The sequence below is a fragment of the Cavia porcellus genome, unplaced genomic scaffold (assembly GCF_034190915.1).
Source record: "Cavia porcellus strain 051 isolate PalLab524CR breed Dunkin Hartley unplaced genomic scaffold, mCavPor4.1 scaffold_22, whole genome shotgun sequence".
Lineage (NCBI taxonomy): Eukaryota > Metazoa > Chordata > Mammalia > Rodentia > Caviidae > Cavia > Cavia porcellus.
In genome coordinates, this window is record NW_026947505.1 from 31,365,061 (window position 1) to 31,437,149 (window position 72,089).

Consider the following 72,089-nt stretch of genomic DNA (forward strand, 5'->3'; position numbering starts at 1 on the left):
ATGAAATTAATACATTTTCATAGAAATATAATTTATTATTCTGAAAAATAATTTTGTACTCCATAAGATTTTTGGCTTTTGAACAAATCAGTTGTCAAAGCTGATGGCCTGGCTCTGGCCTCCTCTGTATGCTACTACGCCAGTTCCCTGTGTGGGAATTATACACCTACTGTCCAATTTCAGTGGGCCTTTGACTCATATGTGAACTATAGATGACCCTATATTAAACACTGCAACCAATGATGATGCTTAGATTTTATTAAGTAAACATTAGTGAATAAGATGCTTAACTTTAGGTATCAATTTAATAGAGCTAAAGGATACCCAGATAACGGGTAAGACATTATTTCTGGGTGAGCATGTAAGAGTGTTTCTGGAACAGTATAGTGTTTGAATCTTTAGAGTGAGTAAACAAGATTCACATTCAACAATGGGGGCAGGCATTACCCCGCTCCTTGCAGGCCAGAATAGAATGGAAAGGTGGGGAAGGGTGAGTTGCTTTCTTCTTAAGCTAGGACACTCCTTTTCACCTGTCCTCAGATATCAACATTTCTGGTTCTTTGGCCTTTGGACTCTGGGAGCTAGGCCAGGGGGCCACTCAGCTATGAGCCCGTCAGCCCCAGACAGAGTTTCACCATTGGCGTTCCTGGCCTCACTGATGCCAAGGCCTTGAGATCCATATTTTCTGGTGCTTTTGCTTGCAGATGGCAGTCCATTGGATGTCTTAGCTTCTATAATCATGTGAGCCATTTTCTGTGGTGAATCAACTGTATGTGTCTCTGTATGACATATTGACTTTGTTTCTCTGCAGAACTCTAATACAGTTAACATCTGGAAAATCTTTAAGATTTGAGAGTCATGTTGCTTAATCCATTCAATAAAGATTAGTTTATCAGTCCATTTCCTCCTTAGGCTTTAAAAACTTTACTTCATCACTAATAACGACTTTTTCTCTTACATATATAGATTATATAATTCAAGGATCAATAAACTCTTGTCCAAGACCCAAACACAGTTCTCAGTCTGATTTATATTACCTATTAACCAAGACTGACATTTATACTCTTTAGGGGTGTTTTATTAATTTAAAAAAGAGAAAAATATGTGACAGAACAAATGGGGCCTATAAAGCTGTCTGGATGAAATGAATATGATGGGTAAACAAAACAGGATAGGGCTTTAATTGAATCCCGTTACTGTATTCATTCAAACTATGTTACATCTTCCTTCCCCAACATTTGACCAGCAGCTCAGGCAAACTTCATACCTTTCCAGATAGTTTTAGTATTAAAATGTATAGTCTATCCTCACAAATGGTTATATGATTTTTGATAAGAAGGCCAAGATCATTCAGTGATGGAAAAGACAGTATTTTTTAAAATGATGCTGGAAAAATTAACTATTTACATGTAAAAGCACAAAGTTAAACTCTATGTCATATACAAATTAGAGCGGATCAAAGATCTAACTCTAAGAGGAAAAACTTGCAGAACAAAACAGGAACAAGCATAAGTGACAAAAGAAAACTAGATATGTTGGTTTACACTAAAATTAGAAACTTCAGTGTAGCAAAGCACACACTCAAAATAAAAAGGCAGTCTACAGCATAGGAGAAATATTTGCAATAAGGGTTAATATCTAGAATGCATAAAGAAATACAACAACAACAAAACAACCAACCTGATTTAAAAACACACAAAAGACTTAAATAGACATTTCTCCAAAGAAGATATATCAATCAGTGTTTCCCAACCCCAGGCACCATCACTTGCACTACTGAGCTCCTCCCCCTGTCAGATCAGTGGTGGCATTAGATTCTACCCTGTTCACAGTGGTAAATCCTATTGTGAACAGAGCATGTGAGAGATCTAGGTTACCTGATCCTTAGGAGAATCTAATGTCTGATGATCTGAAGTGGAGCTGAGGCCATGATGCTAGCACTGAGGAGTAGCTGTAAATACAGATTAACATTAGCAGACAGGTTTGACTACACAGAGACCACAATACATCAATTGCTTGTACACTCATATCAAAACCTTAGCAGTGGGTAAAAAGTGATAATTAAGCTGTGTCTGGCAAGATTTATAGTGGTAAGTGATCTGTTTTCTACAAAACAGTTCTCTTATATCAAAAAAGTTGGGGACCATTGATGCAGATGACCAATAAGAGTGTGAAAAGATGCTCAACGTCATTAACTGTTAGAGAAGCTCAAATCAAAACCATGGTGAGATATCATCTCACATCCACTAAGATGACAGGAATATGAAAAAAATGAGTATTGGTAGAGTTGGTGGTGAGAAAGTGGAACCTTTGTGCTGAGTATACAATGGTATTAGCAGTGATAATAGTCATAGAAAACACTTGGGCAGTTCCTAAAATAGTTAAACAGAAATACAGTATGATCTTCTGGGTGTATACCCAGAGTTTAAGAACTTGAGAAATAAAGACAGTGCTAGAGGTAGAGATAGAGATATATAAATGTAGAGATATAGAAACAAATAAACCCAATCTCAGAAATGACATGCTTTTACTTCTCTATAATGATCAGCTCTGGAATAATAAAGGAGAGGGTTACACAAGTTTGTGTTGAGGGTCATATAGGAATTTAGCTACCACACTTCAAGTTTCCACCCTCAGGATACCACTTTGCAGTAAGCTATTCTTGAGTCCTCTAACTCTAAACATCCCCATTCAAAACAGGTGAAATCCGGCCACCCGACTTGTCTCATAAGGAAACCGTTATCCTTGCTCTACTGAATGGTAGACATGCAGGCATATTCTGCTTTTTTCCTCTCCCTTTTCTGTCTTCCTGAGATGCCTTAGCCAGATGAATCTTGCTAGCTTGGCAAGCTCTAAGAGGGAAATGGTACATGAGGATGCAAGTTAGGTAGGAGTCTTTTTAAAAAATATTTCTTCTCAGATATGTTGGTGAGAAAGCACCATGACTCCCATTAATTCCTCTCTTTTTACTGAACTTTTCTGCTTATTTAAACTGGCTGAGGGAGGGAGGTGAAGGTGAGGGGAGAAGTTTGTCCTGCATGTGGTTGATCTGGTGAGAGATGTCTGGCAGAATTTTGCTGCATTCTTTAGAACATGGGGCACTTACCCTGTACACAAGTCCCAGGTGATGGGCTTCCACTCCCTGTGAAGTATGTTTCTAGGGAAATAAAGGCTGCAGAGGCTGCTGCCCTTTGTCAGTAGAGAAGACCTGTCCTCAACATTTACAGGAACAAGGAAAGACAGAAAATTGATAAAACTCATGGTTCTTGTACCTAAACACTTAAAAACAGACAAGTTATTAAACCAAATATGTGCTATTCTGCTGCCTTGACAAATGGACCATCATAAAAGCAAAATTGAAAACTTTGTAAAATGATAGCTTTAATATGATTGAAAGTTGGCCAAATGTCAAAATGATTAAATTTTATTATATATGTCTAGGTTTTCTGTTAATGGGACAATGATGTCTAGTAAGTAATAAAGATATATACAATTAATACAATATTATCTACTAGTATTATCAATTTATGACATTTTTACTTAGTAACATCATTTATGACTTTATTTCTAATTACTTTCTATATTTACTCATTTTTCTGTCTAAATGAAGACTTTCACTTATTTTATGTTCCACTGACAGTAATAACAAATTGCTTCCTACAGTTGTCAGAGTTCTTGACACTTTTATACTGCTTTAAATTTGGAGAAATCTTGCTCTGCTTAGACCTATAAATTGCTTTGATTTGTGGTAGTGACATCAACTTTTTAATTTTTAGAAACTTCTGCTGCTTTGATTAGTAGTGTACAGTGGTTCATATCAAATAACTCTAGAAAATATTCAATATTTATTTCATTTGCCACCAAAGAATGTGAGTTTGGAGAACACTGCTCATACTGCTGTTTTAGGGCATTTTATATCTAGTCTAAATTTAAAGCCAGTGATTTAATACTCTGTTCAGCACGCTTACTCTTTTATCTATGAGTGGTTTGTAAGATACGTTTCAACAAGTCGTTTCATCTTTAGGCAGATGAAAACACTTGATGTAATCCTTAAATCATTTCAAAGAATGCCACTTCTTTTGATAGTTTGGCCTTGTCTCTTGATAGTAGATTATAGCACTGTTATGTATGGCACAGAGAATACAAATTTTTTGGCCAGAATTCTGAGTGATACTATTTTCATTGCCTGCATGTTAATACAATTATCATAACTTCCTGTTGACGATCTTTTAAATAAGTGAGTAACATTTCAAACTAAAACACAAATTTAGTTCTATCAAGCTTTAAAACAAATTTCACAGAATAATCACTAATTTCAGCTCTCATGAATATCTCTTCTGTTTGCTCATAATATTTATGACAAACGTTTGTTACTATGCCCTTTGTCCTTCCTGTAGATAAGCTTATAATATTTACTTTTCCAATTATCATGTATGATTCATTGTTTCTAGTCATGACCCATTTAGCTAATTATCTCAGTGTGAATTCTCTACCTTGAAAAGGAATGCTTTCCTGCAATTAGAGAAACAATCTGACATGTTGAGCTACTATTTTATCAGAATTCAAAATAATTTTTTCAGGGCCTAGAAAATTTCCATTGTTTTGTTTAACCACATTGCTATTCCAACCAGATAAGTATCATTACATTTGGCTAAGTAGGCCCATGTTATTATTTATTTATCCATTTAAAAGCATCACATTGATGTTCTCTGTTGGTGTTTGCTTTAATTAATTCCTACTGATTGTTCTTTATTCAGTCTTTTCAGTTTAATAATTATGTATGTGCAATGATGTTTCACGATCAATAATTAAATCTTCACTTGGCAAACAATAGGAAGTCACAGATAGTCTGTCTGAATTAAGCTGTGCATTTGATAAGAATAATTTTCCAGTTTATTTTTGTTGATTTGACCAGTGATTAAAGGTGTTATTATTTTTTTTGTGTGTGTGTGCTGGGGATTGAACTCATGATCTTGTGCTTGCTAGGCAGGCGCTTCTGCCTGCTGAGCTAAATCCACATCCCTGATTAAAGTTTTATTAAAGAATTTATAAAATGTAGTTTCTCTCATTTTTCTGTATTTTAGAAGTTTGACTAATAATGTCTTTGAAGAGATTCTATGTCTTTTTTACCATTTTCCACCTTTTATGTCTTTTGTCAAGTTGTTCCATCTTTAGGCAGAAAAAATACATTTATTTTAAACTATGAAATCCATATTAATCAATCCCTACTATTTTTTTGTCTGAGAATATTCTCAATGATATCATATTAAAAATTAAAAACAATTAAAAACAATTGTTTATGGCATTTGTAATGAATATATTTTATTTATGTATGATTAAAATGATGTTAATATAAAATAAAACTATATAGAATTGTTTTCAAAAAATCATTTTTTGCAACAAACTGTCGTGTTAAAATAAAAGGTGAAATAAAATTGTAATTAATGAATATTATATAATTAATAAAATATATTTCTTGTTAATGAAATTAAAATTAAGCCTTTAAATCAAAGTGAAACAATATTTTGAAATTTGACTTAAATACTTTTAATTATATATGTTTTAATATTTTTAAAATATTTAAATATTTGTACAAAAATAGCAATTCACTAGCTGGTGTTCTGTCTCCCTCTAATTGTCTAGGTAAGTAAGTGGTAGTACCTTTCAAGATAGTACGTGTGGATGTATCAGAAACAATTTTAAGAAAAAAATGAATTCAGTATTGTAAGACACTTTATAGCTATTCTGAGTAACTGCTGCGCATTCCGCATGTGTCTGTCAACTGCTTTAGAAACTTCTTCTGAAGCATGAACAGAAGAATCAAATAAATGTTTCCAGAAATGATGCTCAGTGATGTAAAGATTTATTAGTCTAGGGCTGTCAGGAAAGATGAAGTTCAAAAATTGATTTCCCTTTTCTCTTTCTTACAGACTTATTTCTGCCTCTTAGAATCTCCTAAAAATCTGAAGCTACCTATTTTAGCTAATGAGTGGCAGAAAATATAATTCTATCTTGTTTTGTTTCCAAACATACAGTAAGACATGTAGAGAGCTGTTCCACTGTGGTCTAAATGGTATTGGTTAACAGAAATGTTTTGGGCTGTGTTGTAATGTGTTCGCATATTGAAAGTGTTGCACACAGTATGCTTGATTTATTTTACTGACTTAAATCATGTGTAGTAATTAACTCACTTTAGCTATGAATGGAATTAGCGCTGCTGAGGCTGTGGAACTCAGAGCAGAAAAAAGTCTGTGGATTTTTTCAAATGTTCCAGGAGATTCAGCATATGAAGAAAATGTTTTTAAATGGTTATAGACAGTTCATTGTTCAGTTAATAAATGTTTTATTAATCAGCTGACATTGGAAAATTGTCCCACAGCTAAGACATTCTCCCTGTAATTATGAATTGTCCTTGTTTTATGTTAACTGAAAGTGAGAGTGTGTGATCACTTTAGTTTCTCAGTGTTGGGTTGTTTCTGCTGTGAGGATCTTAATGTTGATATTTTTGCTTCATAATAGTGAAAATTCATTTTAGGTGCCATTTCCACATGAAAGGTTTATAGTTGTGACTTTGTGTATATTTTACTGTTTATAATAAAAATCATCTATACAAAAGAAAAAAAGACTCTTGTAAATTACTGCATAATAGTTACAAAAGTTATTTGAAAAAGTCCTGAATTTAACTAAATAAATTTCTTCAAACATTTAACATTTCTCAAAATTTTAATAGTGCTTTTATGAAAATCAACTCATATATGCTCTAAATCCCTAAGAGATACATAAAATAAAACAACATTATAAACTACAAAATTGGTTAAAATTATTACATTATATCAAGATGATTTGGAGCAGGGTAGATTAAACATTGCCTTCCATTCTTATCTTTCATATTTCTGAGAGTTTTTTTCCTTTACTCTTTTCTGGAGGTTTCCATAATCTAGCTAGCCTGTGTCATTACTTGGTTAGACTCTTAGTGACTTTGTCAGACCTAAGGAAAGTAAAAATCATCACAGAACAGTTGATGTGGCATGTGCGTGGGTGGAAATCACAGGTTCTCGAGTTATATTACCCAAAACAATTCAAAAGTGTTGGTCATAGGTCGAGCCTGTTTTATGAAACAATTTTCACTTGCTTCATTGTAGGATTTTCAGGTCAGTGTTTGAAGACTGACGTGAAGATTGTCAGTTTGTGAAATACGGATTCAATTTAACCCGCCACCTTCTTGAGCTATAACCAGTGTGACTGTCCTGAGTAATCGTGCTTGGTTTTTGCACGTAGTTTCCCAGTGTCCGTTGTAACCAGGTCTGTCTGTTGTTATTTTGGGGCATTGAAGACTGAAGTTCACAAAACAACAAGCAGCAAGTGGGGGGGGGGGAGGTCAGATGCATGTTGATTAGAAAGAATAAAAGGAAAAGCCACCTGCTGCTTGGAAAGGTGTTCACTAAAGTGGACACCTGTCTGTTTAGGTCTGCAGGTCTGTTACACAGTTTTTGGGAGGGTGACCATGACACACAGCAGGGATGCTCCTGGTTGCAAGTAACTGCTGAGGTCTGGAATGCAAGCAGCTGTATTCGCATTTCCTCTAAGATCTTTCACTCAGTGAGGGACACTTTCTTTGTCCTTTGGGTCCCATTAGGCCCCGATAGTTTGTTTAAATTAGTTTTTCAGGGCCCTTTGCTGGGTTAACTCACTCTTTTAGTTTACTTTGGGTTAACTGTGCAGGACCTGTGCGCCCTGTCTCCCTAACTTTTCCTGTCTCCTTGCTTCACTATTAATAAACCAAAGCATGAGAGTGGTACACTCGTCTGTTGATGAGTCTCTGATAAGCTGAATTCCACATCCTGAATCTGCCTGCCCCTTTCTTTGGTCTCACAGCACCTTGGGCCCATTTTCATGCCCTGGGATCAAGTTGTTCTAGAACAAAGAATTTCTTCAAATAGAATATTCTTTAGGTTTTAGGAGACAAACTGTGCGTAGCATATAGATATAAACTGCTGATATTTTTTTAAAAATTAAATTTAAAACAAGTATTTATAGTATTTTTATTGGCACTTTTCCCTTCCTAGAGAATGGAGATTGAGTTTCTTTCTTCTCTTGGGAGACCTTGTCCTCTTGGAACCCTCCCTCCGGCTTTCTAACTCACTACTCTGTGTGAGCACAGGGGTGGTGAGTGCTGGGCCCAGCTCCCTCACTGTAGAAAGCCAGCAGTGTCAGTGAGAACTTTCTGTTCTCTTCTGGGTACACTTTGTACTTTTCTGGGACTGTGTGGCTCACTGTTATTTTGTTTATGTAGAAAGAATCAAATACATATGCACATTTAAATACACACATATATTCAACCGACGAAAAGAAATCGTCATGCATATTGCCACTTGCCTATAGTTAAAAGTCAGTAAAAATGAAAACAACCTATTCTTTACTTCTTTTAGTATCATAAAAACTTATATGCATTTTATGCTGATTTTTCTCTTTCGTGTTTTAAAAAGTTTCCATCTTCATATTGGCCTGACTTGGCTGTTGGACCCCTTTAAAATGCCTTCCAATTCGATCTTTGTAGTTATGTCCCTGATGTTTTATGACCAAAATAGTATGCTTCTAACTCAGTCTAATTTCTTCCTGTCATAAGGACACTTGAAAAGTCCTTGTACAATTGTGGGACATATTCTGGGAAGTTTGTTATTAAGAAATTTCATTGTACAAACATCATAAAATACACTTGCACAAACTGAAATGACTATAAATCATTGGGTTTTATATATGTGTGTTTGTGGTATGTGAGTGTGATGTGTAATGTGTTTATCTATACATGTTGTACATGTGGGGTATGTATGTATGTGTGTAAACTGGAATGTGTGGGATGCATGTTAAATATACACTATATACGGTGTGTGTGTATTAAAATAACTTGCATGGAACGAATGCATATGTGTGGTAGAGTCTATTATGTATGCAGCGTGTGTATATGTATGGTGTAGTATACAGTGTGTGCATGGTTTGTGTGTTGTGTGTGTCTGTGTTTTGGGATGAGAGGAGAGAGACTGGCTGAGAACTAAGATGGGTGTGACACTCCCAAACATTCTTCAAATGTTTGATAGAAAGTTCTATTTTCTCCTTTCTCTTGATGTTATTAGATTAAGGGGTAGATAATATTAGTTTTGAATGTGTTGTTTCTAGAAACACTTTAACCTGAACCAAGGGAAAGTTAATACAGCATCATTATCCCTTTTCTCTAATTTGAAACATAAGAACAGATTCTCCCTGCCTACACCCTTCTCTTTGCTGCTGCACAAGGCAGAAAGAAAGTAGTGTAGAGTGAGGTGACAGTTCATGAAAACCACGCCTGATATTAAATGGGACAAGAGACAAGAAAAGCACAACAAACATGAGAAATGTTTATGATTTTTATTGCTATAGTTTCAGTCATACACTTAGATAAACGTGATAGATATTGCTACTTAACCTATCCCTCACCCTTTTATCTCTAATTCTAATTCTTTTGAACATGTTTAAAAGTTGTGTTCATCACTTTTCCATCACCGTAAGCTGTATTTTAGCTCAGGGTTTGGGGGTCTCAGTCCAGTCAGCTGGATCCATTGGGTTTAAATCTGTGGTGAGGGAGAAACATCACGGTGGAAAAGCATTGTGGTGGAAAATTCTCTTACAGGGAAGAAGACAGGGAGGAAGGGATGGGTCAGGCATAGGATACACCCTTCAAAGGCCCACCCTCCTGGTGGTGCCACCTTCCCAAGCTTGCACATCTCCCCCTAGTATCAGCAGCTGGGGAAGAGCACTTGGGGTACATTCCAGACCCAAACTGTAACAAAGTGTGTCTTATTTTCATTTGCTCCTCATTACTCAGTTACAGTTATTTTTTACAGTCTCTCAGGCTGTAGTGGCAACATAGTTATTTGCACAGATTCATAACAACATTTTTTCACCAGAATATATTTGAAAAATTGACTGACTAATCCAATTATTTTTTAGTGTCGATAACTTTATTCAAATAGGTATAATAATCCTACCACTAAAGAATAAGTACTGTATTTCCTGTGTGGTATTATTGCCTAAAATGCCTCCATGAAGCTGTTCTTTGCACAGGCTCTGTGGTTTACAGATAGTAAGGAAGGTCACTTCCTGGGAGGTCCAGGATTTTAGAAGGTTTTTAAGAACTTGAGTGGAGAATCCACTCCCACCTATAGTGCTTCCAGTACTTCTGAAGGAGATAAATTTCTGGGTGTGGTTTCATAACATTGTAATGCACGAGAAATTTAAAAACATATTGCAGTGATGCAGAATTTTAAAAAATGTAATTCCTACAGAATCTTTACAGGGAAGTTAATTTTCCAGCCCTAATGGACATTTAAGTAATTACAGTTCTAGCTTTGCTGAATACATACCACAAATTGGCATCACTCTATTAAGTAATGTTTTTTTTTTGCTGCATTTATGTAAGTTCATAAGGCTAAAAAGCAAGCTTTTGATGCTAACAGTGAAGGAATCACTCATTTAAAAATCTGTAAGAAACAGGATGGTTACTTAGTTACTTTTCTCATTGCTGAGACAAAACACCCGATTATTCACAAGTTAAAGGAAAACATGTTTATCTCAGTTCACAGTCTGCAGAAGTTTCAGTCCATAGTTGGCTGGCTCCGAAACAGGGTGGCATGGCAGAGAGGCACAGAGGAGAAACAGTCCATGGAAAATCAGGCAGGAGACAGGGAAGCAGCAAGCAGCAGCCACAAACCTGCCTTCCCTCTCCTTTTACATCCCAACAGGGCTGTAAGCCTATTGATTGGTGCCACCCACACCCAAGGTGGCACTACAACCATCCACACCCAGAACTATGCTAATTGGTAGACTAATTTAGTACCAAACATCTTTAATCCCAGCATCACCTGCCCTAGATCCAGCCAACTTTGAAAAACCCCACCTATGAGCAGATGAGACTTTAGATGGGGACATCTAGATATATGCCATAAGCCTGTCTGTTCTTTCACTATCAGAAAGGCCCATCTGTGCCTGTGTTAGGGTATTTTGAGTCAATTCAGGCTGCTATGACAGAATACCATAGCATGGCTCAATTACCACTTATTACTTACAGTTCTAGAGGCTGCAAAAGTCGAAGGTCAAACCACAAACTGATCTTATCTATGGGAGTTTGGTTTTTGTTTCATAGATCTCCATATTGTTATTGTAACCTCACACAGCTGAAAGAAAAAGAAATTCTCTGTTTTCTTTTCGCATAAAGGCACTAATCCTGCTCTTGAAGGCTCCACTCTTATGGTCTAGTCACCTCTTGAAGTCACTCCTCCTAAAACTGTCAAATTAAGGGTTGGATTTCAGCATAAGAACTTTGGGGAGCAGGTAACCACATATTTTACCTTTTCCTTGAGTTCCTCTTTTGTGAGTTAAATCTTTAATATATATTAATATTAAAATGCATAAATATATTTTACATTAATATATATTAAATATGTAACCAAAATATATATTAAAGATATACACAAACAGACTCAATGACATATGACTAACCTCCAGAATGGCTAAAATTAAAAATATTAACAATGTCAAATATTTATGAACAAGTAAAACAATATTGTTGACTGGAATATAAATTGAAACAATCACTTTAGAAAAATTATTCCTGGTATTCACAAAAGCTAAACATACCCAAACCCAATAACATATTTCTGTTTTTATATGTAACAGAAATTTGTGTTGTGTCTGATAAAAAACAAACATAAGAAGAGTTTTAGAAGCTGTTTGTAATAGCCCCAAACTAAAGGGTTATTTTCCATCAACAGACTATGAATTCCATTAATATGGAATGTTTTAGTCTCTTTCCCATGACGGAACACCATACCCAACACCCACAACTTCCTGTCCCTAAAAGCCTGGAGATGTACATCTTTTGAGGATGAACTCGATCTATGCTTATTAGTACCAATGGGTCCCAGCTCGTGAAGACTTTGGCTGCTTGTGAACTGCTGCCTCTACAGCTCATTCTTACAAAACCTTTTATGGTCCTCTTATGCCTAGTGGTTGTTTTAGGAAGAAACAATGAAAACAAAATAACATTAATTAAACAATGCAAAAGCTGTCTTTGCACAAATATGAAAGGAAGTGGTGAATTCAGGTATTGGCTGAAGTTTAAGCAGCAAAGAAAACTTGTTCTTAGTGGGTATTTGTGTTAAGGACTCATCTAAAGAACCAATCTTCTTTGTAACTATGCATTGCATTGGAAAGCACAGCCATCTCTTTGCTATAAAGCATTCTTCTCAAAACAAAGAGGTGGCATGTGCTATGATGCTATGAGCCTGGACCAGCAGATGCTGTGTGTGTGTGTGTGTGTGTGTGTGTGTGTGTGAGAGAGAGAGAGAGAGAGAGAGAGAGAGAGAGACAGAGAGAGAGAGAGAGACAGAGACAGAGACAGAGTGTGTGTGTGTGTGTGTGTGTGTGTGTGTGTGTGTGTGTGTGAGAGAGAGAGAGAGAGAGAGAGAATATTTGAAGCAAGTACTAAGATGTGGCCCAGGCAATATTTGTGATCACCAGCACTACCCTGGCCATACATTAAGGTGTCAGTACTAGCTCTGGCCTGAATTTGGAACATTTAAAAAATGACTCTTTGACCTTGAAGATCATATTGATAAAGCAAAAGAGAGCAATTGGTTCTTTGATTATAGTATAGTATTCATATAGCCATGTGACTGCTGAAGAATATCACATGGGATCTCAATTTGCTGCTATGAAAATGAATCTCACTTGGTTTCAGGGCCCAGAAAGCTGCAGATTGTACCAAGTGATATAATCAAGTGAGAAACTGCTGAATCAGGGGCCCTTGGCTGACACGGAAGTCCTGACCAGAATGGCCTTGCAGGTTTCTGTAGGTTTTCCAAGCTCGCATCAGTTGCACAGCTGCAGACCAAAAGCTACGAGGAATGTACTCAATATTTAAAGGTTAGAGAGACATGGGAGAGCCTTTACTTTGGTTAATTTAATATATAACTCATGTCACACAAACACGCTTTTCTGTTCTACTGGCCAAAAATCTTTGTTTGAAAGAGACAGAAGTTCGAGTCAAATTAAAGAGGGAAAAAAGAAGTTTATTTGTTGACTTAAAATTACAGTTCAGAAACTGGGCTGCTTTCAGCGCAGCTGGATTTACTTGGATACCATCAGGCGTCTGTCTGTTCCCACACCGCTCTTCTTTCCATCCGTTCTCCCTCAGGCTTCTCCACCCACGGGAAGGTTGCCCTTTGCAGCTCCAGGCTTTGCCAAACTCATGTCATACGGTGCTGGAGGAGGCTGCAGGCTGCTCAGCGCTACTTGGAGATGCCAGTATTTGAAAAGTGCTCTGCTGGACCTCCTCGGTTAGCCTTACCACGTGATCAGATGTGAGTATGGAGGCAGGAAGACCCCTTTGATGAGGTGGCGGGGCAGAGAAGAGAAGGCAGAGTTCTGGGGCTGTCATGTGGGAGTCTTAATGTCAGCGAATGAAGTGAGGAGGAAGGGAGGGAGAAGGGGGAGGCTTCACAGGGTACCACACCACCTCCCTCCTTTCTAACCTCTGGAAAGATCCAATAGACCCATTTCCAGTGCCATCAGTCTTGGAAGCAGTATGACTTCAGGGCAAGGTGAAGGACTTTTCTGCCCAAAATACATAATTCTAGTTGTCAGCGTGGTCTGGAGTCAGTTTCAATAAGGCAAAGCATTTTGTGCTAGATTAATCTTTTACAGATAAAAGTTTCCAAATGTGAGTATCTAACTCACTTGCATGTGTCAGATAAACTTATTGGCTATTTTCCATTTTTAATTGGAGATCAGAGAAGAGGAAGGCCTGGGCTTCTGAGGGGAAAGAGTGGAGCAGCCCCTGCTTATATTAGACCAGGAGCTGCGGTGAGAGAGAGGTCAGGGATTGTTGAAGAGGGGCTGGAAAGGACTGAGGTCTCAGCCAAACAAAACAGAGACTATGTTTTGGGACACAGGGAACTGGGGTCCTTTCCAAGGCAAACTGTATTCTTCAGAGATCAATCTACATGGTTCAGCCATGGTGACATCCAGAACTGGCCCTGTTGCGTGTTCTGCTATTTTTTATACACAAAGCCTGCTTCCTTTCCCTGTGGCCAATAAGATAAATCAAACCGAGAAAATCTCCCAAAACAATGACAAAAATTCTGTTTTCCCAGTTTTCTTATTTCTTGACCAAATCAGTTAAGGGAACCAAGTAATTTGATGTAAGAATTTTAAAACGTTTCAAGAGTCTTAAAGAACTTGTTTAGAGTTCATTTGAAAAAAGATATTGTGATATGATGTTTTGGTTTTTCATTAAATGAAAAAAAATATGTTTCTGAGTTTTGTTTGAAATCAGTGTATCTCAGGTGGTGGCACACACCTGTAATCTTAGCACTTAGGAAGCTGAGGCAGGAGGATCAAGAATACAAGGCCAGGCTGGACTACATACCTAGATCCTATCTCAAAAATATACATACGTGGGTGAGTGTGCACATGTCTTAAAAACAACTTCGCTATGGAACTTAAGGAAGGGCTGAATGTTTGGCAATAAACAGATGGGCTTAAGAAATCTTCCTGAGGACCAGGAGGAGGAATGTTTGGACACTGCTCTTGTTTGTCCTCCAAGGCGGTGGTCACCTACCAGCTGTCCCACTGCCCCCTCAGACCATTCTGTCCTGGGTTCTCTTGTTCTAAAAGTCAATACAAGTCCTTTACCATACTGACACTTTAAAAAGTGATCATCCTCAGTGGGACAAAGCTGGCATATTAAAAAGACATTTTATTTAAAATAGAGTACAAGAAAAAAAAAACTATATATATATGCAATGAACTGGAGGAAGTTGTAGAGGGCCTGGTTAAAAAGCACAAGCTGGGCCAGTAGACAGATGGAGTTTCCAGTTGTTGGTAAATAGCTTAAACTATTGGCCTTTCTGTGAAATTATCAAGGCTGCCTTGGAGCAAAGGTGAGGGTGGAAGCAACGGTATCTGCAAGTGACAAACTCAGCCTGAAGCCTGACCTGGTGAGAGATTTGCTGGAAGAAGAGACCATGACTCCATCCATTCTCACAGCCAAGTCATGGGGTGAGGCTGGGACGTTTTGTCACCATTTGCTTGCTCCTGGTGCGCAGACAGGGCCTTTGCCAGCCTCCTTCAAAGACAGACAAGAGGGGGCCAGGAGGATGACCAAACCTGGAGAAGATGGCAGAGAGAGCCTCTTCCGTAGGGAGACTTCTGCAGAGCAGCTGGTGGTACCACAGCTGTGTGATTCAGTAGAGAAATGCAGGGATCTGAGGAGCTTAACATTTGTCTGCGAGCTGTGTGCTCTCTATATTTAACCATCTTCCCAGAATTTCATATAGTGCATCTCAAATAAGTGTCATTTCTTGTTTGTCTGTTGGAATCTTTTTAGGCTCGTTGCCACCCCGTGGTTAGTCACTCAACAGAGAAGTGTTTCACACAAGAGAAGTCACAGCTCCCTTCTAGCAGCTTTGACGCACTGCAAGATGAAACAGGCCTCCATGCTTAGGGGACTTCTTAATTTCTCCCGGCTTCACTTATTCTCCTCAACCCTGTCGTGGGGACACAATTAATTCCTTTTGTCCGTGTGGCTGGGTCCATTTTATATTTCTAATTTTATTTCCTTTTCCATTTTGAAGAACATCTGACACAAGACTTCTGAACTTGGCCACCAACTGGAAAGGACAAAAAATGTCTAGGAAATGTACAGCTGGAGAAAGGACAATTACTCTAGTATATTTCTCTCTGTGGCATTAGAGCTGCCCAAGACATGACCTTCCCCTATCTTGGTCTGTGGAGACTATCTCTATAAAGCGTGGCTCAGTCTCCTACACTAATCTATGAGGAAGAGGGGTATAGATTACATAAAATTGTAAGAAAAAAATCCACCCTCCTGTGTCCCTGGTCTGTCCCTCCCTGTTCTCAGTGGTTCTAAGCTTGCTTCATTAATTTATCCAACAAATACTGAGTATATATTGTGTACCATCTTTGCTCTAGATTATGAAGATGCAGTTGCGGAAAGCAAAGGTCTGCTTTTACATTGCAGTAGAGGAGGGAGAAGACAATAAACACGATTGATAAACTACAGTTATGTCAGGTGGTTAAAGTACTCTGGAGAAATACGAGGGGTCTGGAGAGCTGTAGGATGCAAGTTGTGATTTTAAGTCAGATGGTGAATGTGGTATCAGTACTGGGGACACAACCTTCCAGAAAACAGCTGGTGCAAAGTCCAGTCATGATGTCAGTGCACAGTGAGGAAGGTGAGAATTAGAGAATGGAGGCTGAGAGAAGCTGAGATTGGGAGACAGATACTGCAGGGCCTGGGAGGCCGTTATGAGGACATTGGCTTTCACCCTTATGAGACAGGAAGCTACTGGAAGAGTGACAGATTGGATGTGTCCTTGAAGGCTTATGCTGGCTACCATTTTGAGACTCGGCCAGTGATTTGGGCTGAGCAGGGAGACTGAGGTGGCTGGAATCATTGTTCAGATGGGAAATGGTGGTTCCTGGAACACAGAGTTGGTGAGAAGAGTTATATTTTAATGTGTTTGATAGAATTTATTGATGCATTGAATATACAGTGTCAGAGACAGGAAGCAAAGATGGCCTAGAGCTTTTGGGCTAAGCAGCTGTAAGAGTGGTCCTGTCATTTGGTCATCAGACATACTTGATGTGTACATGGAGTCCTGCGCAACACTTTTTGTACCTTCTTGGCTGTAACAATGCGGCCGTCAGATGTCCAGGTAAGATTTCATCTGACAGCCTTAAAGGACGTTGCATGCTCTGTAGAAGCCTAAATAACAAATATTTCAAAACAGAAAGCAAACTTCTAAAAAACTAGCGTGACAATGTAACATGGTGAAGAATGTGGTGACTAGCATTTTTCACACAGTATAAAATGTTTAGTGTTTAAGTATGAAGGAAACCAAAGCTTTGATGCTGCTGAATAACTTTCACAACTTTCATACTATTGTTCTTTAAATCAGGCTTCGAAACTACAGGGTTTCCTGTATCAAATATTGTTATGTGTCATTCACACACAATCCCTATTCCCCACCTGCACTGCTGTTCTTAACTCTTCACTCACCCCACAGAAGGACAAAAGGTAAAAAATGTATAAGCCAAAAAATAAAAATAAAACCTTAATCTTTCAAAACCATAGCTAAAAGGCAATTTTTCCATCTCTGGGACTCAGTGTCTTCTGACCTTATGGAAAAGCAATAAAAATAATTCTCTAGCCCTTGATTTTTCTCCTCTTCCTACCTCTCTTGCATTTCTGAGTAATTTTTAATCCATTTATTGTTGAGAGTCATTATATGTAACCGGAGAAATCAGCTATTTTTTAAGTCACATTTTGGAGCAATTCTCCTAAGGACTTGTAAAACTATGCTGAAAGGCATCTTCTTGCAAGACACCAATCTTAAACACATATAAAGACTTAGCCCAGGGCTCAGAAGGCAGCTTTCTGTTGGCTACATGAGCCTTATGCTACCTTGGCTATGGAGAGGCAGAGGGGTTCAGAGGGTTTGATTAGCCCTACAAACTCTGAGAGCACCTGCTCACACCAGCCCCTCCCAGCAAACCTACCACCCACTGAGCTCAGCTTTGAGTCAAGTTCTCCACATGACCCTACCTACCTCCAATCAAACTGGCATTTATATGACCCCTACATAAGGACTGTGAATTGCTACCAGCAAGAGGTCCTTTGCTGGGGGTTTGAGTTACTAGTACATCATAGACTTGGAGTTAAGGTTTCTTTTTCTCTTTATTGCTGAAAAATATCACACCTCACTTTGACAATGAAGATAAATTCATTTAAGGTGATATTAAAAACAAGAACAGAAAAGATAATCTTTAGGTGAGTATGTACTAAATGAAGGGAAATTATATTGAGTAGATTTCATTTGGTATTTACATGTTGCTGTTGATTTTAATCAAGATATTAACCCAGAGATAATGAAAGATCACTTTTCAAATAATATTCTGTTTATATAAGGTAGAATTTAAAACAAAAATTTAAGAAAAAATATTTTATAACAAGAAAGAATATATAAAAACATGTTCATGTAAATTAGAAATGCACAGAAAAATATTCATTCACATAAAAATTTTCAATTGGCATGACTATATCAAATTAACTGGCTTGACAGAGTGAAAATCTCTCAGTCTATAACAATATTTTTTCAATCTATTTATCTTTTTTGGTTTTAATTTTTATTAGTATATATTTGTACTACATAATAATTACATTCTTTGTGGGGTGTTGAAACATATATATAACACATGGTAATGCTTTGTTTCATCTCCTGCTGTAAACATGGGTATGCAGCTATCACTGTAATAATACATATATGTGTGTATAAATTTTTTTGGTACCAGGGTTCAAACTCACGACCTTGTGCTTGCCAGGCAGGTGCTTGTGCATTAAGCTAAACCCCCAGCCCTATAATAATGTTTTTAAAAAAGCATTTTGTTAAATGCCTCTTCCTTTTTGGTTTTAATTTTTATTTTTGCATCCTACAAAAATGAATATTGTTGTTAAGGACAATGCATGCAGAAATAAAGTTCTTCATCTCCTAGAGGCCTCTATTCTGTGACTCTTCTTGAAATCCTAAGTTTTGAGGGACATTGCTCCAATTTAGTTTACATGTGAACATGAAGCATGGCATCACAGTTCAGGGACACATGTGCACCTTGGTGTGTAGCAGCATGATTCTGCTGGAAGCAGGCTATATGGCATTAGCACAGGAGTGGGCAAAGAAAATGTGGGTATTTACACACAGTGTATGCTCTGCCATAAAGAATGGTAAACTCCAGTCATTGTAGGAAACTGGATGCACCTTGAGGCCATAGTTTTAAGCGAAATAAATCAGACACATAAGCTTGACTATTCCATGTTTTCTCTTATATGAGGAACCCAGAGTATAAATAGAGAGCAAAATAAAGGATTGGGAATTGAAAGCAGTGAGACAGATCTTTCTCAAATAGAAAAGGATCAAGAGATGGAGGGAGGGGACTGCGAAGGGGATGGAAACAGGAATTAAGACGCGTTATGTGCATGTACGGACTCCACAAAAGGAATACTAACCTCATGTCCTACAACTCATACCAATAAAAAAGACCAGCAGGCACGTCATTAAACAAGAAAGAAGGAATGGATAAATGAGGAAGCCCCTGAAATGTAATGGTGAACACTGCTTTAAGAAAATAGAAAAATGACTTTCAATAAGAGCCTCCAACACAAGCTGTTTCCTTCCTGGAGGACTTTGATTTTTTCATCCTTCAGAGCACTTTGTTCCAATTTATGCACCTCCCACGCAGCGCTTTGGGCTTCTGGGGCTCCCTCTGTCCAACCTGGGTATGTAAATTTCAGCCACAATGCAGGCACCAGAGGGAGGGATGAGCGCTTCGATCTCAACGACTCTGCGAGGCCCTTCGTAGACTTGTTGCTCCTGCACACAAGAGAAAAATCAGATGGCACATGTTTCTAGAAAGCCACCGATTTGCTCAGTTTTTGTTAAAGTCAGAAAGTTACGATGGTCATGGGAGTGGGACAGGTAGTCAGGCTCCTTCCCAGGCCATTCCTAGGCCACACCCAGTGAGGGGACAGCTAAGGCCCCACGGTGCTGCCTGGTTTCTCCCTGAGCACCGCTGAATGACTGACTGAGTGGTCACTGTCTCTTTTTCAAGAACTTGCACTGTGTAGGGAGAAGAATGAGCAGGCTGGAGAGAGAAAATGTAGACGTGCAAGGCGCAGCCACAGAGATCCTGAAGGTCAGAGAGAAGGAGCAGGATCCCAGGAAATTCACTTCCCGCGTCCTCTATGGTTCTTATAAAGCCAAGAAGCTCTTGTTTCCTGTTTCTGGTGTCCATGAGGGGGCTTGTTAGCTCCTAATGAAACTGTCCCCCTTCTCCTCTTTTTTTGAACTGGGGATAGAACTCAGGACCTCACACTTGGCAGCCTTCTCCTCTTTTGCACTTGAAGGAGTGTAAATAGGTTTCTCTTCCTTCCAGGGAACCCCGTCTGAGATGGACACCAGAAAAAGAACTGTCAGGTCACCAAAACCAGACAAAGGCACTGGCAGTGGATTTTCTAATAGCAAATCGCAGAGTACCAATGCAAAACCGATAGAAGTACATAGTGCTGTGAGTCAAAAGCCATTAGCTAAATAAGGTGTGTAAAACCCGTAACAAATGAATGTTCATGGCAGTTAAATGGAATGGAATACTGTTATCAACAACTTCTAGGTAAGCAGGGAAGACCAGGGGGAGGAAATTCGCGTTATTGAAAGGGCACATAAGCGCACACCTGTGCACACTGACAATACAACACACATACACATGTGGATACTCAGGCCTAGAGGGTGATCCAAGCTCCATTGTTCACCGCCGAGGGTGACAGCAAGGAAGAATAAAACAAGAGGGAAAAATAAGAGGAGATGGAGTAGCAAAAGAGAAGATATACAATATGATTTAAATGTTATTGAACATTTAACAAAAGAAAAAAACTTTTTCATCTGAACTTACCATTTTTGCTGAATTTTTAAATATAAAAACTCGGTATTCTAGTTCATAGTAATTTTCCATTGATACTGTTTTTCCTTTTTGGTCTCTATATGGCGAATTTAGAGAATGGAGAACTACCGACAGTGATCCATTAACTCTGGTTATATTTATCACTGGAGGCTCTATTGTTGCTGAAGAAAAAATAGGGAATTTTGACAAACCATTTCAAAAAATGAGACAGGACACATGGACATACTATGCATTGTGATAAATCATTGCAACATGAGAGAGTTCTGTTTTATTCCCAATAAACAGATCTTTACTAAGTATGAAACTCTGATTGTCCCCAGGTTTACTATAACATTGCTAAGTATGGATTTTGTTACTGTTTTGTTTTTGGTTTTTTTTTTTTTTTTTTGTCTTTTTCATTTTTATCGGTACCGGGGATCGAACTCACGACCGCCTGCTTGCAAGGCAGGTGCTTATGCCGCTGAGCTAAACCCCCAGCCCCAAAGCTAAACCCCCAGCCCCTTGTTACTGTTTTCTATTCATTGTAATTTTCTGGCTATAGATTCACATCTTTGCTTTGACTGATTGACAGATTTTGAGATAGGGTCTCAATATGTAGTTCAAACTGGTTTTGAACTCACCATGTAGCCCAGGCTGGCGTGGAATTTGCAGCAATCCTGCCTCAGCCTGCTGAGTCCTGGAATTAAAGGCATGTGCCACCACACCCTGCTTCTCAAAATACCTTAAACTCAACATCTGAACAAAATTCACAATCTTAATTGCCCTATTTTTCACCCAACTGATCTTTTTTTTTTTTTTTTTTGGTGAAACTTCATTAAAAGCATCTCTATAATATAGTTATGCAAGAAAGACATTTAAAGATCATTTTAGACATGTTCTTCTCCTACCACTATATCTACCTGTTATCAAGTCCTGCCATTTTTTCTTATGAAATAACCCTCCAGTGATAAACTTTACATAGCTTTTCATTTTCCTAACTCAAGCTGGTCGGTATTCTGTAGACAATTACAATAGCCTCACTTGCTTATGTCTGACTTACTTTTCTTGTTGCTGAGACAAAATACCTGACATCCAAAGTTAAAGGAGGAAAGGTTATCTCATTGAGGTTTCAGTCCATAATTGGCTGGCACCAGGCAGAGTGGCCCCACAGAGGAGAGTTATTCATGGTGGGCAGAAACAGCCAAAGCAACAAGACAAAGAAGGGGCAGATGAACCTCTTAGTGCTCCTTTGTCTTATCCAGGCTACGGGGACAAGTGTGGTGACAATCTAACCAGTGGACTGACCCAGCAATCACACACCCTTAATCTCAGCACCTGTAATCCTGGCATGGAACCATGAGTCAATCATACATTCTAGATTCAGCTGCCTCTGCAAAACACTATGATTGCATGAGGCTTTGGGGGAACATCTAGGCACAAACCATAGAAGCTTACATCCAGTCTGTCTTCCCCGATGTAACCAAAGTGATCTTATCAGTGCATACATCTAATCATGTGCTCCCCCAATTCATATTACAGGTGGTGACCTGTAGCTCATGGTAGACTTCTTGGCTAGCTCGAGCAAGATTCAGGGTTTAATTTCCAGAACTGCACACCTTCCCAAAGTTATTTATATTTATTTCCTAGAGGAAGTCATAAATCCTGCACAGAAAATTCTCATTCTGGGCTTCCTTTCCAGTCTCTGCTCATTTCATCCTCCTTCCTTGCATGTGGTATCTCACCGTTCCAGCAGTCTTCTAGTCCCTTGGCTTATTATGCTCCCTCCTGCCACTGGATCTTTGCACATGCAATTTCCTTTGCCTGGAATGCCCTGTTCTACCGTCGATCCACGTAACTCCTTTTTAGCTATAGCTATCAGCTCAAAGGTCTCTTCCATGATGGAAGGTTATTCGGTCGTGTAACAGAGTGAAGCATTGATAAGTACTACAGCCATGGATAACCCTGAAAACACAAGGCTAAGTGAAAGAAGTCAATCCCAAAATGCCACCTGCTATGATGCCATCTAGGACAGGGAACTGTGCAGAGAGACAGGGAGGAGAGCTGGGGATGCTGGGGCAATCAGGGGAGAGGAAGGTGGTAGCCACAGGGCGTGGAGTTTCTTTCTGAGTTGACAAAAGTGTTCTAGAGTTGACTGAATGGTGTTTAAATGCATACACAAATACGTTAGAACCATCGAATTATATATGTTGTGTGAGTTTACTATAAGAAGTATGATTTATATCTCAGTGAAATATTTTTAAAACCAGCAAGGAATGAGGTCTGGCTCCATGAGGCAGCTCAAAGGCAGGAGGAGAAAGGCACAGAACCCCAAGGAACTCACTCACTTTCCCACCAGGGAATGAAGCGGGGTGTCATGCTCCAGCCCGAGTAGCTCCCCGCTGAGGCCATCCTCACCCTCCCGTAGTAAGGCTCCTGCAGGTTTGAGGTTTCGTTTGTAAGGTCACAAAAGAATTCCTGAGTACCCCAACATTCCGCCTTGTTTTTCCAGTCTCTCTCGCCATACCTAAAGGAAGCAAAAATGCACACATCTGTTTCTTTCCCTCATCGAAAGAGTTTTCAGGATTTTCAGTGTGTTAGTTCTTTAGACAGCTTGAAATCTGTCCCTTATTATCAGTGCCACTCACTGCCATCGTCAGTATTGGAAAATTTTGAAGATTTCTGGCTCGTTAAAGTGCTAGCTGACTAAAAGATCAATTCAACCTGGACACCTTCCGCATCATTCATGTAGGGTTTTTTATTTTGTTCATACTCATGAAAGTGATCCTCCTGGTACATGGATCAACTTCCATTTTTAGATGCTCATTCTCCACATCCTCACCGCTTCGGAGGTTTCAGCTCTGTGGTTTCCCTCCACTTCTCAGCTTCCTATTGAGCAATACGGTTGATTCTGAGAAGTTGCTACCATTTGTCATCCTGAGTGATACTTACCGAACACACATGACTCACCTCTTTATTGAAAATTAAGCGGAAGTTGAGGTGAAGACTCCACAGGGAGCCTTGTGATCGGGGCTGGGAGAGAGGAGATAAAGTTGTGCAAAAGGTGGTCAGGCAAAGCAGCAGACAGGTTGACGCTGAGGCCAGAGGATGGCGTAAGAGCCACAGAGAAGATTAAGACTCACTTCCTTTTTAGTCACAAATCCCAGCAAAACTGTCAGGTGCTAGCCTGAAGGGCAGGAAGTGGAGGTGGGGAGAAAGGCTCCTCCTTTGTTGAAGGACTTGAAATCTAATTTGGATCCATATGTGAGGAATATTTCTGGCCTCAATTCTCTGTAATCTATGCGGTGACAGTAGTTTCATTACATCATGGTTAAAGCAGACCCAATAGCATACCTGGGGTATAATTTGATGACTTTTAACTATTTATTGATGAGACATTGTCTCTGTGAACTTTAGCTGTGATGACTGACTTCCCTTTTAATATGATACCTCAGGCGTTTGTCCTATCCAATCTGTTAACCAGTGAATGACAGGAGCCAGGAATAACCTAAGTGAAAGTTTGTAAAATTATAAAGCTGCACTGTGCAACTGAGGATACCATAGAGACAGTAACGGCTCCAGGCTCTCTGGGATCTGAAAATTATAGAACCTTTCAGGTCCCTGTTCAAGGAAAAGAATTATAAATTTAAAATCCTTCTACGGGGTCTTGAAGTTTTATCTTCATCTTAAAACAGTTTCTAATTCCCACATCCCTTTGTCCACAAATTGGTATATTTTGGACCCGTTAGGTTGTCAGGGAGACAAAGAAACAGTATTGATCTCTACTTCCTCTATACCTGGAGAGCTGTAGCTATGCACAAATCTATTTTTCTAATGAAGAATTCTTTATTGTAAAGATCTGGGAGTTTTATGTTTGCTAAACAAAATGTGTAGAGAAAAGCAGGAACAATTAAAGGCTAGGAAACTTCTGGGGCTAAGCCTGAATTAATTAGTAAGAAAATCTGAAGTAAGGTCTTCCCCCTTTTGGAGGGTCATATATCTGATTTTCTGAAGTTCTAACAAAAATGCACAAAAACTAAGTGGCAATGCTTCCTGTCTTGTGTGTAGCCGATGTCTCAAACTATGTCAGGGGAGGCAGAGCCTCTAAAAAACCGAGGGACTGCAATGCAGCAATGCCTGCTGTTCTCAAATCAGCAGTGTGTACTTCCAAGCCTTGATCCGGGGAGAGTCGGTTATTAGCCGAGTACTGGTACTGGTCCTGCAGGGGTGGTGTGAGGATCCCACAAGGAGAGCATGCAGTAACACGTCCCAGTGTGTGTTCATGCCTACCAGAGCCACTAACGTTTGAAAAGAATTACATAAACTGATGCCTCGTTCTAAAAAATGATTTTCAGATTAGAAATGCGTTTTATATATACGTGCAATGTTGCCACAAGTTCACTTCAGCTGTTAATACTACTTGCTATGTGCAAAAAAGGGCACTTTTACCATTCATTCGGCAAACGTATCCTGAGAACTCACCAAGTGCCAGGCTCCACAGATGCCAGAGCCAAAGCTCTATGCTTTCTTAGCACTGCAGTTTCTGGTCTAAAGACTGTCCTCAAGTGTTTCAAGTCCCCAGGCAGCCTTTTGGGAAAAGAAGTCACTTCTGTCCCTGTCTCTGCTCCTTCTGAAACGCCTCTGAAAAAGCTCGGCTGCTGAAGCCCCATTGTGTTCCAGAATGTGCCACCCCTGTGGCCTTCCTGTCACCTGGAGGAAACTCAGTTTACTTACATTTTGTACTGCACAAAATAGATGCTCCTGTTGCTGCTCAGTGTGCACCCAGGCTGCCAGAGCAAAACATTATGAAAGTTTCGCGAGTGAAATCTCACCCTCTGAGGCTTCAGAGAGTGGCAAGCTGGCTGAGTTCCTAAAACAACGGGAAGGAAAACTGTAGAACATGACAATAACACCACTGTCATAGCAGTAGTTTTAAATGTACCCACATCAGGATTTCTTGAAGCACTTGCTCTAAGTATAGGCAATGGAAGAGGAGCCCAGAAATCAAATATTTTTGAGTCTTCTATGTGATAATTTTCAACTCTTCTGTGCGATGATTTTCATGGACATTTCTTTATCTTTTCTTTCTTTCTTTCTTCTTTTTTTTTTTTTTTTTTTTTTTGTAGCACTGTGGGCAGAACCCTTGTGCATGCTAGGCAAGTGCTCTACCTTAAAGCTACATCTCCAGCCCAGGGAGAGGTTTAGGAATGCTGAGTTCCAATTGGTAAAAACACGTGTGATATCCTCCCAGCCCACCCCTCAGGGAAATGAATCTGATTGAAAGGACTTTGTCCTTTGTTCTTTCCCACATAGTGATGGGATATAAAGAGGAGATGAAAGACCCACATTAAGGTCACCTGTGCCCCTACCCAGGAGACTCTATGCAAGCACCAGTCTGAGCCAAAACTTGCCTGGGATCGATTTAGTCTCAGGACCTCAGCCTAAGACTTGGTTCCTTCATTGTCTGGCTCCTGTTTACTTTTGTTCTGGCTTCAGGTACTTATGCCTGTGTGGCCTCCTCCTGAACCACTGTCTTCACTGCCTGCCTCTTGGCTCGGAGTACCCTGGCAGGATTGCTCAGATGAAGTGGTAACCACCCAAGGCCTCGGGGCCCAGAGCTCTGGACAGCCATCATGGCACAGAGGGAAGGCTGTGACTTCTTCCTCGAATCACGTGACACAGGTGGCCCAGTCTCACCTGTGTTTGCTCTTACGGCATCAGGAAACTTGGAATGACATTTTATTTTAGGGACCAAAGATTCTGAATAGGAACGAGAATTTGGGCCAAAAGAGGGAAAGGAGACACCTCTCTGCCTTCGCCTCCTCCTCTTCTGTTACCTGCACCTTTCTCTTCCGGAGTGGTCTCTCTTTCTTGTTCCCATGTGTCCAATGACCCAACCTCAGGTGCCCTGCAGTACTCCTGTCTCTTTCCGGAGCTACTCTTCCCCTGGATTTCTTCCTCTGAATTTGCACATGACCCCTTTCTTTGTCCCATTACATCTTTGGTCAAATTCTATGTAACTGAGGGAGTGGAAATACTTCTGCATTCATGGTCTCAGCAACTTTACAGTCAGTTATTTTCTAATGAATAGGGCTGTTTCTTCAGATATCTATCCTTACCCACCAAACTGTCAACACTGCTATTCTGTGTTTGGGGGCCTCCTGTCATGTACCAAATGGTAGTGTGTAGTTGGAAAGAACATTTTGCCACAGTTGATTTTGCTACACCCATCACTATCAAATTAATATCATTTAGGACATTAAAATTTCCAAGCTTCTCAGAAGATGACAAGTAATATCCTGAAGACCTGCCTAAAGCTGATTGGTTAACCTGAAGACATATGCCTGCAGGCTCTTTGTCTCTCTGTCTTTGGATTTCTTGTCTTATTTTTGTGATAGTATCATTGCTGCTTCCACCAACGCACTCTGTGCCAGGCAACGAGGGACTGATTTATTTACTTGCTGGATTTGCCCAGCTCTTGTGTGAGAAAGGCAACTTCCTCTTATAGACTAAAACCTTGGAGAAGTGAAGGAACTTGCCCAGCAACAAATGGTGAAGCTGATTTTTTTAAAACCTAGATTGACTGATGCCAGAGCTGCTTCTTACCACCTACAAAAAATCAAGAGTAAATCCTCAGGAGAGAGGAGCTGATGGAAGAGGCAGAGATGTGAGAAACTAAGAATATCCCTTCTCATCCTCCTCCTCCACTCCTCCATTCTCTTCTGGCTGACATTCATGGAACGTTGAACAAATATGAATATTCAACATATGACAGGCACTTTGTTCATTCCCTTCAAATTATTTAGTTTCACCACCAATGGACAAGGTAAGTCATTTCGTTACTGCATTATTTGGATGGGGAGGTTGACAAGTTGTGTATTAATTAGCCCCAAAGAAGTTGCTTATGTTGCTCATGGTGATGGGCCAGGTGAGGATCCTTTCATATTTTGTTAAATGAGTCCTTGTGATGGAGGGCCAGGAGCACAGCCTAGTTTCACAGATTTCCAGAAGATGGGGGCCAGAATTACTTTCCTGTATCAGTCACTGGCAAATTGTGTGGTTGTGGGAATTTATTCAAGCCTTTTCCACTGAGAATTATACATCTGTTGACTTGAGATCCCAAAGGCTTTGCTCAGAGGTGTGTCATGACAAGATACTCTACGTTCCTATAGAGTTCTCTGCAAACACCAATGGCAAATTCTCGAAACTTATCTATGTTCTTGTCCTGTGCCAGACACTGCTCTAAGCACTTGGCATAGGCAGTCTCATAGTAGCATCACAGTGACCTACAATCTCCATCCTACAGATGGGGCAGTTGAGGCACAGGCTATTTTAAAAGACAAGTTTTTCTAGTTAGTAAGTGACTGAGTTGAAATCTAGACTCTGACAGCCTGGCTTAGGGGCCTACACTTACAATTGCCACAGGCAGAGTTTCTGCAAAGCAAAAGAAATCTGAAGTGAAATTCTTGCATCTGTAAGTCTGTCTCCACTCTCGCAGGTGTTCGTTAGCTACCCGTGGAGTTATTCAGGCTGTAGATAGGAACTGACCCACTCTCCAGCTCTTAGTATTTAATGACCTAAGAAAGCTGGAATTTTACAAAACCCATAAAAAATTAGTGCCATTTCTAGCAGTCTCTTGATCAGACTCCAAGACAAAGCTGCTATCATTAAAAAGAAACAAGGCACTTACCTGCTCCGCCAGTCAGGAGGAGGCTGAGGAGGAAGCCAGGAAAGCAATGCTTAAGCATCATGGTCACAAATGCGACTGGTCAGACAACCAGAGCGCCTTTCAAGCTCATCCCAGAAGAGGGAACTAGGAAATCTGCAAGGTCAGCATCGGTGTTTATCATTTAGGTACTGAATACTTTCAAAAACCCGGTGCATGGCTGAATGTGTGTTCAGTTTACTGCAAAATCTGCAAAATATGGTTGTTATTTATGAGATCCTTAAATTGTTTATTTTCAAAATTAACTGATGTTTTTAAAATGACTGACAGTAGTATAGAAGAAATACAGGTTTACTTTAACTGAATTGTAAAATTATTAGAGGTATTTGTCATATAAGAATATATTAAAGGAAGTTATTGGATCATACAAAAAGTATAATATTATTGCTATGCTTGTATTCTTCGATTACAGGGGAAGTTAGCCTTGACTAAGTCCTATTTTAGTATAACTATAATAGCTTTTAAGGATGTATCAACACTTGAGTATAAATCATAACTTCCTGGTTGATATCTCAGCTGTTCTGGAACTTTAAGCTAAGTTTAGTCATTTTTGATATGAAACTTAGTAATTTGGGTAAGTTATTTTCTCTTCTACTGCTTAACAGTTGCAATCTGTTCTCTGTACTGGTTAGCACCAATTAGAATTCTTAAATAGAGATAGTTTAAAGGAGTCAAAGTTTTGCTGAGCATATGAGTAGCAATCATTTTGTCTTCATTAATGCAGTGCCCTAAGAATTTAAATCTTCACAATAGAAAATTCATTCAAAAGATGCACAATAGTGGTCTAGTGCTGTGCAATGAGGGAATGAAGGGATTTTTCACCTCACAAATGTAGTTTCATAAGTAAAACTGGGCCCATAGTCAAAAATAAAGGAATAAGATACTCAAGCTGACGGCCCTATCCCACTTAACGAATAGCAAATATTTCCTTGAAACAACTATAATTTTATTTTGCTGCCTTGTTTTATCACTTTTATAAAAGTGTAAGAATCACTTTTAAAAAATAAAACAGCTGCTGTAAGTTGTGTGTGTGTAAAGCTTGCTGTGGGAGCGGGGCTGGCAGACCCTGAAGACAGGGTAGGGCAGACATTCACCCCGAACCGGCAGGAGAGCGTACTTTTAAAGTCGCAATGCCTTTTTCACCTCAGGCCTGTTTTGCTTTCTGGCTCCTTATTCCTAAAGCCCTGAATCTTAGCGATAAAAGAAGTCCATAAATTTGGCTTGTGTTTTCCTCCTGATACTATACGCCTACTAGCCCCAAAACTGTCACCCTCAATGACATGGTACTATGAATTGGGTACCATGTCCAAACATCAAACACACACCAAAGGTTTGCATTTTAACCTGTAGTTAATAAAACTAGTTTTTGCTCTAGTATGCTAGTGGGTAACCTAATGGGAAGGAAACAGACACTATGGTGGTAAATGATAAACAGCTCAGAGAAATAAACATTCCAGCTTATCAGGCTCCAGGGTACCCCGAGGCTGTGTAAACACTCCGACCCAAGACCATGGTTAGCTCACTTCTCAAGAGCCTGAACCTTTTCTGAGTGCACGTCCTGATTCTTCCTAACAAACTGCCTGTGTCTCTCACCGAGGCGTCCTGAAATGCTTTCTGTGACAATGAAGTTAACCTCTTCCTCCTCAGTGAGCGGAGGTCCTCTGTGTCCTCCTCGAATCCTGTACAAGGACAAAACACTCACGTGGCCTTAAGGAAGCAGAGAGGCTGATTTTGAGTACTGTGCTTGGCAGTTACACCTCCAGGGACACTGGCCCTTGTTCAGAAAGGGGGGCTTTCTCAATGATTCTTTCTTGTCCCCTTTTTGGGTGGCTCCCCACTGACCCACCTTGGTGTCCTCGCGCTCTCTCGCCCCCTCTAACCTCCACAGCGCCTCCTGCCTTAATTTCTGGTTTTCTCCTCTCCGAGGGACCCTGTCCTCACTCAACTAATGCTTCCCCTTTTCCACTCCCACCTCAGAGAACAGCAATCTGCAAAAGCTGATTGAGCCTAATGAAGCAAACAATGCATTAGCACAGGAATGTGGAGGCCAATCATTCTGGACTACTGTTAGGTCCTTTTCACCTCCCACCTTTAAATCTGATCAAACCAGGTCGTCGTTCAATCAGGTCGTTGTTCTTTGCCCATGAGTCATCATATCATTTTGCAAAATTTTTTTCCATATGGTTTTAGAGGCACTAAAATGATACTTTGAAGTACAATAAAATCACAAAACAATTCTTTGTTGTTGTTTTAATGAGAGCGAATCTTGAAGGTAGAAGAAAAGCATTGTGGTGTTGTTTTCTTCCTGGGTAATCGTCCTTGTCGAGTTCTTAGTAGAACCGTCCCATTAGTGAGGCATAGTGATCCTGCTGAGCAGTATCCATTCATTCATTCACGTTTAGCAAGTATTTGCTGTTCCACCATAAACTAAGCATTGTAGTTTTCTTCTTTCTAGAAGAAGGCAGGGATGGAGACAATAGTGAGCAAGGCAGGATTGTGAGTTTTATTCATCGCTTTCTCCCCCTTCCTGTAGGAGACAAAGAGTTTCAGAAGGTGATTGCAAAGCTACCTCACTGCCCCGTCATCCATCCTAAAGATTAGCAGAGACTAGAGCTGTGCGAGGGGCCGTGACAGACAAGGGGAGTGGTGCTACAGGAGGGCAGGCAGTCCTCACAACAAGGGAAGACGGCCTTCTGCAGAAGAAAGGAGCAGAAGGGAAGCTGTTTTCTGAAGGTGCTACCACCCAGCTACAACTGCAGGACTCGGCATCTGCAGAGAGCAGTGCCAGATACTTGAAGCCTTGTGAACCTGGCCGCGCAGCCAAGGCCTCCTCTCTGACCAAGTGGTCTTGGAACACAGCCTACTGTCAGAGACTATGGGCAAGACTACCATGGTCACATCATGAACGAATTCCAGTTATTCCAGGACGGCTGCATGCTTTCCGAAATGGAAGGTGTACAGAAAAGTTTGTGAAGATAATACCAGGGTTTCTAGCACCTCCACACTGTGTCTAACCTCTGAGTCCAGACTCATATCTCCTCCAAGGGAAGCTGTTACTTCTTAGAAGGTAACTTAGGCAAGTGTTTTACCATGGATCTACATCCTCAGCCCCTGACAATTTAGGCTTAAAAGAAGAAATACACAGCACACCTCTCTCCCCTTTTCTCCTCCTTGGTGTGCTGTCTTCTAGCCTTCTTAGCATCTCCCTGTACTCACTAGTGCTCCCCACAGAGTTTTACACTGAGCGCTGATCTTGCTTTTTAAGTGCAGGTGTGTATTATAACATGGGTTTGGAATGGCAATGTTCATTCAGTATCACTGACAGCAACTGATCTTATTTTAAAGCAATCACACTCTTCCAAATTTCAGTTAAGAGAAAAGGGAAATTATTTAAATTCAAGGTGTGATATATAGAGCAGCAGATAATGAAATTAGAGGTTTTCCTGAATTACTGACTCAGTGGCATAAGAGGAAATTAGGAAAAAGGAGGAAGAGTGTAAATATTTAAGAACTGAGTTCTTCCTTATGAGTTTTCTTGCTGTGCTAAATTTCAGAAAACAGATCAGTCCTGTCACCGTTCAATGAGCTCTCCAATTGTGTAACATCATAACGTGTAAAAGCCAGCACTGCTAACGATACCTTAAGGTAGATGAAAAGGTAAGATTAGGTTCTATTTTTCCACTAGTTTCAAAGCAGCAATTACTTGTAGAGTTGTTTTAAATGAAGTGTCATGTGGTGTGGAAGAAAATGGTAACTAATGGGGAACCTGTACTCTGCCTTATTGGGGTGTAAAATACTGGCCCCAGCCCTCACACCTCAGGCAGGAGGAGAGCCCACCTTGACTGTGGCGGTGGACGCCTCCATTGTATTGGGTCTGGACAGGACTGCTGCGGCCCTGCCTTGGACAGCTGATGTTCTTTACCCTTTGCCCTTGTGGCTTCCAGCAGACCAAAGATTCATCCAAGCCAGCAGATGGTCCTCTTCCTGCTCTTTGGTTATTATTTTTATTCTTTTAGAGATTACATATTACATTATTACAGATGAAACTGCTGTAATGTCTGCTTTTTGTTTCAAAATATCTAGGGGTTGGACAATGGGGTGAATGGCTACAATCTGATAAATATTAACACTTGGAATTACATACATGGAGTCCCACAATATTCTTAACTTTTGTATATTGTTTTTCATAGGAAATACCTTTTATCTATAGGATACTGTTTTTACAAAACTCCTTTGTATAGTTTTAGTGCCATTTTGGGATTCATAAGAAGGTGCAATAATTATGGAGCACTGAATTGAGTTCTTCCCATGTATGGATTTAGTTAATCCTCTTACCAGGCCTGGGAGGTTGATATTGTTATTCTGATACCATGGGCGAAAACCTGAAACACAGAAGAAGAGAACCTGACCAAGGCTCTAGAGCAAACAGTCCCAAGTGAGGGGCGAAATCAGACACAGTTCCTCTCAGGCCTGAGGAGATTAGAAAATCATTACGTATCGTGCTGTTCTTCACTCTTCACTTGTGATATTCACTCCATAAGGGAACGGGATGATCCCCCTTCAGAAAAGTGCTTAAAAGCTGGTGTTCAGGGTGATTTGATGGCGTTCCCCCAAAGGGTCCGACTCACTGTGTTTCTTATTTCTCCCTCAGGCCCTTCATCTCCTCCGATGTTTATAAAGCCGCTGGGCATCTTCAAACATTTCATCGTGAACTACAACTTGAACACCAGACCTCTGGAAAACCATACACCTATATGTGTAGACTTGTAGTCCCAAAAACTGGGATACCATTTGTTCCTCCTTACTGGTGAGGCTCTCTTTATTCTCCTGAACAAAGCCAGTGACCTTTCTGCAGTTCTGCATTTTGGAAATAATCAGCTTGCCATTCAAAATAGTGGACTCGAATTCAGAAAAGAAGGAACTTTGTTATTCAAACATGGATAATTAGCATAATAACTAATCTGCTTTTCATTTTGATAAATTTGTGGACCATAAACATTATTAGTTGGACCATCCCTGATCCAAAAATATGTAATATGAATGAAATGTTCCGAAATCTGAAACTTTATGCCAGAAGTAGATTTCCCACACCCAGCATCATACGATGGGCCCCATAGGTCCTCTAAACATACATAACCAAATTACATCTTCAGGCCAGGTATGTAAGGTATATATGAAACATAACGGACTTTATATTTAAGACTTAGATCCTAGCACAAAGTGATCTCATTCTGTGTATGCAAATGTTCCAAAATCGGAAACACTTGTGCTCCCTGGCATTTCAGAAAAGGAATATTCAGCTTGTATTTAAAATCTCCATTTGTAAGACTCAGAGCCTCACTAAATTAACCTTTTTTTAATGTTTGCTTCTATTTTTTTGAATGAAAGAGGCCACAGATTTGGCTTGTGCCTGACCACAGTCCTTCACTGACCCTGAAAACCATCGTGGATGTCGTCAATCCTGAGGCCCACATGCAGGCCTAGTCATGCGTCTGTGCTCCCAGGAGACCTTCAGAGAAGAGGCAGTCTCATCAGTTGTCACTTCCTCCACTGCAACCACTCCGGCCCGGCTACCGTGATCTCTTGCTTGGGTTGTGGCCACAGCCTCCTTACTGGTCTCCCTGCCTCTGCCACGGGCCTTCACCACAGGCAGAATGTTCCTTGGTTAATGTGACATATTAAATCATTTTCTCAGAATCCTCCCATGTCTTCCTCACTTCACTCAGAATGAAAGTCAAAATTTTTACAGCCTGTTACTGAGCCCTGTGTAATGTGACCTGCTGCATCACTCCAGCCTGCATCACTCCAGCCTGGATAGCCCTTTGGACATTTCTTGAGTATCTCAGGCCTATACCCCACCAGCACAGTCCCCTCTGCTTGAGCATTCTTCCTGAGATGCCCCAGTCTGGTCCCCTCCTCTCCTCTCGTCCTTGGTCTTTATTCAAACATCACCTCATTGGTGGATCCCTGTAGCCACCTTAAATAGCAGCACTTCTTCCCACCAGCTGTCTGCCTCCCCTGCTCTATATCCCCGTAACACCTTCATTTGACAGACTATGTTTTATTTACTTCTGCTGTGGGTGCCTGCCAATAGAATAGAAGCTGCAGGAGGTCAGCCCCTTGCTTTAGTTCCTCAGGTAGGGAGGAGCTTGACACACAGGCTGCGCTGAGCAAGTATCTAGTGCATTGTGGAAAGGAGTGTGGCGGCATTCCCATAGTTGACGCTGCAGGAGGGCACATCTCTGCTTTTCAGCATCTGATTGAGTTCCAAGGAGAGGGGCTGAGATTCTCTGGCCCAGGTCGCTGGGTTCTTGCAGACACTGAAAAGCAACTTCAGGGGCCACACTGGCTGGCCTCTGCAGTCATGTGGTCCACAGCCAGCTCTTCAGCTGGACAAATTAACCTGTGTGACCCAGGAATTATGTTTCCTAAGGGTTGGAGAGACAACCAACTTTATTCCTGAGTGACTAAAGACATCTTTTAGTGTAGCACGATGTAATCACTTTAACTTATGAGATTCTATTCCCAGGTGCATCCGGGGTTATTTCTGGATGTGGTTTCCATGATGCCAAAGTTAAATAAAGCCACATATTCATATTGTTCAAGACAACGGCCCTTGCTTTTCAATACAGAAAGCTAGAGATCAGACCATAGACAGAAAAACAGGCTTTGAAGAAAGGTAGAGCCTCAATTCAAATCCCTTGAAAACACTTCTTTGACTTTTAGCTCCTGGCAAAGGGGTCCTTACCTGTCATTCGATCCCTATCGATTTTTTCTATCCTCCTCAAATGCCCACACAAATCAGAGGACTCAGTTCATCGGATTCCAAGATTTCTGTGCTCTTTAGTTGAGCCCATCCAAATAGTAGCTTAACAATACAGAGGTCTCATCGCTGTCCCTGTCCCAGGTTCCTCTGGCTGCCAAACCCAGATGCCAAGAGAGCCCTTACCCAAGGGCCAGTCTGGGCCATACGCTTTGTATGGCAGGAGCTCACAGCTGACTCAGCCTTTGGGTCAGAATCAGCCAGTACATAAAAACAGGTCCTTCCTTCATATGTGGAGGGAATACACATTGGTATTTTTTTGGCATTTCATCTTTTGCTATTTCAATTATTTTCCTAATTTTGCTTTTCTCTCATTTGAATGTATTTTTCACTTAAAGTTTTTTTTGCAGGGGACAGTACCTGGGATTGAACCCAGGGGCTTCACATTAAAATACAACCTAAGCTCTTTTTATTGTTTACACTGACACAAGGTCTTGCTATATTGCCTAGTGGAACTTGAATTTGAGATCCTCCTGTGTCAGCCTCTCAATTGGCTGGGACCATAGGCAGGCAGAACTGTTGCTAAGAATTAATTTGTAAACTAATTTCCCTACAATAGAAAATGCAGTGGTAAAAGAATATAAACTTTTATACAGTGAGGTATGGACCGATGTAGCAGTTTGAAAAGCCATTCACCAGACAAGTGTTCCCAAATGAGTATACTGATTCTACTGAAAACTGCATTTACTACCACCCCCCTCCCATAGCATAAAATACAATCTCATTTTGATTTGCACTTTTAAATGAGAAATACTTTCCCATGCCCATCTCAGCATTTGAGAATGTGTTCACTAATTTCCTCACTTACCTGTGTTTTTTGCCCCATTAACTCATGGGAGTCTGAGCCTTTCTAACCCTGTGTCGTTCTAAGCACTCCGGTAACAGCTACACCTGCGACCTCCCTGCTCTTCCTGGGGATTCTCTTCCTGTGTCCCACGCTCAAGAAGGGCCAAGCCCTTCTCAGACACCTCCACCCCAGCCCTTCAGGGAAATCCACTTCTCTTCTCAATCTGCTTGAAATAGGGTTTTTGCACACTAGGTGTTAAACACTGAAAGGCAGAGATAAAGAACCATTTTGAAGAGATTGTTTTGAGGACTGTTTAAAAGTTTAGACATAATTTAAAAATGTTTCTATAATATTAATGCATAAATGATAAAATTATTCTAGTTACTTATGGAAAGACTACTTAAGTGCTGGAATAAATGAATAGCAAAGTAAGTTTTTGAAGTTCTTTATTTCAAAAAACGTAATAGTACACAAAAAATTGGTACATTTCTAGGCATTAGTGCAATCAGTATGTACTTACGTTTTAAATTCAATTTTGGACAGCTTTCAGAGCTTCTTCCAAAATGAGGCACTAAAATATCACATGCAGCACGTACAGTGGCACATGCCTATAATTCCAGGCGTTGAGGACGCTGAGGCAGGAAGGTTTGGAGTTAAAGGTCATCCTGGATAATACAGCAAGACTTATCTCAAAATAAAAAATTTTTTTAAAAAACCCAAAAATATATACATACAATTACAAAAACAAATACCGTACTGAGGCAAGGAAAGGCAAAAACTCCCATTACATCTTTTGCAGTGAAGAGAAGAGAGCATCCCCTTCCGACAGGAAGCAGTGCTAACTGGAGCACATTCACGATTACTCTAACCCAGCTGGAGACAGGAAGGTGCAGAGAGCCACAGTGGGTTTACGCTGCTACAAAAGACCCTGTAGTTCTAAGCCTGGACACAACAGTATCAGCAGGCTCTTTTCACATTTGTCCAGACCAAGTGGCTCTACTTGGTAAATGTCAACTGAGGAACCACTTCTGAGTTTATGGTATCTTCACCAAATCATAGCAGAAAAACCAGTGCCATCCTCTAGTTCATGATCTCTTCACAAAAGCGGAGCAGGAAGATCTGTATCCCCTCTAAGGTGCTACATCTCAGTCATCTTAGGAAAATTCCTCAGAATCTGTTGTAAGTCTATAACCAACCAAAGACTCTTTGGCACCCTCCTCCCCAACAAGCAGATCCACAAGCACGTGCGGCTTATCGTATCCGAAAGAGAGGGGGGCGTTTCTCGGCATGCTGGGCTCCTGTCCTTCTGTCTTTATTTCGGTTTTATTACTTGGGATGATTTCAGAGTCAGGTATGCAGCCGTCTGAACCCATGACGCCGCTATCGGAACCATTTCGGGAGTGATAGGAGTTTAAGAACACAGTGCAGCATTCTGACTCATTACTGCTTGACTGCAAAGAATTCTCTGTCAGGGGGCCGGGGCTGCTAGGAGCCAGGTCAGAGTCACTGCTGTCAGCAGTCACGGTGCAGGTCTCGGGGGAAGCCTCTTCTCCTGGGCTGCCTGCGGTGTGCATGCCTGGCACTGTCACCGGGGAAACCTCTGCGCAGATCAGCACCTCCTTTTCCACGGCAATTGGCTGACAGGACGAGACGCACGACACATATTTTGATTCAGGTTTTGTCTCTAAAGTGGCATTTTTCACCACAGAGAGCTAAAGAGAGAGAAGACAGTGAATTATTAAGCGTAAATGCCTCTTTTCAAACAAAGGCCAAAAAGTTACAAAATACTAACTGACACATTCAGGGCAAGATAACACCCAGTGGTTGCTTCTGCTTTCCTTTTTCATAATAACACTATCATAATACCACCTTCTCGGTGTGCACACACTGCATCTGTAACGGAAGCGCAGCTGCCTATTACACTGAGTACTTTCGTTATTTGCCTCCATCATTATAATCTTCCGTGGCTCATATTACTGTATCGATCACTTCTTTAATAGATGTTGGTGTTTCTTAGTTTTACTAGCTGCATCTTTTTGTTTACGAAATGACTTCCTTAGAATAAGAGAGCGGACCGACTGCATCAAAGGCTGTGGCCGGTCGTAACACACCGTGCTGTACTTCTCAAGCACACTTAGCTTCCGCTCCTCTCCACTGGTACACATTGATGACGCTGTCACTGCACTGCTGGCCAGGCAGGTTTATCTGTCCTTCCCTAGTGAGTGTAAAATAATACACTGCGAGGTGGCTTTGAGCTTAGACTGGGAAGGATGCCTACTATAATTCATATAGGAACAAGCCACTAACTGTTCACAGTTCTTATCCACTTTAAAAGTAGTAATTTTATAGTAAATTTCAATGTATCCTTTGAATATCACAGGTAATATTCTTGACATAGTTGGTTCAAATAGTTATTCCATTACCTCTAAATGTTCTTTTCTGAAATGTCAGATATCAAATGTTAATTTTCTGTCTCATTTTTGGCCATCTTTCCTTCTATATTCCAACCATAATAAAGTATTTTCATTTTTGGAGAGCTTCAAAAATCAGGATTTCTAGATTCTTGGCCTTAGTGCACTGTGTCCCTTGGCACCTGGATAGACTTCTGTCTGTCAGGACTTCTCAGACATTATGGGCCCTGGGACAGCCCCAGCTGCAAGCAGCTCGCGTGCTGGATGGAGTCTTCACTGGTTGGGTACAAACGTCTACCTTTGAACCGATCACACTGACTACCTATCCATCATCCAGTTATCTTTTCCTCCTGTCAGACTCCTGTCCTGAACAGAAAAACATCCCTGGTGCACCACAGATACCTGTGGTCCTGAGTGTGTGATCCACTCAGTGCTCAGTGCTTCCAAATGCAAAGTCCTGTAAGACAACGATGCGTCACACCATTCTACTGAACGAACATCACCCCATTTCAAAAAAAAAAACTGAAGAAACTGTCAAAAAGGGTTAGCGTTAACATTTTAGCATTAATAACTAAAGAGAAATAGATAAATAAATTACCAAAGATTTTGGCAACATTATGTTGTTCTTCTTACATGAGATCTTCTTAAAATAACATGTGACTGCTAGGACCACTACCAGAAAGAGTACAAAGGCAACAACAATTGGAATCCAAATAAAATCTAAAACAAAGAGAAAAATCATAAATTAAAATTAAGATGCAGTACTATTATGTAGCAAAAAGTTATGTGGCAAAAAGTCTTGACATTATTTAGTAGATTCACATCTTAATAAGTATGATAAGAGTTTTAAGGAACAGGCAATCTGAAAACAAAACAGGTGTCTATTCTAGAGTGTAATATGATTCTTCCCAGTTCTGTGATTCTTCAACTCCCTGCCATAACATCAGGGAGTCAAAACGCAACTTCCTTACAGCCTCAAACACTGTGTGTTTCTAGGGTTATGCTTTTGTTTCCATTAAGAAAGGGAAAGAAGAATTACAAATACATAACTTTTAAAATAACTTAGCTCTATTCCTCAAATTCTTTGGTTATATTTATTCCAAGAATACAAATACTTATAAAATATACAGATGCCCCACCACACGGAACAAAGTCCTCATGACAGTAAACCAGATATAAAGAACATAAAAAATAGGAAAGATTTGGTTCAGAGCACACACATCATCACCATTGTGTACTTTACTGTGTCTTTTGTTTCCATAACACAATCTTTAGCATTTTTTCACAATCCTCTCTTCTAAAGAAACACTAACAGTACTCCACATACTGTGACAGTGTGTGGTCCTGTCTGTGGCATTTTCTCTAATTTCTACTCTAATCCTTTGGGAAAGTAACTGAAAATTAGTACTTAATGCTTACACCATGCTCGATACAGGACGTGAAAAAAATTAAACTATGACAGAGTAGAAGACAAAATAACAACAAAATGAACTCCAGTCCTTGGGCAGACCTGGAGAGCAGTGGGAGAGGCCGGATGCCCACAGAAGGGCAGTTGCTCACAGCGTGGTGCTGCCACCGTGTGGCCGTAGTAGCCTTTAATAATTCAGGCCTCCTTGTTTGGGTTTTGGTGTTTTGCCAGGTAAGCAGCAGAGATTGAACCCAGAGCCTTCACAGTGAACTATACCAGCAGTCCTTTTTAAAATTTATTTTGATACAGGGTCTCACTACATCGATAAGCTGCCCAAGCTGGGCTTGAACTTTCAATCTTTCTACTCCAGCCTCCCACAACAATGGGCTCTTGGGTATGCACCACCTGGCTGAGATTTGGGCTTTTTAAGAAAACAGATCCACAGCATGTATGTACATTACAGTATTTCAAGTCTTATGCTAAACTGAATTTTATTTTTTAAACAGCATAATATAAACTGGCATAAAATCTACTACATTATTCTAAGTCTCCTACTTGAAACTTTTATATAATAGCCTGGAAGTTATTAGCATTAAATTTTAGGTCTAATATGTCAGCCTTGATTTCTAGTCTTCAAAAAAGTATCTGTAAATAAAATCAGAGATTATATTAATACAAGGGATTAATAGGGATTATTACAAAAAATATGCTAACAAACTATGAAACAGAAGAAATTTCTGGATGCTTCAGGCCTATCAAAAATTGAACTATGAGGGAATAAGAAAAAAACAAAACAAAACAAAATAGAATAGACCAAAAATAAAGAATGAGATTGAATTGTGCAGTCTCCAAACAAGAAAAATCCAGGATTACTTCACTGTTGTTTACCAAACTTTTAAAGAACTAATGCCAATTCTCAAACGATCCAAAGAACTGAAAGACAGGAAGGAAGCCCTTCCAAACTTACTTTATGAGGCCAACTTTACCCTAGTAACAAAAATCAGATAAGAGCCTGAGAAGAAAAATTAAATACAGGCTAATATATCTGATGAACACAGACGTAAAAATTCTCAAAAATTACTAGAAAATTGAATTCAAACATGCGTCAAAAAAGATTGTTAGCCATGAACAACTTGGTTTCATCCTTGAGATGCAAAGATGGTTCAAAAATATACAAATCAATAAATATAAGCACCACCAACAACAGAAAGAATGGTAAAAGTCAGAGGATCCTCTTAGATGTAGAAAAAGCATTTGATAAAATTCAGTATCTCATGATAAAAATGAAGTGTAGAAAGATCAGATCTCAACATAATAAATGCTATACACGACAAACCCACAGACAATATACCAAGGAAGAAAAGTGACATATTTCCTCTAAAATCAGGAAAACGTGCCCATAATCATAGTTCTTGTTCTACAAGTACTGTAAGTTTTCACCTGTGCAACTAAGCAAAAGAAGGAAGTGAAAGGCAAATAATTAGGCAAGAAGATAAATTATTCCTATTTGTAAAAGATATGATTGTACATAGAAAACTCCAAAGACTCCACCAGAAAATTATGAGAACCTGTAAACCAATCAATAGCTTCCATACACACCAGTATTAAATTTGCTGAGAGAGAACTTATGAAAAGATCCCATTTGTAACAGCTATAAAAGTACCTAGGAATAAATTTAACCATGGAAGTGAAAGACCTCTACAATGAAAATTATAGAACATTAATGAAAAACACTGAATGAAGACACACACAGAGAACCGAAGCAACAGTGAAGAGACAATCCATAAAAGGGAAAAAAGCAACTGCCAACTACTGACTTGCCATAATGGGTAAGAGACTCGAAAAACGAACTAAAAAATGTAATACAGTTAAAAAATGGCAAATAATCTGAACAGATACTTCTCAAAAGAAGGCGTTCTATGTAGCTAAGAAATATTTGAAATGACACTCAGTATTATCAGCCATTAGGGAGACACAAATCAGAAGCACAGTGAGAGGTGAGAGGTGGGTTCCGTGGTGCTAAAACTGCAATCACAGCACTCGGGGAGGCATTATCTTAAAACAAAGAGCGCACATTGAAACAGCATCTCACCCCAGTTAGAATGGCTATTATCAAAACAACAACACTGAACAAATGCTGGTGAGTAGTGAAGAAAAAGAAACTCTCTAGTACACAAAATTATATATGCTACATAACACAAGGGATACACAAAACACTAAAGAGGAAAGTGGAGGAAAAGAAAACAATGATCTGTGAATAATGGTGTATTTTGGGGAATGATAGGACTTCGGATAATTTTATTATTTTTTGGATTTTTGTTGTGTAAATTATCTATGATAAACTTCAATGCAGATATTTCTACGTATTTGTTATCTTTTCTCGTGGGTCATCAAATGGCTCCCCACTTGGTTACTCTGTTTATATTATTCCCTGAGCAATGGAGCTACTGAATATTTTTAAGAGAAGTTTTTTGAAACTGCAAGTAAATTAGACTCTTTACATTACCCTCTTTTAGTTACCCTTCTCTGTATTTAGGAAAAAATGGCAAGAACTTACCGTTAAAGTTGCTATTGTGAATGGTAATACAATCTTCCTTTGACTTTTCTGTTGTAAAATCCCATTGTTCTGAGATGCCTTCTGCCGAAATGCAGTACTCAGAATACAGCAAGGGCACCGGAATCCTTAAATGGCATGGAGTGTCGAAGCAGTCATCGCCTCTGAGGATGTGTTCTCGGGTCTATGTGGGGAAAAATGCATTGCTTCTTCAATCCTTAAAGAACATCCGTCACACTTATGTTGGTCAAACACTAAAAACCCCCCACACTCACACACATATACCAAATAGTATATATATGATGAATCTTAAACCTATCTGAAACATTTGGTATCAAGTATTAAGTCAATTTGTTACAACACAGCAGGATGATGTGCATTTATCAAAAACTTGTACAACAGGAATATTCATCATTAGCTGTTAAACAAATGTTAATGTCATTCCTAAAGTGTTAGAAAGTTAGAAAACTTATCTGGTGCAGTTTTATGGGAAGGAGAATAAAATTATTGTGCAAAGGCTGCAGGTTCTCTGGGGAGTGGGACCTAGAAATGACTGATAAAAAGTTCATTATTCATCCTACCAGCCAGTGTGTGGGTCAAATGTGCTAGGACCTGAAGACACAAAACAGTACTGTGGTTTCGCTATAGGTCCCCCAAAGGTCCATGTATAAAATAGGTTTGGTCCTCAGGGTGGTGGCATGGCGAGGTGCTGTGGGCCTTTAAGAGGCGAGTCCTGTGAGAGGTCCTTAGGTCACTGAGGATGTGCCCTTGGGAGGTTATTATGAGACCCCAGCCTCTCCTGCTCTGTCTCTGGTCTGGTTTGAGATCTAATCACTTGAGCTAAGGGAATAACTCAGAGGTATAACTCAGTGCTTGCCTAACATGTGTGAGGTTCAGGGTTCAATTCCTAATACTAAAGGGGTCACAAAGATATTAACCTTTTCTCTTTATATGTTATGTCTTGGGGATTTCATTGTAGTAACGTGATGCTGACAAATACGGGTAGGATGGTGGTACCTGGGTTCAAATTCCTTATGATTTAGAGCTGAAGAGAGGTAAGAAAGAAATACAACAAGGAATAAAAGTCTACCAGGTCAGAGAAAAAGTGGAGATGACACCTCAATTGACTACTGAAAAATGCACAGAAATTTGCCAACTGAAAAAGGTGAGAAGGGTGTTCTGTGAAAGAACATGGCAGTTTCAGGGATCCAGGAAGTAGCAGTTCCCTGAAGCATAGCTGAAAACAAGGCTGAAGAGAATGGAAGATGAGGACTGAAGACCCACAAGGCTAAATCACAAGGGCCTATAGGCCACGTCATGGAAAGAAAGTCATTATTTTACAGACAATGGGGATTGGTAAAATTTTAAGCAGTGGCATAACATGGTTAGATCTGTATTTCAGAAAGACGTCTTTCCAACAAATGAGAAGATATTCTAAAATCTCTATCAGGGGCCAAGGATGTAGCTCAGCAGCAAAAGTACCTGCCTGGCATTTGCAAGATCCTGAGCTCAATTCCCAGTACAAATCAAATCAAATCAAATCAAGTCAAATCAAATCAAATCAAATCTAAGTCAGACACTACTTTTCTCCTTAAGTCTTCCCACATGATGCAATAAAAAGATCAAGGCCAAAACCTTCCAATGCCCTCAGCCTTCACTCCCTTCCTGCTCCCGTCAACCCCATTGTTCCACTGGCTGCTCCTCTCCTGTGCCCACTGTACCCCTGCTGGGCCTCTGCCCGAAATGCTCTCCACGTGCATCCCTGGGACTCACATCTCGGCCTGATCTTGACAGCAATCACCACCTTCCCTGGATGGCCTGCTCTAAAAATCGTTAGTCCAGCCCCTAAACCCCATGCACCACACAGCAGTTATCTTGAGTTTGGTCTGTCCCGCTCTCAGCGGCCCTCCCAGATGCCTCGTGTGCATGTACTGTATTTACCAAGTAAAGAAACGCCATCATTGTGGAGTACGGACACTACTTCCAACCAATGCATGCATTGAACACCAGTGCCAGAATAATGCAATTATGTCCCCACAGTAATATTATTTTCTTTTTAAACAATGATAATTCAAACTAAAAATGCATGTTATTTTATATTATCATCAGTGAGAGAAAAAAATACATTATCCATACAGGCCCATCTTGTTAAAGAGCAAATAAATAAATAAATAAATAAACTTAAAAGTATTCATCTGTTCAGTGTTAGTGATTAATTACATTCAATTTCTTTTATTAACATCCATATATATTATCTCCCTAAAACTTATGATCTAGAAGTTTTGCCTGAATATCACAAGCAATCCACTTTCATTATACAACATAAAGAAACAACTTGTACTAGCAACAGAAAAACAGATGTGATATGAATATACAGCAATTCTCCAAAATGAAGTATTATGATTATCAACACATACTAAAAAGAAATAATCAAGTCTTATACTCTAAATATATAAAAAATATGAAATAGAGACACCCACCTCACTTCTGTTCACTCTCATGTACACTTTATAGTCAAAGTCATAACAAAGATTTCCAACACTGTGCATGGATTCCTGCTCTTCTAAACTTATGTGAACTAAAGGGTGAGTCACATCAACGACGATATAGTTTTCCTCCTGTTTAACAGTTAGCTCGGGCGGTCCAACTTTTCCTGGGGAGAGAGCAGTACCTTAGTGGCCTTCGAACCTCATAATGCATACAGAAAATTATCAAAATCAACCAAGCCACTCTGTTTTTCTCTTTTTTTTTCTTACTAAAGCAGGGCCACATTTTAACTAATGTAGAATACCCTCACTAAGTAGGACCACCTTTAAATTACTCCACAAAAATCTAGAGGACATTCCCAATACCCTTCATAAATACTCCATAAATCTCACATAAGAAGTACTCTTATCCAAACTCTTCTTTAACAGTTTAACTTCATTTCAGATTTAAGAGAAATATAACTGGTCATGAACTTAATTTTAAAAATTAAACAAATCTAAACATAATAGAAGCTCTATTAAAGTATCTCTTATCTGCTTTTATAGATGAAGAAAAACAGATTTCTAAAAACCGTTTCTGAAAGGCATTTAGTTATCTTTCCTCGGAAAAACTCTGTGTTTCTAACATGCATAGATTCTTGGCATGCAGACTCTATAAAAGTTTGCTAAAAATTCAAATTTTACTGTGAAAATCAGAGTCAGATATTCAGTTATTCGGCAAATCTTCACTGTGAGTGTTTGGGACGCCACTGGATACCACTGAGCCATGCTTCGTGTTTACAGTGTGCCTACTGTGTCCCGGGAAGATCTGCTTCATGTACTTCGGGGCCTAACACATGTTCTGGCACATTTCTGGCCCTTGAAAGAGCGGAGACAGAAAAGTCTGACAATATACATAGTATGCATTGGATGACAAAATATGGATGTTGAGGACTAAAATACTGAAGAGAATGGTGGTCAGAATGGAATGTCAACCTGACTGGCTTTGGGCTCCACCCAGGGGACTAGGGGATTATGTCTTTGGGTGGATTATGAAGGTGTGGCCTTGGAGTCCACGAATGGGCCTTCACCCCTTCCTCACTGGCACCTCTGCTTCCCAGCCACCGTGAACTGAGCAGCTCCACTCCACCACGCCTTCCACCATGACGTTTCTGCTGTGGAGCCAGAGCCCACAGACTGAGTCTCCTTAAAACATGACCTCGCCTTTGAGCTGTGTGTTGGGTTTTGTATCTATGATGGGAAAGCTAGATAATTCAGGAGACAAGCAGGAAGAGGGCTTATGAAAGAGCCCGAGGCAGCACAATCTGTAAAGCAGAAGGCCAGTCAAGGCAGTGGGGAGCAACGAAGGCAGCAGCTCAAGTAAGCTAGCACTGGCACTGAACAAAAACGGAGGGGAAGCCAGAAGAAAAGGCACCAGAGCACTACCCGACTATGAGAGAATCAAGGGATTGAAGGGTTTTTCCCCTTGGTACCAGGAATCAAACTCAGGATCTTGTGCTTGCCGGGCTACATCCTCGGCCTCCTAAAGGTTTGTTTCACCCAGAAGTGAGGTATGATTACCAAAGGGAGCCATCAGCATCAGCAAATAAAAACTGGCACCCAAATTCTGGAGTCTGAGGTATGCTACTGGCGTGGGACACTAGAAGAATGAAGAGCTGAAAATCAGAGAGAGTAGAAAGATCAAAGTTCTAGAAATTCTGAATGATTAAATTGGTATTCAAATTCCCAAGGACCTAAGGATTAAGGTAGATGGGAGAATGACAGCCAGTAGCCAGTGCTCAGGGCGTGTACTCTGAAATGAACTGCAGACCACACGGGGAGGGAAAGGGTGATGTGAAGCACAGCTGGACAGCACCGCTCTGCATCTGCAGGCAGTGGAAAGAAGTGACCAAGAGATGGTAATCTCTGTGGGGCTTGAGAAAACTGAACGCTACTGGCTCTCCATAAATCCCTGCAAATGTTTCTTAGGCATTTTGATCATTTTTAACAACTGCTAATAAAAGCAAATATGCACAGAAAACATGTATTTTGAAATTTCATCTTTACATGTATTCATTCTACATACCATGCTCACATAAAACGAAGGACGTGGACTCCACATAGGCCGACTCTTTTTGTCCAACTCTAGCTTTAACTCTGGCCCAGATAGGAAGATCTGGGTCATCAATATTGGGAATGCTGCAATAATAAGCCGATGTATTTTTGCAGGCATAAACCCATTTATTACTCCTAAAATGGAAAGGAATAAAGAAACACAAAGATAACTTTTATTGTTATCACAAACTTGTACCATCTCTGTGTTTTATTTTTCATTTACAGCATAAAGCTGGTAGGAAGAGCTAAATAAGAATAGGATGCAGGCAAAGTAGGAAACCTTTACTTTGGTTGAAGTACAAGGCCAGCATCCGTTATCCAAAAATAGCAGAAATCTAAAATGCTCCAAAATCCAAAAGTATTTGAACACTGTCTTAATGCCAGAACAGAAAAATTCCACACTGTGATTCCCCATTATATGGCTTTGAAGCCTTATAAAGTTTTCACTCATTAATTGGAATGGTTTTATTCTGGGCTGTTTGAGTTTATTGTCTGTGATGATATGAACAGCTATTTTGAAGAAAACAAGACATAGCTAGTGTTGATTTAATATCATCTTGTTTTGAAGTTCAATCAAACTGTTGTTGTTCTGTCTCCATTGGTTTTATCATGTTGTATCTTATTGGATTTCATTATATGTGGTAGTATAAACAAAATTTTTTATAGGCAAAGAGATAATATAGAAACCATTGTTTGTTTTCTGTTAGCTTGTTCTAAATACCCTGTAATACTGTCATCCTCGTGAATGGTTTCACACTCTCTTGATATGTTTGATGCTATAGTATACGAAGTTATACTCAAATATCTCAAGGAAAGAGACACTATGGTAACTACTATTAAGTCGGGTTATCTAGTGGTGAAACACTGTGTTGCTTAAATTGTTCTGTTCGGACCTGTATTGTTGTTATTTCTTCTTTTATCTCAATCTCCCCTTTTTTTCTAATTTTTTTTAATTAAGGGGGAAAAATTAGTAGGATATATTATAGTAACTTTTTTGATTTCCTATTAATGTGATTTGAAGCCCTGTATTGCTCTCACCATCTTGTTTTGACTGATTTTACTCTATTCTGTTTTGCTTGATAGCATCAAGTTTGAAGGTATAGGCAACTACTTTGAAGGCAATAAGATTCACTATGTTGCCCATTTGGTTTGACTATTATCTTCTTTTGAAGTCCTGTAATGTCTCCAATGTTTAGGTTTTATTGGTTTTGTTCAATTTTATTATACCTGATGATATAGGCAATTCTTTTTAAGGTAGCAAGAGGCATTATGGTAACCATTGTTGATTACCTTGTATTCTGTTTTTACATCATGTACTATCTCCATCCTTTGTTTTGACTGACTGCTTTATTTTGTCACATTTGGTTTTATTCTCTTCCAAAAAAAAAAAAAGTAGTAAGAACTGTGGGAGTAATAAAACCAAAAATGTGTAATTGTTATTGTAAAAGAGAGAGGAAAAGAAAGTGCTCTAAAGGACACAACTACAAGATGTGTAAGACAGATGACCATATTACTAAGTTTTTGTTGGCTCATTGAACTGTTTGCAGTCTCACTGTTTGAATGTCCACTTTGTATGCTTAATTTTGTAATGACCAACTATTTCTAAGATGAAAATATGTAATCTATTAACTAGTGATTTCTTACTTTTTTGAAATTCTGTATGACTTGTACCCTTTTACTGTTGTTTTTTCTTTAAATACAATTAAAAAAAAAATAGAAAAATTCCACACCATGAAACTTAGTTTCATGTATTAAAATATAGCATGTATTATCTTCAGGCTATGGGTATAAGATGTATATGAAATATAAATGAATTTTATGTTTCGACTTAGGCCCATACCCAAGATACCTAGCTATGTATATGCCAGTATTTCAAAGTCCGAAAAAAAAAATCAGAAATATGAAACACTTCTGGTCCAAAGCATTTCGGATAACGGATCCTAAAACTATACTATGCACTCTTTTATGATAAAGAGGCTCAATTCAAACTCTATGACCTGTACAAACCACATTCCACATCTAAGTTTTAAAATCTTCTAAACAACTCTAGATTCCTTTAATGTTGATGTGATTTAATTTAGAATCAAACACATAACAGACTCCTAAAAGTGGTCAATTTTTTGGAGATTTATATCTTTTTAGTAAAAAATATTCTATAAAAAGGTATCTTTACTAGGTTCATTTGTCATACCTTGCAATCTTCAGATATTTGTCCATAGATGAGCTTTTCATTTTCTTCACTTTATTATTAACTAATAATAATACAGAAATGTAGTTCCTTTCTTATTTTCTGTGCCATGTCCTTATTTGTGGCCGTTCCTTTGGCCAGGGAAAACCTATTCAAGGTGGCTGCTGCATGTTTTTGACATGTCCCACTCTTTTGGCTAAATGGACAGGAGTTCAGTTCTACCCATTACCTACCCTCTACAGGTAGTCAATTCGGCTGGCTTCAGGTTTTAGTTTCTTGTTTCTGCTTTCAAAATTAAGGCAATACCTATGTAAATATTTCTTCTCATTCCTTCTCACCCCTAAACAAATACTATATATACTTTATTGAACTTAGTTGCTTTTTCCATTTAACAATATATCTTAAGATATCATATAAGTTCTCAAAAACCATTTTTTTTGCATGTGGGTAATGTCTTTTTATTTGTTGGAGTTGCTGAGGATCAAACCTAGGGCTTGTACATGCTAAGCAAGTGTTCCGAGTGAGTAATATCCCCAGACCAGTGGGTAATATCTTTTGCTTGTTCGTTTGCTTTTTCTTAATGGAGATTGAACCCAGGACCTTCACACTGATGTGTATCTCCAGCCCCTTTATGATTTTCTTTTATTTTGAGATATGGTCTTGCTAAAGTCCTTCAGTTGCCTGGGATAGGTTCAAACTTTTGATTTCCCTGCATCTGGCTCCCAGAATGCTGGGATTATAGGTGTGCAACTATACACCTGGCTGTGTAATGTCCTTAAACTGTATGTCAGTAAGTATCTCTTGAGGACAAGTTCCTGATGTGGGATCATCATATCAAGACTTAAACATGAGGGATTTAGCTCAGTGCTAGAGCCTTGCCTGGTATGTGTGAGGACCTGGGTTCAGTCCCTAGTAAAGGGGAGGAGAAAAAGAGGGGAAGTAAAGTTTTGTGAAATACTGCCAAATTCTTCTGCCAGGGCCAGGTTTAATTTGCATTTACCCCAGTGATATACTAATGTATGAGAATGCCTGTTTTGCAAGCTTCAGTGTTTTCAAAGTTTTGAATTCATGTCAATCTAGTAAGAGATACATAGAACTAACAAATCTTGAAAACAAATTATGAACTCTGGGTCTACCACAATAACACATGGGTGTTAAAAATATGCATGGTCTTTGTGAACAGGACATTTATGTCCTTATAAAGTTTCTCTCCACAGGTTGCTTGTTTAAAAGAACTTGTGCAAAGGATACATCTGAGGGCTAATGACCAGATCAACAATGGGACAAATTGTCATCATGATCTGTACATGGACACAAAACTGCCTTTGTGGTATGCCTATCAAAAATGTTTAACTTTACTTAAATTGTGAGAAAAAAATTAGAAAAATCTACACTGAAATCTGTCAATTTAGGGCCACTTGAGTTATAACTAGCCTGAGATACTGCTATTACTCAAGGTAACATTATTTCCATTAATTGCAATAAATTCAGCTGTATTTTATTAACAATTAATAAACTTTTGCAACCAGGTATGGTAGTATAATGCTGTAATTTCAGCACTTGGGAGGCTGAACCAGGAACCTGAGGTAGACTGGACTATAAAGTGAGTTTTGATGGTAGCCTGGGCTACAGAGCTAGACCTAGTCTCAGTAAAAAAAATCAATCATTCCATAAAGACAAAAAGAAGGAAAATTTTACAAGTTAGTGATACTTCTTTACTTTGATAGGAAACACAGGAAGCATTTTACAAAGAATTAATTTGCATTCTAAGCATCTGCAATTGTCTACAAGCAGTTCAGACAGTTTTGCCGTGTAAGAAGGATGATAGAGGGAAAATACAGAGTTATGGAATGTTCAAGGTCTTAGATAAGAACAGAATTGAAAGGATAAAAGAAGGATACCTACCCGTAGTTCTTTACCTCTACAGTAAAAACAGTGTTATGGGACACGCTCTGGTGGTTCCAATACACGACTGGGTTCATGTCGTACGACTCAATTCGAACCCTGGTTGGCACTGGCACTGTAAAAAAGATTCAACAAGTAAAATAGACAGCAGTAAAAAATGAATATTAACTTTACAAAATCTTATTGTAAGATATTGTGTTAGTCAAATACATCAAATATTTGCTCACTGCTAAAGGAAATGCCCACTACATATAAGCCAATCTTTCTTAAAATAAAAATTCCCCCAAAAGTCCAAATTGGTACATTATTTTAATTTACAATTAATTATTTAATAAATTTTCTGTACTGTCTTTCCAAAGCAGAAAACAGATCAAGTTATTTAGATAAGTAATATGCAATTATGGGAGTCAAGAATTTAGCTCAGTGGCATAGGGATCTATCTAGCAAGCACAAGGTCATGAGTACGATCCCCAGTACCAAAAAAACAACAACAAAAAACACACACACACACAATTATGCATGGTTAAATTCTAGTGTCAACTTTCTTTTTGTGATATTTTTTTCCCTTTATGGAGTGGTTCTCAATAGGTTGGGATTTTATCCACCAGGGGACAGTAAGTAGTGTTTAGAGACATTTTTAGTTCGCTCTGGGTTCAGAGAGATTAGACGATGGTGGTTACCACTGGCTTCCACAGGATCAACACCAAGCAGAGATGCTGTAAAATAGCCTACCATGCACAGATTACTTCTCCATAATAAATAATCTTTCCCTAAAGACCAGCAGTCCCAAAGGTGAGAATCTCTGCTTTATCTGTTTGTAACTTTAAGAGCTTATTTATTCTCGGTACTGTTCACTGAACCCAGAGCCTCACACATGCAGGTACTCTACCACTCAGCTCTCCCCGGGCCCTTTTTAAAAATTTCAGTTTGAGACAAGGTCTTACAGAGCTGCCCATGAATTTGTGATCCTTCTGCCTTGGCTTCCCAGGTTGCCCTTAAAGGTGTATGCCACCATACCTGCTTCTTCATTTAGGGGAAAACCAACTTGGAAACAAAATGCTTTATAGTAAAAAAATACATTCTATGCCACTTACTACCCTTGGAAAAAAAGATTTAGTTCCTGCCAAAGTAGCTAACTTCCATATCATTTACCAAAGTAGTATCACAGGTATGTGCCAAAGGTTGAGAGTAAAAGCCTGGGGGAGAAAGGGAGGTCTCACTGGTTCAAATACTCTCAACTACTACCTTTTTTTGTGGCCTGTAACAAAACAACTGCGAATTTTTCACTTACACTGTTGATGGCTTTTGATACTATATCATCTTTGCTTCTCTAGGCAACTTCCTCTGGGAGCCTCCAAAGCACTGGTCTTGCCAGATTTGGTTTTGGGAGAGTGCCCTGGCCCTACATAGTCAGACTCCGGATGTTTCAAAGAGTGTTTTTCTTTCTGTGGTAGCTTTGTACCTCACTTTCCTGAAACAATCTAGTTTTCAGTAAAGATACATAGTTTCTGCAGAAATAAAAGCCATTACTCCCCTACTCATTTACTATTAAATAAGAATCATATAAATAACCATAATTTTGCAACCATGTAAGAGTTGTACTTATGTTAAGCAAAATTAATAATGAATCCAAACTTTTGTTAGAAGTCTTTTTTTTGGTACTAGGAATCAAACTCAAAGTTATTTTTTACTTTTAGCATCTTTTTCTTCGAGAGGGACTGACAGTTTTCAAACTATCAGGTCCTGGTTTCCTTTTAATAGTCCTTCAGGATGACTTTGTCTAGTCTCACATTTTTAAAAAAACAAGAAACCAGGTGGTTCCTTCACACTTTGACTGGAAATCTCCTGTGCTAGGTGATTGGGAACATTTCCTGCTAGGCTTTCTGCTGCTACATAACAAGGATCCTTTTTCCTCTAGCTTGCAGTAACAAGTCTTTTACTCCTTTTTAAGTCCTTTTTAATTAGTCTCAATATAAATGATTTTATAATTACATGCATTCCATCTGAAATTCACATTTTGAGGAAAAGCCATACAGAAGTTAATCTAAATAGCATATCAATCTGTATTTGTACTTACGAAGGAATTACTGAATCACATATTATAGAATTACAAACAACAGTAAACTCATGAGGCATCAGTGTGAATCAGACTATGTCTCTCATAAGTAAAAGTCTTCCATGGTTAGACTAGAAAGAGAACCTAACTCGCAACTTTCAAAGCAATCAAGTCAAACAGGTGACTTAGGAAGAAGTTTCTATACATGCTTGCAGACAACATTACTACCAAAGGAGAAATTTTTGAATACACCAAATACAACCTATGGTTTTAATGCTACCTAATGCAGGTTATTAGGCAGCTACCTTTGTTGTCTTTGACAAGAATCACACAATAAACAGACGTGAGTTGCTTTCTCATAGTTTCATAGTTTTGTAAACTGCAGTCTAAATTACTACTTAGAAAAAATAATTAAAGCTTACAACAAATTTCTAGCCATAATACATTTCTATAGTATGAGTAAAAAAATAACAGAGAACAAGTAAGAGAGTCATTGTATCTATAGTTTACAGAGAGGTTCTATTAGAATGATTTAAAATAACCTTATAGATTTTACCTCTTTAAAATGCCCAGATTTCTCCACTGATTTCAAATATGGGCTCAAAATTACTGCGTATTTTGTCTAAATACTGCCTAGACTAAACTTTTGCTTTTTAAGGATGTAATTCCCAAAACTTCTACAGAAGAGTTAAACCAAGGAGAATTAAACAAAACTAAACACAGGAGGGAGCCAGGAGAGAAAAAGAATAGAAAAACCAAAACAAAACAAAACAAAAAACCACAAAATCCTAAACACAGAAGGGAAATACCAGCTTTTCATTACACTCTAATACAATGCAGAGGACAGAGAGCTCTGTTAGAGCCAACTGTTTTCTTAGAAAGATGATCAGGCAAAAGAGGCAGGACCCTAACGGGGAGCAATGGAGAGGACAGATTAGGACAGCTGCAAATCAGCAGAGCCAGCCCAGTGTCACTAATAGGAAATAGGAATGCCACAAGGGACTGAAACACAGTGGCCAGGAGAGCTCTGCAATAATCACTGGTGAATGCAGGGTGGTGGTGGAGGCAAAGTCCAGATACCTGCAGATGACAACTGAGGACACAGGTAATTTTCTATGTGGACAGGTGACAGGAATAAGGAAGGGCTATTACAGGTTCCAACCCATAACTGCTAAAATCAAATGCTCTTTTTGAAGGAGGGACAGCCCAAGGAGCTCATCCTTTGTAACACCCTAATGTATGAAGACTGTATAAAAGATGTGGTCTGGAGCTATGGATTCTGCAGCCATCTTCTAACAATCTGCTTACTCTCTCTGGAATGAACTTACGCAGACACACATAGGAAGATGCTGGGACTCAGAAATCATCTGATACACAACTCAAAACCAAATGCTCCAGATTAAAGCATCTGCGCTGTTCTCTGAAGGAGCAATTCTAAAAACAAAGATGTAACAACTTTCCAAAGTTGAGGATTCAAACCATGGGTACTTTCAAGTTTCATCTTTCCTGCAGAAATGTCTACAGAAATTCAGATTGGATACAAAAAATAAGCCTATCAGAATAAATTTATGAGGACAGTCTATCTCTTCAATGGCTTCACAGTGCTAATGAAAGAAGGCTATTTTTCTCTATGCTTATCCCCTAGAGTTAAGCTACAGAAGGACATTTTGAGAGTTCCTGTAACATGACATTTCAAGTGTACATGCAGTTCCTGAACTATTTCAACATTTCTGGGCTTTGAAAGAAATAATGAATTAATTACTATGTGAAACTAATAGGGGGGAGTCCACTGGCTACTTCCTTTGATTACTGTCACATACCTTCAGAGAAAGACAATTTAAGAGCTAAGGGTTCTAAAAGGCATAAAATATTTGTCTATAATATTTTACTTGTATATACTTGTTCCTCAGCTAGATCAAGAACCCTAATGTTCTTAAAGTCTTCTCTTCTTTTCAGGACCTATTCAGGTTTTTCATGCATTCTTTTAAAGTCTGGAGCCCAGAGATAATAGATGTCCCCAGAGATAATGCAATAGATGTCAATAAATTCTTTCTCTTTAAAAAGAGTTGTACATACAAACTGCAGTTTACTATGAACTAGTCCTTTCCTCCTCCCAAATATTTTTCACCCAAATTACCACCAATTAGACCTAAGTCAATAAACACTTGTTCACTTACCTTTCTGGCCTAAAAGCTAGGACTTTATTCTTGTTTTGTTTTTTTTAAGAGATAGTATCTCACTATGTTGCTTATGCTGATTCTGAACTCATCTCTTAGGCTCAAGAGATCCTTTTGCCTCAGCCTCCAGCATACCTGAGACTACAGAAAAGAGACAAGGGACCGGCTTATTCTTGTTTCTGTAGGTCCATTTTTGTCTAACTGGGACTGGGCTAGCATGAGTTATGACTGGACTAGACCAATCTAGTCCTTGAGAAAAATAATTTCCGAGGATTAATCATTTTGGACAAATTTATTTTAAATTGAGGATAGACTGATAATTGAAAAAATTAAACAGGCCTTTTTAGCCTATAAAAAAGAGGAAAAATGCCTTAGCTGTTAAATGTATTTTAAATATAAAAGGGCTATTTTTCTCATATGGATCTGGATAGTGATTTTTAAAAGCCAATACCATATCTTATATACAAGCAAAACAATGTAATATTTAAACCTGATAAACAATGATATGCAATACTGAGTAGTAATCATATACGTTAAACATTTACTACACAACATACAATATGCTCTACTTTTTTATTATCTCAAATAATCCCTCAAATCACTCTATGATGGGTATAATATTATTATGCATACTTTAAGCATGGGTCTAGAGAAGTTACTATAACAATAAGTAAAATTTTTCACAATAAGTAAAGTTTTGTTTGCTGCAGTGAAACATCCTTGTGATCATTTATTAAGGGATAATGATTATTTTCTTTTTTCATTAGTATGTGTTTGCTGTATCTAATGATTACACTCGTTATGGGTAGTTAACATGCACATAACACATCTTGAATTTTTTACTTCCCCTTCCTCCTTTCTATAGCCCCTCCCTTCATCTCTAGGGCCTCCTTCCCACTTGATGATTATTTTTTGATGATTTTGTGAGCATTTGCTTCAAGGAGCTGGTTTTATTATTCTCCCAACAATGTATTCCAATAAATCATTACTGACAGACAACAGACAAGAATGGAACACATATTCATTGTTTTGATTACTATGCACTGGAATAACCTAAAATAAAGATACTCCTTAATAAGAAAATCACAAGAACATACTCTTTTCAGAATGTATTCTTACAGTTTGCTCTTTTGTTCTAGTATACTGCTATCTAAAATGTGGTATCCACTGTTTTTGTTTTCACCAAGAAATATGACAGCTCATGACGTCATAACATAATACATCCACAGACACTTGGGATTTTCCAGAGACTGACTGTATCAGGACATTCTCTTCCCTTCCTGCCTACTCCTATCAGATGCCTTCATCCAAGATGATCTTTCTGCTCTACAGCCATGCTGAATAGAAGAGTAAACACACGGAGGCACTGGTGAGAATGGGAAGTGCACCCGGAGGCAGACACAGGTGTCACTCTGGGTTTTCCTCCTACACAAAGGACCCTGCTTTTCAAATTAACTTTGACTTACGGGAATGGGTTTCACTGACCCCTGTGCTGACAAAATGCTAGAGTACAGAAGGCTGCAGATCTGTGGATGGGATGCAGGCAGGCAGCCCCACTCCCAGAGCAGGCTTGGGGATGTGCAGATTATGCAGTTATGAGGAACCCCAAGCTTAGGAGGAACTTGAATGTACATGGAAGGTGCTGGCACTTGGTTTAATGCTCAGTCCCAGCCAGGAATCTTGAGTCATTCTCTTCTCTGCCCACAGAGTCCTACCAACTGCCTTCCAAAGGTCCTTCACACTGTCTTCTCTTCTCCATTTGCATTACAAATTCTCATCCCCAGATTCAAGCAGCAGGCTGCTAATGGATCTCCTTCCTACAACTGTTACAAGAAGGCTGGTCTTTTGGAATGGCATAATTAATCCTGCATAAAATCATCTCCCTTTGTAATATAATACAGTGGTTGGCCAGTGACTTCAACCAGGGATATAGTTTGCCAATATTTTGCTGGTTTTCAGGAATATCACGCTGTTTCTTCTGGGAATGCTCCAACCTCAATCCCTTTGACTATGGCTTTCCCATGCATCCTGGCACCTAACTAAACTGGGTAAATCAGAGCATTTCTCTGGGATTCTGTTAGGATGGAAACAGCTGCAAGGCTAGGCAGAGGGTGCAGTACTGGGGGGATTGAACTCAGAACCTTAAGTGTGCTAAGCAAGTCCTCCTTCTACTAATGAGACACATTCCCAATTCTTTGTCTTTTAATTTTTTGAGACATGGTCTCACTAAATTACACAGGCTGGCCTTAAATTTGTGATCCTATTGCCTCAACTTCCCAAGTAGCTAGAAGCACAGGGTGTCCCATGCCTGGAGAATGTGTATGATTTTAACACTCAAAAGTTATCAGCATCCATGATTTCTGCTAAGATGGGAAAGCTGTCAATGTCCAAGAAGAATTAAGGAAAGACGAGTTTTAATAGTCCAAGCTCTTAGTTCTAGCTTCCTGAGACCCAGCAGACAGCTCTAATTTTTTGCTTAACTGTTGCTTGGATAGTCTTAGCCAGTAATTTTCTTTTTGCTAAAGTAATCCAAAGTTACATTTCTGTGCCTTGCATTATACACGGTGAGGCATTTCATTACTCGGTTCTTACCTTTCCATCTATTCTATTTCCCCTTGTACCCTCATACACACAGTCTGGACAAAACACTAGTCCTTGAATTCAACATACTATTTCACATCTCTGCCTCTGCGCCTTAATTCGGAGTCTGGGGTAATCTCTGTAAAGTCTTTCCTCATTCCACTGGACAGAGCTTGCAGTAGCCTATGCCTAAATTCACACTCTTGCACAAAAACTGCAATTGGTTGCCCTCGCCCTAGATTATAGCAGTTGACAGGACAGTTAAGAACTTGGGACTCTGGAGCCAAAATGCCCAGCTCCTCACCTTTCTACAGGCTATGCAGACCTCTTTGCACTATCATCTCTCACCCATAAACAGAAATATCAACAGTGGCTACTTTGTAGTGGTGATGTGAAAACCAGATTGCCATTTACCACAGTGCACAGCTCTTAGTAACTTTTATCACGGATCTTATGATTCTGTTATTATGAAACAATAACTGTCATTTTTGTCTTCCCAAAATTCAGCACCATCTCTGTCCCTAGGGAATGAGTAGCTATTTGTTGACTTGACTTTTACAGATCAAGCAGAAGGAGGGACGGATATGAATGGAGCAGATCTAACAAGAACTCAAGGAAGAAGTTAGAACACAGTGGTTCAGGCCCAAGTTCATTAAGGGTTAAGGAAGCTGGGCCACCCTATGACTTCCAGGGAGCGGCTAACTGTAAACTGCGGAGACGCGGGGGCGGAGAGTTAGCTGATTTCGCTGCACCTCCCAATCACGATTACTCTGAGCTTCATAAAAGCTATCTGCACTGTTTGTTTCCTGGGAAATGTCATATAAACAGGGAGAAATAAAACGCTCCAAAGACCTAAGCGAAGAGATCTGCTAATATATCCGCCGCTTCCAGACTCAGACGTCAGATCAACAATTTACCGTCCCTAAACAAAACTCAGCCGGCGACAGAAAACTTCTCCCCTGTCCTAAGGCATGAGACCGCACCCTGAGACTGAAGTATTTTAAGCCGGGAGCAGCGGACGCGTTGCCCTACGCTGACCTGGAAACTAATTCATTGAAAAACGAACAATAAATAGAGGCTAGAGTTTGAAGTAACCGAGCGAGACGCTTAGCCGTGCAGGGAGAGACGCCCTCGCCGCCAGCGCTCGGACGATCCCAGGACCCGGGGGCCGCGGAGAAGCCCGACCGGGCGGGGCTTCCCGGCTGGGGCGGCGTCCGCTTTCCCCTCCCGCGTCCCCCCGCCCCCACACGGCAGGGGCTCGGCTGCACGCGACAGTACCCGAGGACGGCTCTGGTTCCGCTGTGACGGTCTCGGCCCGGCTCCCGAACTGCACGAGAAGGACCAGGAGGACGAGCAGAGCCATGCTGCCACCGAGAACCTCCAGACCCAGCTGAGAACAACCGCGGAGCAGCCTGACGGCCTCGCCTTACGTCACTTCCGCTCTAAATCAGCTTGCAGGCAGGAGGCGGGGCTGAGAGCCAAGGAGGGGCGTGGTTGCGAGAGCAGGGGTGGGGGGAGGCGGGGCCTCTGGGGAGGCGGGACGAATCCTTTGCCTAGAAGGTCTGGGGGTGGGGACGGGGAGACCCAGCGTGGGCCGGACGCATGGAGTCGAGGCCATGTGGGGGCGGAGCTAAAATCCCGGCTGGAGCAGGGCGCAACGCGGTAGGGCGACTTAGTGGGCGGGGCTAGGCGGGGCGGGGCGGGATAAGCTAGGCTGTGAATCCTGAGGTTGGTGGGCGGAGCTTGTTCGGAAAGGGACGGCAGCGTGCGGGGCGCAGACTGTGAGCGCTGCAATCTGGTTAAGATTTGTTCTCGTGCCTACGTGAGAAACTCGAGTTCAAAGGTCCTGGCATCACCCTCCTGACATCACCTTGCGCAGTTCCTTTTCCAGTTTGTGTTGTGTTGGGGTTGCAGAACTTTGCCTTCATTCACAGCCTGGCGATGATCTTTATTTCACTCTACTACGCATCGAGGGGTCTTTCAAAATGAGATTTTAAAACAGAATGAGCCCTTAAAGGTCTACTTCAATCCCAGCAATTTTGCTTGGGTAACCTCAGACTGGGCTAGTGAAATGGTTTGTGCAAGCTGGTGTAACCCACATCGATTGGGCTTGACCCAGTCTTTATTCTTGGAGAGAAAACAACTTGCATAAAATCTTTTTAGGAGTGAAGTCGTTAAGCAGCTGTTACCTGCCCGCTGGTCTCTCTAACGTTTGGCCTGGCCCCCTTCCTTCCGGCCACATTGGTCTCCTTGAGTCTACTGCAGATCCCAAGCCTGTGCAAATGCGCAGGTAGCTAACTACTTCATCTGCGTCCATATTTAACACGGTCCTTTGCAAATATTTTAAACTGCAACCCACTTCCCCTGGGCTCTTTTTAAGCCTGCCCTATTTTTTAATGCCACTTTTCATCTTCAAACACACTAAGATATGTATCTTGATTTTTATTATCTGTCTCCTAGAATGTAGCTCTACAGGGCTGAAATGTTTGCCTGAAACTCCACTAGTATTTGTGGAATGGAAGAATGCACAATTACACAATCTTTAAGCAGAAGTTTAGCAAAAACACATGAAGAGACTGCCCAAACTAAAGAGGAATTCTCAGATCATCTCAGTCCTTCTCAAACTTTATTGCACATGCAAACCTCAGGGTTCTTGAGAAAATGTAGATTCTGACTCAGCAGGTCTATTCAGGTTGGGAAATATGGTTCTGCATTTGTGACAAAATACTCAGGGAATGGCACTGCACTGGACTGTAGGACCACACTTTGAATAGGAAGAGTTTAGCTGAATCTAGGCCATGTTAGGGGGTAAAAAATTCCTTTGATGTGCTTTTGATGTCCGCTACATGAAAGGCACCTTCTAATCATGCAGATGGAAGGCCACAGAACATTACTGCTAGTGAGGAGTGTATGGATTACTATAGATCATAATATTCAGTTTGCAAACGTTTTTGAGGTATCCATCATGGACTGGATTACCTAGGACTCTGAAATGAAGATTAAGATACAAGGCATTTTAGGGGTACTGTTGGGATAAACTCTTGTGAAAGGGAGATGGAGGAAGGAGAGCAGAAATGTATCCATGATACCATCCCAACAGTCTTCAGGAGAACTATAGAATTTTGAAGCTCAGATGGCATCAGAAGAGACTGTGCTAACTTGGTGTGAGGGGCTGGGCCTTAAACCCAGCAGTGATTAGGCACCGAATGTAAACTGGCCTTAGAGTAGGGCTTGATTTGGGACTCTAAACAGGAGGCATTCCCCAAGGGAAGCTTAGTAACACTCCAAGTGGCAGAGAGGGAATGGAACTAAGTCTTCTGTTGCTGAAGGAGGATTTGGGCAAACATCACAATCATAGCACTGTGCTAGTCACTGGACAGCTGCAGGTGTTTAACAAATGACAATATTTTTGAGTGTGCTTATTTGTGTGGGAATAGAAAGGCTCGGCACTGAGATACAGGTATGAGTGAGGTGAGATTTGTGGGCCTTGACCTCAAGGAGTCTACAGTTTACAAGGGAATTGTCTTAGTCACTTTTCTCATTATTGGAACGTAATACCCGAAACATGCAGCCTGACACATGCAACTCAAGAGAGGAAAGGTTTACTTGGCTCACAGTTTGTAGGGGTTTCAGTCCATTGTCTGTTGGCTTCCAGCAGGGCCCCAAGGCTGAGGGAAAGCAGAGAACATGAAGGTAAGAACTGGAGAAGGAAATTAACTCTGCCAGGCCAAGTCCTCAGTGACCCACTTCTCCCAGCCAGACCCTACCTAACAGCAAACAGGCTGTACTGCCCCATAAAACCCCACTTATGAGTGCCTGAGGCTTTGGGAAGGATGTCTAGATAGAAACCATAACATTCTGCCCCTGGCCCTCCAAAGACTCCCTTTATGTAAGATGAATTTTTAAAGTCTACCTCTAAGAGTTGCCAGTGTCTTTATAGATCCATAATTGCTGCAAAGTCTAAGTCCAAACTCTCCTCTAAGATTTATTCTTACCTGTGAGTTCCTATAAAATTTAAAAAAGTTAAATACTGCTTACACTACAGTGGCACAGGGTAAACATTCCTGTTCCAAAGGGGAAAAACAGAGAGTTGGAAAGCAATTGGGCCAAATGAAGACTGAAATCAGGTAGAGCTGAAACTCTTGTGTTTAACATGTAGAACAAACCTAGATGAGATGTAAGCTTTAAATGGCCTGTATGGTTCCAGCACCATAGTGTTGCTGGTGGTTGTAGCCCACATGGCTTCTTTCTTGGGCTGGTCTGCTACTCACCACCTGCAGCTTTGGGGGGCAGATGTTCCATGTCCCTGGCTTCTTCAAGTTTCTGGGGTCTCCACAACATTTTTGGTTTCACACTCACAGCATCATGCATTGTCCTCTTCAAGGCACACTGCCTGGCATCCCAGGGATTTTTTTTCTGAAATCTGGGTGGGAGCTTTCCTGACTCTGCAACTCTTGCATTCTTCTTGGTTGTAAAACCAGCTTCACAGGAATGACTCTAAAATCTGCCATCAGCTTGAGCAGTAGCCAGATGCCACTGAGTTTGGCTGCATCAGCCACTGAGTGCCTGGATGGTGGAACATATTAAACTGAATCTAGGGGACTCAATTCCCTAGGACACCCTGCTCCAACAGATTGTCTTGGGGTTATCTACCCAAAGCATTCTTTGCAATTTTGACTTGGTGAAAGGTGGGGCTTTGTTAGCTCCTCACATGCCCTTGAAGTATTTTTCTTATTGTACTAATCCAAAATATGGGGCTTCTTTTTAATAATAATTATTTTGGCAACCAAGTTCTCTTCTGCTCTATCTTTGCAGGTACTTTCTTCCTGCCAAAACTTAAAACTTTAAATGTGAACTTTTTGTTCCTGAGTTTCAGTAAACACCTGGTTAAAAAACCCAATAGTATCAATGCCACAGCCCAAACATTGGGCCGCCTTGATATTTCCTCCACCAGACTGGTCTGCTACCCCTAAGCTCAGTTTCATGTGAAGTCACAAGACATGAGCAAAATGTAGACAAATTTTCTTCCAGAGAATAACACGCATGGTCTGGATTTCAAGTGCCAATGGAGTCCTTCTTCCCAACTGAAACATCTTCAGCTTATTCTTTACCAGCTTCATTTCTATCAGTCTTCAAGTCTGAACTCCAACTAGAATCTTCCATCAAGCTCAGTTTATAGCAATCTAAGGCTGCTCCTTCAGCCTGTATCCCCAAATCTTTCAAAACTTCTCTTGTGAGCCCGTTCCAAAGGCTTTTGAAATACATAGTTAGGCAACATCACAGCAACAACTCCATTTCTATGGTATCAAAATCTGTCTTAGTCACTTTTCTCACCTTTGGAACATAATACCTAACATCTATAAGGAGGAAGAGTTTGTTTGGCTTACAATTTATAGAGGTTTCAGTCTATAGTCTGATGTCTTCCTGGCAGGATAAATCGCAGATCAATTGCTTTTCATGGTGTGGCTTTGGTAAAGTAGAGAGCATGAAGAGAGGAACTGAAAAAGGGAGATAAACCCTTCCAGGCCTTCACAGGGACCTACCTCTACCAATGAGATTCTGCCTAATGGAAATTCAGCTATACCACCTCTGTAATAGTATTGCCTTTCAAATGCCTCATTTATTAGTACCTGGGACTTTGAGGGGGCATCTAGACATAAACCAGAACTGGCATCAAATAGATACTTCATCTGTAAATACAGAAACTGTGGTGGTGGTCCCCAAGGAGAGCAACAAGATGAAAGGAGCATAAACAGAGACTTGATTTAGTAAAAGTTGTAAGTACATTATTTCTAAAAGAAATTACAGTCATGTTATGGCCTAGTAAAGTCAGAAGATAAGGGAGTCACAGGCTAAGAGGTACAATGAAGGTCATAAATTATAAATATTTTAACCCAATATGCAAATCTTGTAAAGCCAAAACAGGAGAAAATGAGAAGTGTGCCAGTTTCCTTGGTAAATTTCCAATGTCTAATGCCCAAAGAGTATCCTAGTGTATGTTGGGCCCATTTTAACATGTAGCAAGATTTTAAAACCATGAAATCAAACATAGGGGGAGGAGTAGATTGTTCCAAAATCAACTTCCCACTGAAATGCTGCTCAGAAGCAGGGCTATCTATTTTTTTTTCTTGTCTTTATGAGACAAAGTCTTGCTATGCAGTTCAGGCTGGCCTTGAATTCACTTTATAGCCCAGGCTTATCTCGAACTTGCAACAATCCTCTTGCCTCAGCCTCCGGAGGGCTGGGATTACAGGCATATACCACCATACCTGGCTATGAGGGCTACATTTTGAAGGACTATTCAGTATGACTTAGAGGAAATTAACAGGACAAGTAAAATAAATGACAAATACAATATGAAGCAATGAGAACAGACTCTGAGTATGGAGTACACACTGTGCATTTGGGATCTGGCACTGCACATTTCCTTCCTCTTTTTCCAGGGCAGAATCTCTCACGTTTCCTTTTAAAGGAGACAACACAAAAATTTGTGCCTGAAGCATATAGTTCTGAGTTCTCTTGACTATTTTATAAATTATAGCCAGTACTCTTACCTCCTGCACTTTCCCATGTCTATTCCTCCATTCTGTCCCCTATTTAACTCTGGTCTTGTTATAGCATTAATTGTCACCTGTAGATTTCATTGGAAATCACACATATTTATATATGTGCATACATATGGATATGCATATGTGTATATGCCCAAATATGTACATCTAGTATATAGTTTCCACAAATAATTATAAAAACTGTGGTGATCATCAAACATAGAATCAGGAATATAAAATGTTAAATTAGATCTACAATTCTAAATTATATTTATAGGTCATATGATTAGACTTAATTTAAAAACTTCATTTATTGCCTTCAAAGTAGCAACTACTTTGAAGGCAATAAGATTCATTATGATGCCCATTCTGGTTTGACTATTATCTTCTTTTAAAGTCCTGTAATGTTTAGGTTTTATTGGTCTTGTTCTGTATTGTTTTGTTCAACTTTATTATACCTAATGATATAGGCAATTCTTTTTAAGGAAGCAAGAGACATTATGGTAAACATTGTTGATAACCTTGTAGTCTGTTTTTACATCATGTGCTATGTCTATCCTTGGTTTTGACTGATAGCTTGGTTTTGTCATATTTGGTTTTATTCTCTTCCAAAAAAAGTAATAAGAACTATGGGAGTAATAAAACCCAAAATGCATAAATTTTATTGTGAAAAAGAGAGGGGGAAAAAGTGCTCTAAAGGATACAACTGCAAGTGTGTTTAGGTGTGTTAGGATAGATGACCATATTACTGAGTTTTTGTTGGATCATTGAACACAACTGTTTGCAGTCTTACTGTTTGAATGTCTACTTTGTATGCTTTGATCCTGTGACTTTAGCAACTATTTCTAAGATGACAATGTGTAATCTATTAACTGGTGATTTCTTACTTTTTTTTGTAGTTCTGTATTACTTGTACCCTTACACTGTTTTGTTTTGTTTTTTCCTTTTAAATAAAATTTTAAAAAAACTTCATATATGTTTATTTGTGAGTAAATAATATGTATGTAAACACACACATAAAAGTTTTTTTCGGCTACCTTTTTTCTACTAGAAAATAAGCTTATGTTCTTCAAACTGCCATGTTCCTGCAGCTAGACAAGTGCCTGTCATTCTGTAACATTTATTGCATTTATTGCAAATACATAAATAAGACAAGCCTATAAAGAAATCTGAGATTGAAGCAGATATAGTCAAATTGATGACAGCTTAATTTATTACTGGGTTACTGATTAGTGTTTAGAAATGTTTGGATATTGTACTGGCACTAAATAAAGCATTATTTATTCTTTTCCTGTACATTTTTCTTAGCTTTCATGCTGACATCTGATCGTATCAGACCTACCCTTACTTAATGGCAGTTAAGCACTGACATGAATTCTTTAGTGAAAGTATCCTCAACCTCTTGGCCACAGACTAACTACTGTGGCCCATTAGGAACCAGGCTGCCCAGCAAGAGGTGAGTGGTGGGCAGGCAAGCAAGCAAAGTTCCATCTGTATTTCCAGATGCGCTCCATCACTGATGTTACCACCCGAGTGCCACCTCCTGTCAGATCAGCGGTGTCATTGGATTCTCATAGGAGTGTGAACTCTAGGGTAAATTGTGCATGTGAGGAGTTTAGGTTGCTTGATCCTTTTGAAAATCTAATATCAGATGACCTGAGGCAGAGCTGAGGCAGTGTTGCTTGCACTGTGGAATAGCTGCAGGTACAGACTAACATGAGCTGAAAGGTTTGACTGCACAGAGACCATAATAAATCAATTGCTTAAAAACTTATATCAAAATCCCATCAGGGAGAGGCAATGACAGTCTGTATTTGGTGGAAGACATTACAGTGGTAAATGCATTGATGTACGTTGAGTCAACACTCACTTTAGTCTGTGCGTGGTCTGCTCATTATTTTATTTACCATCTTCAGCTGCACCTCTTTCCTGCACTGTGCCCTTGTCTCAGTTTTGGTAAGCTCACAGGGTTACCCTATCAAAAATGAGTGAAACCCAAACAAACATCACTGGAGAATTTCTTTTAAAAAAGGAAATAATTCAGTGATGAGAAAACAGAAGACTGTAAGAGTGCTAATGACAACAATAATAAAAAAATGCTGCATTTAAAAGAAAATACCAAGAGTTACTTCAATTACAGGTTCATTGCAACAAGTGACTCCATTCTCCTAGTCTTCTTTATATAATCAGCAATCCAATGAAGTCATGAAACCTTCAAGACTGTTTTGTCACAAGGCAACTAAGGACCTTGCATTACAAGACAAGCCTATGGAGTTTTTCAAAAAGGAAAAAACAAGTGAATCCAAAGAACAGAAGCAATTATGAAGGCCTCCACTTTATCAACTATATCTGCACTGACAGCATCGTTCTTAGTGGCTAACCACATTCATAATCTTACTAGTGGTGAAGAGTAGATTCTGCCTGCTGCAAAGCACATTTGTCATGAACTTTTAGGAAAGTTCAAAAGGTGCTACATGTTCCTCTTCAGCTAACCCATAAGTAGATGAATTGATGAAATTGCAGAGGATATTAAGACACACTTGTTAAAAAGGGTTAAGGAGTCACCATGCTATGCAATCCAGGTTGATAAATCTACTAATGTTGACAAGTGGACAAAGTTTGTCTCTGTGAGTTATATTTTTGGGGGAATGTACATAAGGATATGTTATGTGCATTTCTGTTGTCAATGCTACAGCTGCAGAGCCGTTCAAGTCTTTAAATAGTTGCATATCAGGACAGCAGAACTGGTCATTTTGTGTCTGTACATGCATTGATGAAGTGGCTTCCATGATTGAACAGCTTTTTGATTTCATTACTCAGATCAAAAAGGTTACTTCTGAATGTGAGTCTACATAATGTGTCATCCATCCAGAAATGTTGGCTGGCCAAAAACTGCCACCTGAATTTAAGAATGTTTTGCAGAATGTGGTTATCAACCACGTTAGAGTATGCACATTTTACTTAGGTCTTTTTGCCCAGCTCTTCGAGGAGATGGACTAGAACACCCACCTGTTCTATTATACACAGAAGTGAAGTGGCTTTGTAAAGCAGATCATTGGCTACTTTTTGAGCTACAATAGCTGCTCTAGATTTTTCTTTTAGAAGAATAGTTACCATCAGTAGCACATTTCAGTGATACATCACTGGTCACAAAATTTGCTTATTTGTGTTACATAGTGAACCTGCTCAGTGAATTCAGTCTGATAAGTCAGGGTAGAAGATGACTTTGTTCAATTCAGTAGGTAATATGGATGCATTCAAAGCCAAGTTGGAATTATGGTGGTGATGAGTGAACACTGAGATTTTTGGTGTGTTTCAGTTATTAGCAGAGATTCTGAAAGAGTCTGAACTAGGATCTTTCTTTCACCTATCTGGTGCATAATCACCTATTTTAGCTTTCAAGAGTTCAAGCATTATTTTCCAACCACAGAATTGGGACAAAATGGTCCTATGACCCATTAGCAAGTAAACTGGTTGAATAGCCTTTATCCCTGCTAGAAAAGGATCGGCTTCTTGAAACTGAAAATGATGGTGACCTTAAAAATATGTTTGAGAAAACTTTAATACATTCCAGAGTAAAGTCAATGTAGAATATCCTGGGATTGCCACAAAAGCATTTAAAAGCTGGCTTCCATTTCCAACATTTTCTTTTGCTACAGTGACAGCAAACAAAACAAGATTACCGAGTATACTGGACATAATCAACACACTTTCAGTGTTCCTGCCTCCCATCATTCCAGTGGAACTACCTACTGCAGGAAAACAAATACAGAGATCGTACTTATTCTTCATTACGGTCAGTTGTATAATTGTGCTTTATAGATTACAGTGCATTAGTAATAGAAATATAATGTACAATAAACATAAATGCACTTGAATCATTCTAAAATCATCCTCCCCCAACTCTCAGATTTATAGGAAAATGGTCTTCCATAAAACCAGTCCCTGGTACCAAAAAGATTGGGGACTGCAGATCACATGCTACATGGCACGGGGGCAACATAGTTCAACTAGATCACTGCAAACAGTTTTTCTCAATTTGCTACCTCTCTGTCTTTCTGCTATAGAGATTATAAAAGTTCAGTTCTATTTACCAACTTTTGTGGCAGCTAGGTGATGCAGTTTTGGTCAGTAAAACCTAAATATATTTGTGCCTTTCTGTCTCCCTCATTTCATGTGGTGGAGAAAGGTTTGCAGGGCATTCTGGTAGGACCTTTTCATCTCATAGGAGGGATAGGTATAAGAAGACAGTTTACTTGTCCTGACCCTTTTCCAGTCTTACCCCTTTGAATGTAGCGACCATGATATCTAGCTCTGCAATGGCCATCTTCCAATCGGAAGACAAGATTGAGGATACAAGTCAGCTGCTAAAAGTGAAAAAATAAAGGAGAGTGAAAGCCCAAGTTGTCCGTGCTCACATTGAGCAGCTGAGCTGATCTACCATAGCTTAACCTATCATAACTCTTGTTATGGACTCTTGTTGTGGAAGGAAAAAAACTCATATTGATTTATGCCACCATCAATTTGATTTTCTGTAAATTGTGCTGAAATTTTTTCTTTCTTTTTTCTCATCTAATGTCAGACTACCCTAAATAAGTTCTCTTTCAGAGAGTTGGAATGTATGCCATAATGCAGAAGAGAATTTTGGGGGGAAAGGAGGAAATGAGAAAAGAAACCACCAACATATGCACAGAATATATAAGATTAGAACAGTAAGCAAAAAAGTCCCTGTCGAGGAGAGAACAAGAGCAAGAACATATTGAGGTCTTTTGGCTGCGGTAACAGCCAGGCCCTGGTGGAGTGCTGTGTGCCCTAAGCTGCCCTCCCTGGGCATTTGCTCCTTGGAGTTTTTCCTCTGCTGACTGTGCTACACAACTTCACAAAGTTCCTTGTCACTAAAGGCAATCAGAGAGTGTCTATTTCTTGCACCTAAAAGAGCCCAATACATACAGTCTCTAGACTTGGATGGTCACTCTCAAAACATGCTACCATGTTTGAGAAAATATTTCTCAACATCACACTGGACTAATAAAGCTATTTGCTAAAAGGAACTAAGCAACCTAAAGAAGCATGCTCTGTGTGCTCGGTGCCTATCATTTCCTCTTTCAGTGTCTCTTCCTTGTCACGGGAAAGGGAACTCATCATTCTAGTGCCCTGTGCCTGCTTACTGCTTGGAGACACCCAAGGCCCTTCTACGCTGAGAATTGTCTTGATTCACAGTCCTAGAACTGTCCTGATTCACATGGCTTCCTAGAACTGTCCTGATTCACATGGCTTCCTAGAACTGTCCTTATTTACATGGTTTCCTAGAACTGTTCTGATTCACATAGCTTTGGTTTAATGCCTCTCTCCATTCTGATCTCTTATCACCATTTAGGTAAAGTGATTCTACATTATGTAGGCAGATGCGCGGTTAGATGGTTCTTGGTAATGATAGTTAAACAAATTAACTTACTGAGATCAGTATTTGATAACCATTTTGGGCTGAGCACTCCAAATATATATGTTTTGCGATTATATCAGTTTTGAACTAGCAAAAACAATTAGCAAACAGTGTCAACTAATAAATAATAACTAACTAGTGAAACAATGAATTTCCAGTAGTGTCTCTGGAGGGCTTGACAGGAAGTAGAGAATAAAATAGTCTTCTGTGGACAAAGGGGTCTTTTGGGTACCTTTTAAATATTATTTGTTTATAGTAAATAATTATGCCTGCTCTCTTTTGTCACAATTTTTATCCAGAGGCCATGCACGGGGCATCCTACACGTGCTGGTGTTGTCTATAGGCAAGGACACCCCCAAAATGAATCTATGCACTTGTATCTGACAAAGAAGATAGATTTATGTACATACTCAAAGAGAAAATGTGTGGGTGCTAGAAGGGGTGAGTGTATTGTGATCTGGGGTTGGGACTATTTATATGGTCTTGGTGTTATGTGGTAGCCTCAAGACAGATGGTCTAGGAGGCTAGTTCTTTGAGCCATATATCATTTACATAGTGTTTGTGAAGTGACCCAGAGGTTAGACCAAAACCTGAGCTGATTGACAGTTTGTGCATGTGGAGATGGAGAGATGCATTCAGGTGATAGCGCTGTTTCTGAGAGTGAAAATCTTTAGAATTTATAGGTGTGTATTATCAGAAGTAAACCACAAGCCTGCTTTATGGATTGACTGTATCTTGAAGACTTTTAGGAGTTAGGAGCATGGAAAGGAAACAAGAACAAAAACAACTGGCCTAGGTGTGAAGAGGGCTTTGTACACTTGGGTAACTTTGATTACGTCTGGAAGCTGTTGTTTTTCTCAAAGTTACAATTTTAAAACTGCAATTTCCCCTTCCTTTTACTTGTCTTTATTTCTTCTATCCTACCTCAATACTTCTCCTGTTTCTTTTCTTCATCAAACTTGCCACAAAAATTCACAAGTTTCTATTTCTTTATTTTCCTGTAAAGGCTCCCATGTCATTTAAAAGTTATGGTAAATAAATTTGTATGCTATTATCTTATTGATCTGTCTTTTTGTAGGTTTCTCAAGCAGGAACCTGAAGATAGGTGACAAATTTTTGTAGGAGGTGAGAAATTTGTAATCACTACTTTGATCACAGGAGTGTATGTATGCATGCTAACACCTAGACGTTTCAAAGAGAATTAAAATGCACTTAGTTTGTGTGAACAAAGAATTTGTAATCTGAATTTTTGGGCTAGAAGTGAAAAGAAAATGAAAATCTCTTACTACTCCAAATTATGTTAAGAACAATTTTATCTCCATATGGGAACTTATCATCTGGAAATACGTGTTAACTTTGTCACAGAAGTAGTTGTAGGTTAGGAGTGAGACAGACAAGGTCTTTTTTTTTTTTTAAAGATAATTGTGACAAATGCTTAGTCTTTGACCTGTGACAAATGCTTTACCTTTTACCTGTTATGTTGAAGTAAACATAAGCTGTGTCATTATCTGCTAGATTCCTCGCTCCTGCTTTCCCAGGTATTTGAAAGAGCTTGCTCAAAGTGGGTAGGGTAGATGGAGAGAGAGGAATCTATAAGCTACAAAGTGCCTTGCAGCTTTTTTACCTTGCAGTAGGAGTGTGTAGCAGGTCTGATACAGTAGAAAAATATCATTCTACTTATTCAAGGGTGGGAAGTGGTTAAGAAATTCTTTGTAATGACCTTGAACTTAATCTTAAAATCAGTTTGTACTCTTACTTTGGTCTCCTAGCAACCACCAAATAGTGCTAGAGAAAAATGTTCAGCTATTTGTATTTCCTATAGAGTAGTAATCAATGACTACAGTTTTGAAAAGAGGGCTCATTTCTCTGAGTGAAAAATCACCATCTGTTCATGACTTGCTTGTTTTGTCTTTCATGGTTCCTGTACTTGCCTATCCCATGACTCTTGTGTCTCCACAACCTTCCTTAGTTATTCATTTCAGGTTTAAATATGCCAACAGTCTGGTACAAGGCTATAAAAAATATAGTTTTAAACTTATTAAAAATCAAGACATGATAATCTGGGTGTGCTAGTACATGCTTATAGCTCCAGCTACTCAGAAGGCTGAAGCAGGAAGATTGTTAGAGCTCAGGAGTTATAGACCAAACTGGGCAACAGAGAAAGGCTGCGTGTCACAAATGAACAAGCAACCCCAGAGAGAGAGATAGAGAGACAGAGAGACAGAGAGAGACAGAGAGAGACAGAGAGAGACAGAGAGACAGAGAGACAGAGACAGAGACAGAGACAGAGACAGATTGACAGAGAGAGAGAGAGAGAGAGAGAGAGAGAGAGAGAGAGAGAGAGAAGAGAAATGAAACCAGT

General features: G+C 39.7%; 2 protein-coding genes and 2 long non-coding RNA genes across 4 annotated transcripts; 1 reads left to right on the forward strand and 3 right to left on the reverse strand.

The window, feature by feature from the left end:
* Positions 1 to 13,082: 13,082 nt before the first annotated feature.
* On the reverse strand, positions 13,083 to 13,662 carry LOC134472095 (uncharacterized). The gene is made up of 2 exons (XR_010041934.1): positions 13,566 to 13,662; positions 13,083 to 13,464 (listed from the first exon to the last, which is right to left on the reverse strand). It is a non-coding gene; the product is annotated as an uncharacterized LOC134472095 (long non-coding RNA).
* Positions 13,663 to 17,602: 3,940 nt separating this feature from the next.
* Positions 17,603 to 30,805, reverse strand: Il22ra2 (interleukin 22 receptor subunit alpha 2). The gene is made up of 5 exons (XM_013151127.2): positions 28,232 to 30,805; positions 25,276 to 25,411; positions 22,890 to 23,068; positions 20,557 to 20,726; positions 17,603 to 19,481 (listed from the first exon to the last, which is right to left on the reverse strand). The coding sequence occupies exons 1-5, from the start codon at positions 28,290 to 28,292 to the stop codon at positions 19,332 to 19,334; spliced, it is 696 nt and encodes a 231-aa protein (XP_013006581.1). The 5' UTR covers positions 28,293 to 30,805; the 3' UTR covers positions 17,603 to 19,331.
* Positions 26,943 to 33,964, forward strand: LOC134472094 (uncharacterized). Its single transcript, XR_010041933.1, has 5 exons — positions 26,943 to 27,367; positions 30,801 to 31,334; positions 31,822 to 31,924; positions 32,919 to 33,074; positions 33,656 to 33,964. It is a non-coding gene; the product is annotated as an uncharacterized LOC134472094 (long non-coding RNA).
* Positions 33,965 to 36,306: 2,342 nt separating this feature from the next.
* On the reverse strand, positions 36,307 to 59,185 carry Ifngr1 (interferon gamma receptor 1). The gene is made up of 7 exons (XM_003468509.5): positions 59,015 to 59,185; positions 50,924 to 51,038; positions 46,802 to 46,965; positions 44,731 to 44,903; positions 42,254 to 42,434; positions 38,887 to 39,008; positions 36,307 to 37,589 (listed from the first exon to the last, which is right to left on the reverse strand). Exons 1-7 carry the CDS (start codon positions 59,097 to 59,099, stop codon positions 37,032 to 37,034), a joined length of 1,398 nt encoding a protein of 465 aa, XP_003468557.1. The 5' UTR covers positions 59,100 to 59,185; the 3' UTR covers positions 36,307 to 37,031.
* Between the last annotated feature and the right edge of the window lie 12,904 nt (positions 59,186 to 72,089).

Excerpts from the sequence above, each read along its gene's own strand:
- Il22ra2 (XM_013151127.2), bottom strand. The coding sequence starts at position 28,292 with ATGATGCTTAAGCATTGCTTTCCTGGCTTCCTCCTCAGCCTCCTCCTG. Across the intron at positions 25,412-28,231 it reads CCTCCTGACTGGCGGAGCAG|GAACTCAGCCAGCTTGCCAC; the intron begins GTAAGTGCCTTG and ends CCGTTGTTTTAG. Across the intron at positions 19,482-20,556 it reads TTAAAAATTCAGCAAAAATG|GAGCAACAAGTCTACGAAGG; the intron begins GTAAGTTCAGAT and ends TCTTGTGTGCAG.
- Ifngr1 (XM_003468509.5), bottom strand. The coding sequence starts at position 59,099 with ATGGCTCTGCTCGTCCTCCTGGTCCTTCTCGTGCAGTTCGGGAGCCGG. Across the intron at positions 46,966-50,923 it reads GTAGAGGTAAAGAACTACGG|GAGTAATAAATGGGTTTATG; the intron begins GTAGGTATCCTT and ends TTTCCATTTTAG. Across the intron at positions 37,590-38,886 it reads TAATGTTGCCAAAATCTTTG|CTCTCTGTGGTGAAAAATGC; the intron begins GTAATTTATTTA and ends CTCTCTCTTTAG.